This window comes from Rutidosis leptorrhynchoides, chromosome 2 (assembly GCF_046630445.1).
Source record: "Rutidosis leptorrhynchoides isolate AG116_Rl617_1_P2 chromosome 2, CSIRO_AGI_Rlap_v1, whole genome shotgun sequence".
Classification (NCBI taxonomy): domain Eukaryota; kingdom Viridiplantae; phylum Streptophyta; class Magnoliopsida; order Asterales; family Asteraceae; genus Rutidosis; species Rutidosis leptorrhynchoides.
The window spans coordinates 207,126,547-207,198,635 of NC_092334.1; positions in this window are offsets into that span (position 1 = coordinate 207,126,547).

A 72,089-nucleotide genomic window follows, 5' to 3' on the forward strand; every position below is an offset into this window, starting at 1 on the left:
CACTGCTCATCACAACCTATCGCTACTTATCGCTAACACCCCCATTCATTGATACTAACAAGTACTACTTTTTATCATATCCCTTCTATTTATGTTCTAACGTGCTTTCCTTAAGCATCAATCATTTTCCTTATACCTAAAAACATTATCGACCGGCTTTGAACACATCGATGCGAACTACATTTTATCTATTTTCCGTGAGGCACATACGTTTGGAAGTTTATACCAACCCTTTTCAATTAAATATCATATTATGTTTGAGTTGCCATTACACCTTGTTCATTTTCGTCTTCCATGAAGTCCATCACAAAATTGTTCTCACTCATCAATCATAATGTTTTTATATGCTGTCAACACCGTCACTGATAGAAGCTTTAACGCTAGAGAATTTGGTCACAACGTTTGTAACTCTGTACCTTCCTTAGACAATGTGTACACTATAGAACTATTAAATTGGAAAGTTTTAACCTCATGGATGAAACAAACTGGTTATCTGACGATACAACCAAGGCAGCTACGGCCAGAAGGCTATTCGAATTCCTTTCACCGACGGTAATGGTGTACGGAGAGGAGATCAGTACACCGTCACGTTTCACTAATTACTTGAAGGTCCAGAGGTACATGAGATGAGAATGTCTCACAATTCTGGCACATGTGAGTAAAGTTGAATCGACATTTAAGAGATCCAAAAATGTCCCGACTTTTAGAGATTGTCCTGGGTTACACGTCCACCCCACCGTGAAGTCAAATTTTGGATTGATTTGGTGCCAGCAGCTGCACCCGTTACGCGTACAATATACAGATTTGCACCTTTAGAACTACAAGAGCTCCCCATGGCGAAGAACATCAGGGTTGTAATGCACTAATTTGTGACAGGTACTAGAAGGACGGGTCGATGAGATTGTGTATCGACTACAGAGAATTGAACAAGTTGACAACCAAGAATCGGTATCTGCTACCGAGGATTGATGACTTATTTGATCAATTACAGGGATCTAGTTGTTATTCAAAGATTGATTTGAGATCCGGGTATCACCAATTGAGAGTCAAAGAAGCTGATATCCCGAAGACAGCGTCTAGAACACATTATGGACATTATGAGTTTACAGCGATGCCTTTTGGTTTGACGAACGCTCCGACAGTGTTCATGGACCTCATGAACCTTGTGTGTAAGCCATACCTAGGTAAATTCATGAAAGGACCCGTTCATATACATTTTAAACGATTCACAATAGTTGATTACATCGCGAGGTATTTGACCTCTATATGATACATTTTACAAACATTGCATTCGTTTTTAAAAGACAAACTTTCTTTACAATGAAAGTTGACGGTATGCACACTATTTGATAATACATCCAACTATAATTGACATAATAATAATCTTGATGAACTCAATGACTCGAATGCAACATCTTTCAAAATATGCCATGAATGACTCCAAGTAATATCCTTAAAATGAGCTAATGCATAGCGAAAGAGTTCTTTAATACCTGAGAATAAACATGCTTTAAAATATCAACCAAAAGGTTGGTGAGTTCATAGGTTTATCATAACAATCATTTCAATATATTAATAGACCACAAGATTTCCGTTTATAAATATATGTACACTCGCAAGTGTATAAAAGTATTCTATAAGTTGTAGGCACCCGGTAACAAGCCTTAACGTTCATGTTTTACCCTCTAAAGTACACCAGATCAGGTGTGTTTAAAATAACCTCAAAGTACTAAAGCATCCCATAGTCAGGATGGGGTTTGTCAGGCCCAATAGATCTATCTTTAGGATTCGCGCCTACCGTACATAGACAAGTAGTTTAATGTTACCAAGCTAAGGGTATATTTCTGGTTTAAACCCACGTAGAATTAGTTTTAGTACTTGTGCCTATTTCATAAAACATTTATAAAACAGCGCATGTATTCTCAGTCCAAAAATATATTGCAAAAGCAAATAAAAAGGGAGCAAATGAAACTCACCATACTGTATTTCGTAGTAAAAATACATATAACGTCATTTAACAAGTGCAAGGTTGGCCTCGGATTCACGAACCTATATTAATTATATATATTTATATGTTGGTCAATATTTGTCTAACAATTTTTTGTCAAGTCATAGTGTACCACAATCCTAATGCTCGAGACTAATATGCAAAAGTCAACAAAAGTCAACTTGACCCAAAATGACTTCTAAAATTTATGCATGTTTATTATATAACTTAACTATAGTCGTTTTATATATTTAAATATATTTATTAGATTTTATAGTAATAAAAGTCATTTATTAATAAAAATTTATATTAACGTTTATATATGATAAAATATACTTTTATATATCTTAAGTAGTAAAATTTATAAAGTTCACTTAGTATCGTAAAACTATAGTGGTTAGTATTATTAATGTAATTATATTACGCGTGGTGAAAAATATCTTTGTATCCCCTATTTATTTGATAAAATAATATTGATCATAATAATAATAAGTAAAAGTTGTATTATTTTGTAATAATTATTATTATTATTCTATAAAAAAATAACAATATTTATATTTACTAAAAATGGTATTATGATAAAATGATAATACTAACATAATAGTAATAATGATATTTTATAATAACAATGATATTTCTATTAAAATAATAACGACGATAGTAATAATAATCATTTTAACAATAATACTAAAATTCAGTTGACTATAACTTCTAATCCGTTCATCGAAACCATTCGATATCTAAATGAAAAGTTCTTAATTTTTCGCTAGCTTTCCAATGACATGCATATCATATACCCTATCTTAGTAGCATATGTATCTAATTCAGGATTCAACAAACCTATCTAAGGACAATATCGAATGTACAAGCATGCATAATCCTATATACTCGAGCACTAGTCAGGGATACACTATTGATATATAAAAGTTAAGTTGTGAGTGCTCACGTATCAATATTGAGATTCAATATTGCAGGAAAGTACGTAGACGCAACGGAGATGATAAACACTAGATTGACCTCACGAGCATACCCATAAACCATACCCATAACCTCCATAGCTATAACCCATAATTTCCTTAGCTTCTACTCATTTAAAAAAAAACTATTTTGAAATCACTCGGACATCACTCCGTCATAATATTTTATGTATACTAATAATATCTTGAAATAATACAAAGCATATATATATATATATATATATATATATATATATATATATATATATATATATATATATATATATATATATATATATATATATCGATTGAGAGAGTTTTAGAGAAATATATTTTCAAGTTTCTATGAAATAATGGAACCTATTGAATTCTATTTATAATAGATTTTTGAATTATTAAAGTGAATTATAAAAGTATGAATTATTAAAGTGAATTATTAAAGTATGAATTATTAAAGTGAATTATTAAAGTTAAAGTAAAGTAAAAGTAAAGTAAAGGTAAAGTTAAAGTATAGTAAAAGTATAAAAACTATGTATGTATATAATACGCATATAAATATATATAATATTAATTTAAATAGTTATATATATTTAATGAAATAAAATATAAATATCATTATATTTATTATACTGGTTAAGTAATGAGTTGTCAAAAGTGATTCTAGATATTTATAAAAGTTATATACGTTTTAATAATAAAGTTCTTTTTAAACTGAAAACATTTTTGTACGTTTGAAAATAGATTAATAGAATATTCTGAAAACCAATTCTCCACTAGCTTTTGTCTAACTTTCGTAAATGACACTTTTTATTTTTATTTATAAATAGCATTACAAATTATTCCGAATATCGTTAAGAGGAATAGATTTTCTCAAATCATAGTGGACCTCTCAACAGAGACTTGTAATCATAATTCAATGTTTCTGATAATTCAATCATTTAATATATTTTATTTAATTTCATCGATAATCATATTGAAAAAAATACGTTCATATAAAGCATTATATGTTTAAATACTTTGATGACATTTTCAATTTATAACATATATACATATACATACATATTCATATATGTTCATTTAATGGTTCGTGAATCATTGGAATTTGGTCGAGGTTTAAATGAATGTATAAACATAGTTTAAAATCCTTGAGATTTAACTTAACAAACATTGCTTATCGTGTCAGAATAATATAAAGATAAAGTTTAAATTTAGTCAAAAATTTCTGGGTCGTCACAGTACCAACCCGTTAAAGAAATTTCGTCCCCGAAATTTGATAGAGGTGGTTATGGCTAACAATGAGAATGTTATTATGACGTAACGATTATGAAGTTTTATCATGTCTAAGAAGTATGGATAAAATAATTCGATTACTATAAGCGTATGAGGGAAGTTATCGTAAATGAAGGAAATAAGATTATAGTGATTCGTCATATCTTTTGACATCATCACAATTGATCTCCGAATTTAAAGAAAATCTTTGTAATCTATGTTGGATTTGATGCTTCGGTGATTAAGGCGATTATGATTCTCTTCGAATTAATACGATATTCCATCTTGATTTCTCTGTCGGGCATTTCACTATAAATCCACCTCCTTCGTTTCCTTACAACTCACACCTTCTATTCTTTCTCCCTCAACTCATATTTTAAAGTATTTGTCAATATGCTTCATCCAGTACTGATTCTCGATATACTCCTCACTTTCATATCTGTCATTCTTCTTTTTCATCTGCCTCCGGAAGAATCTATTTACTTCTACTATACTCTCGGTTTTATAGTGTTTTTAGTTCTTCCGTGTCTTTATATTGCTATATGCATCGATATATACGGTTTATAATTTTTGGGTGGTTGTTGGGTTTTATATCTTCCCTTATATTTCAAAGCCCCTGCTTTTGTCTTCTATAATCATTGACATCCACAGTTAATGCTCCCTTCTATTTGCTGCGATTTATACTCCAATTTCTATTTTGGAGTTTTGTCCTTTCATTTCTTCTTCTTGCGATTAAGCAACGTTTGTAATGGTCCAGTATTCGCAGATATGAATTTCAGAATGAACATAATTAATGTTCTAAGAAGCGAATGGTAATGGCACGATCTTGATTTGTTAATTTACCAGAATTCCCTGAAAAGACCGAATCATCAAGAAAATATATTCTTGATATTTTTAGAGATTAAATAGAATACAAGAGTCGTGTAACATGGAACATGATGACGGCATGGTTTGTGAATCGTCATGTCCCATTAGAAACTCAGCATGACTTACTGTAATATAATCACGTTGATCAAGTGTCATTATATTATACTAACTCATGCTTCAGTTCCCAACACTACTTCAAAACATTCATAATTTAAACTCGAAAGTTTATAGAATATAGAAACTAATAGTTTCTTATATGATGTAATACTGATAGCGCAAAGAGATAAATGACTTCAGATAAGATTAGTTGTGAAAATATCTTCAGAAATATCGCGGATATTTATAATGAAAGATATGATAATATCTTAGAATTTCTAATATTGATGGATGATGATGAAGATTTTTCTGTAAAGGTTTAGAATAAAGATTAAGGTATTCGTTAATGACTTTAGCAGGCACTGAATCATTTGGATTCTTTGAAGGCAGATTTAGTCTTTGTGATTTGTCCACAGCCTCCTTCATAGTCTGTTCAATCCATTTTCAAGTTCCAAACCTTCTCTTTTTCTCAGCTTTACCACCTTACTATTCTTTGTCATCAAACTTTTTAGTGTAAAGATCGTTTGCAGTTTTTGATGCTTCGTCAGCATTTCAAGAACTAGTTTGTAGTTCAAAATATTTTTCAGAACTTCACATTCAAAGTATGTAAGTCCAGGAGATAGACGTTTTACGTACACATATAACTGTTGGCGTAGACATGCTGCGAGATTTCAAAATACTGGTTACTGTTTTTTGATGATTCGTATGACAATTCTCGTTACAAGATGCGAATGAGTAAATGATGTGATTTCAATAAATATAATTATTTTTCAAAAAGTCAAAGATAATTGAAGTTGTTGGTAAGTTTATTGCTAAGGTGGCGAGATATGAAAGGTCCCCAGTAACGATGACGAAAGGACAACGTATCTATCGAGGTTATAATAAGACTAGTCCGACTGAAAAGTCGAAGTTGACTTGCTGGAGCTGTGACAAAACTGTCTACTTTGAAAAGGAATTGAAAAGTCATTTTAGCTAATAAATGCCAAAGGGTCTGACACGGATACGCGTCGAAATATGACTTTAGCTTCGAGAGCTTTTTAGGTACATAAATGTGGGTAATATGTGGTTGGATCATCATCTCGATTGTTCATTGTTTGAAGTGTCTTCGAAAACTTCGGAGTGTTTGAACACAGTTTGTAATCGTTAATATACATATGATGTTACACAGTTTTGAAGTCAAAGTATAGCTTTGAAAGATGTAGGAATCTAAGAGTGATGTCTTCTGTTAAATCATGACTTGGATTTTGATTTGTCAAAATCAGAATGCGTAATCAAATTTGGGTGAGAATGGTTGTTTTGATTACTATACAAGAATGTATATTGTTGTGAGATTTTGGGAGTATAGTTGATGATTTGCTTAATCAGATTCGAAAAATGTAACATATTAATTGTGAATTTATATATCTCTCGGGTATTACCTACCAGTTAAAAAAAATTTCACAATTAATATTTTGTACAACGGAATTTTATTACAGTCTTTATGAAAATATATATGTGCATATTTTCTTCAGATGTAACATAGATTTAATGAGTTAATATTAAATTAAACTCATTTGATTTACGGTTGAAACTAGAACTGAATAATCCCTAAAGACTTTAGAAATTACATAACTTTTACGGAGTATTTATTCATTAAAATTGAAATTATGAATTAATACTCGTTATTTGTTGATGTTTGTAACCCTTGCACCATATTCTCTAAAGCCACTACTCGAACACGAAGCGCGTTGACTTCTTCTATTACACCGGGGTGATTGTCGGTTCGAACGAGCGGATAAATAAAATCTAGAATTTGATGTAGTATATAATCGTGACGAGATACTCTGGAAATGAGAGAGAAAATGGTGTTTCGGACCGATTCGCTGGTAAGTGCTTCAGGTTCATCGCCAAGAGGGCAATGTGGTGGATGGAAGGGATCACCTTCTTCTTGTATCCAATTATTGAAGAGGCTACGAACCTATCCCCAATTCATCCAGAATAGATGATGGCTAATTGGTTGATCTATTCCGGTCACACTGCTTTCGGAGCTTGAGTGGGATTCCATATCGGAATTCGAGGAACTTGAACTAATGACGAATTCCATTTCGTTCGAGTGAATAAAGGATTTTTCGATATGAAATTATTTTTTGGCTATCGGGTGGTATTCTAATTACATGGAATATCTATATATATAGCGCAAAAGATTTCGTAGATTACGGAGGAATTTACGGGATATGTCAGGCAAAGTTTACAGTAACAGATACGCTAAGATATGGATTAGCAGATACGCTAAGATATGAATTTTGTCTATACACTATTCATGAAATCAATGCAGTAAGACGTGTCTAGACTAAGAATGATAAGCAGGCAATTTCCGACAAAAATTATAAGCAAAAACTTTTGACATGTAGACACGGTCGAAGTCCAGGCTCACTAATGCATCCTAACAACTATCAGTTAGACACACTAACGCAGACTTGGTTCGCTAAGACCATCGCTCTGATACCAACTGAAAGGACCCGTTCATATACATTATAAATGATTCACAATAGTTGATTACATCGCGAGGTATTTGACCTCTATATGATACATTTTACAAACATTGCATTCGTTTTTAAAAGACAAACTTTCTTTACAACGAAAGTTGACGGCATGCACACCATTTGATAATACATCCAACTATAATTGACATAATAATAATCTTGATGATCTCAATGACTCGAATGCAACGTCTTTCAAAATATGCCATGAATGACTCCAAGTAATATCCTTAAAATTAGCTAATGCACAGCGGAAGATTTCTGTAATACCTGAGAATAAACATGCTTTAAAATATCAACCAAAAGGTTGGTGAGTTCATAGGTTTATCATAACAATCATTTCAATATATTAATAGACCACAAGATTTCCGTTTATAAATATATGTACACTCGCAAGTGTATAAAAGTATTCTATAAGTTGTAGGCACCCGGTAACAAGCCTTAACCTTCATGTTTTACCCTCTAAAGTACACCAGATCAGGTGTGTTTAAAATAACCTCGAAGTACTAAAGCATCCCATAGTCAGGATGGGGTTTGTCAGGCCCAATAGATCTATCTTTAGGATTCGCGCCTACCGTACATAGACAAGTAGTTTAATGTTACCAAGCTAAGGGTATATTTCTGGTTTAAACCCACATAGAATTAGTTTTAGTAATTGTGCCTATTTCGTAAAACATTTACAAAACAGCGCATGTATTCTCAGCCCAAAAATATATTGCAAAAGCAAATAAAAAGGGAGCAAATGAAACTCACCATACTGTATTTCGTAGTAAAAATACATATAACGTCATTTAACAAGTGCAAGGTTGGCCTCGGATTTACGAACCTATATTAATTATATATATTTATATGTTGGTCAATATTTGTCTAACAATTTTTGGTCAAGTCATAGTGTACCACAATCCTAATGCTCGAGACTAATATGCAAAAGTCAACAAAAGTCAACTTGACCCAAAATGACTTCTAAAATTTATACGTGTTTATTATATAACTTAACTATAGTCGTTTTATATATTTAAATATATTTATTAGATTTTATAATAATAAAAGTCATTTATTAATAAAAATTTATATTAACGTTTATATATGATAAAATATACTTTTATATATAAAGTTCACTTAATATCGTGAAACTATAGTAGTAAGTATTATTAATGTAATTATATTACGCGCGGTGAAAAATATCTTTGTATCCCCTATTTATTTGATAAAATAATATTGATCATAATAATAATAAGTAAAAGTTGTATTATTTTGTAATTATTATTATTATTATTCTATAAAAAATAACAATATTTATATTTACTAAAAATGGTATTATGATAAAATGATAATACTAACATAATAGTAATAATGATATTTTATAATAACAATGATATTTCTATTAAAATAATAACGACGATAGTAATAATAATCATTTTAACAATAATACTAAAATTCAGTTGACTATAACTTCTAATCCGTTCATCGAAACCATTCGATATCTAAATGAAAAGTTCTTAATTTTTCGCTAGCTTTCCAATGACATGCATATCATATACCCTATCTCAGTAGCATATGTATCTAATTCAGGATTCAACAAACCTATCTAAGAACAATATCGAATGTACAAGCATGCATAATCCTATATACTCGAGCACTAGTCAGGGATACACTATTGATATATAAAAGTTAAGTTATGAGTGCTCACGTATCAATATTGAGATTCTATATTGCAGGATAGTAGGTATTTGCAACGGAGATGATAAACACTAGATTAACCTCACGAGCATACCATAAACCATACCCATCACCTCCATAGCTATAACCCATAATTTCCTTAGCTTCGACTCATTTAAAAAAAATTATTTTGAAATCACTCGGACATCACTCCGTCGTAATATTTTATGTATACTAATAAAGGTAAAGTTTCTATGAAATAATGAAACCTATTGAATTCTATTTATAATAGATTTTTGAATTATTAAAGTGAATTATTAAAGTTAAAGTAAAGTAAAAGTAAAGTAAAGTAAAGGTAAAGTTAAAGTATAGTAAAAGTATAAAAACTATGTATGTATAATACGCATATATATATATATATATAATATTAATTTAAATCGTTATATATATTTAATGAAATAAAATATAAATATCGTTATATTTATTATACTGGTTAAGTAATGAGTTGTCAAAAGTGATTCTCGATATTTATAAAAGTTATATACGTTTTAATAATAAAGTTCTTTTTAAACTGAAAACGTTTTTGTACGTTTAAAAATAGATTAATAGAATATTATGGAAACCAATTCTCCACTAGCTTTTGTCTAACTTTCGTAAATGACACTTTTTATTTTTATTTATAAATAGCATTACAAATTATTCCGAATATCATTAAGAGGAATAGATTTTCTGAAATCATAGTGGACCTCTCAACAGAGACTTGTAATCATAATTCAATGTTTCTGATAATTCAATCATTTAATATATTTTATTTAATTTCATCGATAATCATATTGAAACAAATACGTTCATATAAAGCATTATATGTTTAAATACTTTGATGACATTTTCAATTTATAACATATATACATATACATACATATTCATATATGTTCATTTAATGGTTCGTGAATCATTGGAATTTGGTCGAGGTTTAAATGAATGTATAAACATAGTTTAAAATCCTTGAGATTTAACTTAACAAACATTGCTTATCGTGTCAGAATAATATAAAGATAAAGTTTAAATTTAGTCGAAAATTTCTGGGTCGTCACAGTTCGTCATTGTGTTTCTTGATGATATATTGGTGTACTCCAAGAACAGGGAAGAGCACGAACAACATCTACGATCGATGTTGACCATGCTTAGAAAAGAGCAGTTGTATGCAAAGTTCTCTAAGTGTGACTTTTGGTTACCAGAGGTACAATTTCTTGGCCATGTTATAGGAGCCAATGGAATACAGGTCGATCCAGCAAAGGTTGAGTCGGTTAAGAATTGGGAAACTCCAAAGACGCCAACTCAGATCCGGCAATTTTTGGGTCTAGCTGGTTACTACAGGAGATTCATTGAAGGATTCTCTAAGATTGCCCGACCATTAACCGCGTTGACTCATAAGGGCAAGAAGTATGAGTGGTCAGAACCGCAAGAAACTGCATTTCAGTTGTTGAAGGAGAAATTAACAACTGCACTGATATTGTCTCTACCCGGGGGAAGTGAAGATTTTGTTGTCTATTGTGATGCCTCACGTCAGGGAATGGGTTGCACGCTTATGCAATGAAATAAGGTTATTGCGTATGGATCGCGTCAGTTAAAGATTCACGTGCAGAACTACAGTACGCACGACCTTGAACTAGGAGCTGTTGTCTTTGCACTTAAAATGTGGAGACACTACCTGTATGAACCAAGTTTACTATCTTCACCGATCATAAGAGTTTACAGCACATATTCGATCAGAAACAGCTCAACATGAGACAACGACGTTGGATGGAACTACTTAATGATTATAACTGCAAACTTCAATACCATCCGAGCAAAGCAAATATTGTGACGAATGCTTTAAGCAGAAAAGAGCGAGAGAAACCCCTTAGGGTTAAGGCTCTTAACATAGTTTCCTGTACGAATCTCACATCACAGATCCGCGAAGCACAACAGGAAGCCGTGAAACAAGAAAATGTCAATGTTGAATTTCTCAGAGGAATGGATAAGAAATTTGACATCAAGGAGGATGGAACACGGTACTTTGCTAATCGGTACTTTGCTAATCGAATCTGGGTACCGAAGTTTGGTGGATTAAGAGAACTAGTGTCGGAGGTGTCAAGACTCGTCCTAATCCATCCGGACGAAGTCCATATCGATTATAAACGATTCACAACAGTTGATTACATCGCGAGGTACTTGACCTCTATATGATACATTTTACAAACATTGCATTCTTTTTTGAAAAGACAATATTTCATTACATCGAAAGTGGACTGCATGCATACCATTTTATGATATCTAACTTTAATTGACTTAATAATAATCTTGATGAACTCAACGACTCGAATGCAACATCTTTTGAAATATGTCATGAATGACTCCAAGTAATATCTTTAAAATGAGCAATTGCACAGCGGAAGATTTCTTTCATACCTGAGAATAAACAAGCTTTCAAGTGTCAACTAAAAGGTTGGTGAGTTCATTAGTTTAATATAAATAATCATTTCAAAATTTAAATAGACCACAAGATTTCATATTTCCATTTCTTATAAACATACGTCCCATGCATAGATACAAAAAATATCATTCATATGGATTGAACACCTGGTAACCGACATTCACAATATGCATATAAGAATATCCCCATCATTCTGGGATCCTCCTTCGGACATTATATAAATTTCGAAGTACTAAAGCATCCGGTACTTTGGATGGGGCTTGTTGGGCTCGATAGATCTATCTTTAGAGTTCGCGTCATTTAGGGTGTCTGTTCCCTAATTCTTAGATTACCAGACTTATGAAAAAGGGGCATATTCGATTAGATAATCCAACCATAGAATGTAATTTAGATTACTTGTGTCTATTTCGTAAAACAGTTATAAAAATTGCGCATGTATTCTCAGCCCAAAAATATAAAGGGTAAGAAAGTAAATGAAACTCACCTAATGTATTTTGTAGTAAAAATACATATGACGACATTGAAAAACTGAACAATGCAGGGTTGGCATCGGATTCACGAACCTATATTAATTGTATATTTATTAACACATACACACGAAATCAACAAATTTATATATTATGTCTTAAGTTATATATCTTATATGTATATGTATTTAGTTTGTTTATATATTTAAAATAGTTAATATTTATATACTTTTTCATACATATGATTATTATTATAATAAAAATTAATAATTTGTTATTTGAAAGTAATAATGTTAATAATAATAATAATAATAATATTAATAATAATAATAATAATAATAATAATAATAATAATAATAATAATAATAACAAATATAATAATAAGACTACCTTTCATAATAAGCTTTTCCTAAAAAGAATACCTCAGACCGGGTTAGAACCCGAGACCTCTCGCTCACCCCTAACACCTCAAACCATCCCTCTATTTCAGTCATTTCTGATTTAAGACCCTTAACTACTTATATAACTCGTCTGTTAATCTTTTCCTCTCCTTCTAAAATTTCGAATTACCAGAATGAAATCCACCATCATCATCCTACGGTTATCTGTCATCATTATCATCATCGTGATATCCTTACATGAAATCACGATATCATCATCACATTCAACATCAACCCATACTACCACTTCATCGTTATCATGTATCATTTATCATATAGTCATAATTCCACCATCACTATCCCCTAATCATCACGGTTTTCATCTTCACTATTATATCACGACATCATCATTTCATCATAATCATCATTCGCTATCATCTTTACCCACTTGTATCCATAAACAAATTTTAGCATTAATATACCAAAAGTTTTGTTGTTGGATCTCGATAGTCAAACGGCACAGCAGCCCCACCACCCAAAGTAGAGAATTTCGGCCCATCTTGCAAAAAAAAATATATGAGGGATCCCACTTGATACCTACTGATTTGCTGCGTGAATGAAAAAAAAAATTGGGATCCACCTGCTTCCTTGCATACTTCATCGACCACAAAAGAAATATAAAAATAACTACCCATTTGATGTGGTGTCCAGCTGTATGAATCCATTGAGTTGACAAGAATAAAGGTTGGGGTTTGTAATTCGTCAAGAAGAGGAGAAAAACAAACAAATCGGTCCATATTATAAATTAGTGGGGTTTAATTCAATTGAAGTGTCGGCCATTAAAAAAAACGAAATCAACATCCATGTTGATATTAATTATTACTTTCGCCTTTTATTTATAAACACCCCATCGCCATTCATTCAATCAATAAATAGAACAAAATAACAATTAACAACGTAGAAGAAAAAGTGGGTTGCTAGGACTGATTGTCAAAAAAATAAAAAAATAAAAAAAATAAGAGATGGTTGTGATGGTGGTGGCGGTTTGATTCATGGATTATAACACGATGGTGTAGTGATGATTGTTTACGTGGGTTGATCCAAATCTAACAAGAGTAGTTAGTGTTGGTGTGGTTTTTGAGGTTCACGATTGATGGTGTTCCGAAAAAAAAGATGGTGATGGTTAAGGTGGCAACGGGCTGAGGTGGTGATTATGGTATTGAAGTGAAAGTCACGATGAGTGATGGTATTGATCATTAAAGAAAGATGGTGAAGGGTGATTGTCATTTATGATGAAGGTTTAGGACGAACTCGAAGGTGGTTGTTCAAGGATGATCAAGGTGATGATCGATTTCAACAGAAATAGGTAGTAACATTCGTTGGTGATGGTTTGTGGTTTGTGAGGATTTTCATCGGTTGATGATGGTTGTATGGCTCACGATATAACCATAAATGAAAATGGATTTTTATGATGATGATGGTATGTTGGTACGGTTTAAAGCGAGGGGTGGAGATGGTGGATTTGAGTTAGTTATCGAAGAGACGGTTTCATTGAGTTCCTTTTTATGATTTAAGTCTGAAAATAATTTAATGGGTTCTAATTGATAATGATCGTAAAAGAGTTGAGTGTGTTAATCAATTTCATCAAATAATTCGTTTAATATGAAGTCCCAAAGGTCAACAGAGTAGATATATCAGATACAGAAGAAAAAATAAAGAAATAAAAAGGCGTACGATCTTACTAACAGAAATTGTTTTTTGTGATTGTTTGGAATAAACCTGTACTGGTTTTAGACAGAATTCAACATTACCTACAGTATGACAAAGATTGCAAACTGAATCCCTTTTCCAAATCAGTATTAGTATATATACAAGGTGTTTATATCTATGTATATACGGTGTGTATATTTATATAAATCTATATATGTATTTTAATAAATATATAATTGTATTTATCCATATAATATACCTGTATTTGTATATATATGTATAACCACTATATTTATATCAAATTATTAAATATATAAAGGGACATACTAATGATATAAACATAAATACTTAATATTAATATTAATAAAACCAATAATAATGATAATAGAACTATTAATGATATTAATATCATAATTATAATAATAGGAATGATGAAAATAATAACTTTAAATGAAATGATAATTTTAGTAATCAAATTACTGATAATACTTTTCATAAACACATTAATGACAATTATACTTTTACTAATAACAATAACACTAATAATGATAACAATAATATAACTGATAATTGTTAGTAGTAAAAATAATAATAATTTTTAATGATATTAATAATAATAGGTGATAATAATAATGTAACAAATTACCTGTATCAGATTACATATTATGTATTATATTTTTAATAGTATTATTAATACTGATATTAATATTAATAATAATATTTATCTTAATAAAATTATTATAACTATTATATCTTATCCTACATATTTAGTTTAAATGTTTTAAGTATATTTTATAAATTTCACATTATTATATATTCTACATTTTGTATACATACATATTTATTTACAAACAACTGTTCGTGAATCGTCGGGCATAATCAAAGGTCAAATGATTACATGAACACAGTTCAAAGTTTATGAGATTTCAACAATTACAACTTTTGCTTATCGTGTCGAATTCGTGTAAAGATTAAGTTTAAATTTGGTTGAAAATTTCCTAGTCGTCACAGTACCTACCCGTTAAAGAAATTTCGTCCCGAAATTTGAGTGAGGTGGTCATGGCTAATAATAAAAATGTTTTCATGACAAATATGAGTTGATAACTGGAGTTTTATCATTATTTACTAATATCGATAAAACGATTCGATTAGGTGAAGCGTACGAATGAAGCTATCATAAAGGAGTGGAATAAAGAAATAGAGTTTCGTATTATCTTTTGACGTAGTCACCGTTGAATTTAGAAAATAAAGTACGTCTTAACTTTTGACGTAGAGGGTTGAATTTTGGAATTCAAGGAATTTAAGAAAATCTTCGAAATCTAAAAGATTTGATTCTTCGGCGAATAAGGAAATTAAGATCTCTATATTTAAATACGGTAATCTGCCTCGATTACTCTGTCTGATATTTCCATTATAAATTAAACTCTTCCGTTCCATTATTCTCACCATTCCCATACTTTCTTTCTTATTTCATCTATCCAAAAGATTGTAAAAATGCTTAACCCTGTTCTGATCCTTGTTCTTATTCTAACTATCATAATGATCGTTCTTCTTTTCCAACTCCCACCTGAAGAATCTGTTTATTTCTATTATGCTCTAGGGATTATTGTATTTATAATCCTCTCGTGTCTTTATATTACCATACGTACTGATATCCACGGTTTGTAATTTCAGTGTTGTCATTGGACTTTATATCTCCTCTTATATTTTAATGTCCCTATTTCTGTTTCCTATAATCATTGTTATCCACAGTTAATACTCCCTCCTATTTGCTGCGATTTATACTCCACTTTCTATTTCAGAGCTTTGTCCCTTCGTTTCTTCTTCTTGCGATTGGGCATCTCTTGTAATGGTCCAGAATTCGCGGATATAAGTTTCAGAATTAACATTGTTAATGTTCTAAGAAGGAAATGGTAATGGCACGATCTTGATTTGTTAAATTACCAGAATACCCTGAAAAAGACCGAATCATCAAGGAATATTTTCTTGATATTTTAGAGTTTTAAATAGAATACAAGAGTCGTGTAACATGGCACATGATGACGTTAGAGTCTGTGAATCATCACGTTTTATTAGAAACTCAGCATGACTTACTGTAATATAATCACGTTGATCAAGTGTCATTATATTATAGTAACTCATGCATCAGTTCCCAACACTACTTCAAAAACATTCATATTTTAAGCTCGAAAGTTTACAGAATATAGAAACTAACAGTTTCTTTATGATGTAACACTGATAGCACGGAGAGATTATTGATTTCAGATAAGAATAGTTATAAAAATATCTTCAGAAATATGGAGGATATTTGCAATGAAATATACGATAATATCTTTGAATATCTAACATCAGAGGATGATGGAAACTATTTTCCGCAAGGGTTTAGAGTAAGGAGCAAGATATTCGCTAAAGACTTCAGCAGATTTTGAATCATTTAAATTCTTTGAAGTCAAACTTATTCTTTGTGATTTGTCCACGGCTTTCTTCCTAGTTTCGCGTAATCTTCTTTTCGGTACTAAGTTTTCTATTGAATGTTTCCAACATAATGATACACAGGAAGCACGAGGAGGTTTATAATTTCGGACGAGAATATTTATGAAAATATCCTCAGAAATATCGAAGATATTGATGATGATATTTTGGAATTTCTAAGTTCGATGGTTGATGGAGAAAGATTTTCCGCAAGATTTTAACATGACTTCGAAGCAAGATATTCTCTAAAGATTTCAACGGATCCAGAATTACCTAAATCCTTTGAATGTAGGGTTTGGTCCTCGTATTTGTCCTTGGTCTCCTTCATGGGTAGCTCAATCTGTTTTTCACTACCCAATTTTCTATCGAGCGTTCCTAACACTCCTTTCTTTATCATTAAACTTTTGGTTGTTTAGACCATCTACCATTTTTTTCTGTTTCCTCTGCATTTAATGCTATGATATCTGAATCATCGGTTATTAATCCGAGGTGGTTTCAGAAAATTGTGTTTTTAGATGATTAAACGCTGATGGTAATATGGTGGAATATGGAAGGTTCCCTGGTAACAATAAAAGAGCACGCGTATATATCAACGTTATAATAAGGTTGTTTCGTACGAAAAGTCGAAGTTGTCTTGCTGGAGCTGTGACAAAACTGGCTATCTCGAACAGCAGATGCAAGGTTATTTTCGGTAATAATAACACTAAAGGAATTAGCACAGCTACGTGTTAAACGTTTACTCAGGTTCCGAGTGTTTTCAGGTGCATAACTATATGCATCAATCTTTTCTCCCGTGAATGAAGTGCGGTTGGTTCATCCTCTCGATTTAGGTATTTTCAAGAATCGTGAAATTTTTGAACGCAGAATGTAATCGTGAAGATATAAATGATGTTTAAGACGAAATCAAGTGGCAACTTAAAGAATTGTTTAGTTTCATATGTTATAATCAATATTTTAATTCATTTTAATTATCTAATGTTATTAGTCCACAGTCGATAGTTCACAGTTGACAGTCCAATAATTCATATATAGTTTAATATATAATATTCGAATTAATTAATACGTGTCGTGACCCGTATACGTCTCAGACTCGATCACAACTCAAATTATATATATTATTGTATAATCAACCTCAACCCTGTATAGAGAACTCGATCATTACTGCATATAGAGTGTCTATGGTGATTCCAAATAATATATATAGATGCGTCGATATGATATGTCAAAACCTTGTATACTTGTCCTGATATTTAAAGTGCGTAAAATAAATAACAGAAATTAAATGACGATAAATTAAATTCCGATATTTAAATTGCGATAAATAAACTGCTATAAATAAAATGTAATCAATTAGCTAGGAACAGTTAGCTAGGATCTTATTAGCGTGGTTTCTTAACAAAATTTCATATTGTTAATTAGTCTGTTTCTAATCAATTTTTATTGTGTTCATTATTTCTTCATTATGCCACTTGTTGGATTCTGGTAAGTCAAAATCCAAATATGAAATTGAATTTGAATGAAAATGGTTATTCTGCGATGAACGGATTCATATATCTGTGGATATAAATAGGATGGTAAATGACTGTTGAATCAGATTCGAAGAATGTACAGTGTATCTTGTTAACGTGAAATCTAAATATTTCTCGGGTATTACCTACCCGTTAAAATATTTTCACCATTAATTGTTTGTACAAAAGAATTTTTTTAATTTTTTTTTAATTACAATCTTTATGAAAATGTACTTACATATATATTCACTTCAGATGTAATCATGGATTTAATGAGTTAATATGATATTAAACTCATTTGATTTTCGATTTGAGCTAGAATAAATAATCTCTTAAACTTTTAGAAATCACATATTCTTCGCAGAATATTTCTTCAATGAAGTTATAAATTAGTACTTCATCGTTCATTGTTGTTGGTACTCCTTGATATCTATGGTGCGTATGACGTTGATGTTCGTGTGACAGATGGTGAAGTTGAGATTTGTGATACGGTTGTTGTTGGTGGTGGTAATGGTACTGTTAGCGTTGATGATGGTGGTACTGGTTATGCTGCTAGTGTTGCTGCTGGTGTTTGTAACCTTCGCACCATATTCTCTAAAGCCGTTACCCGAGCGCAAAGTTCGTTGACTTCTTCTATTACACTGGGGTGATTGTCGGTTTGGACGAGCGGATAAATATAATCTAGAATTTGGCATAGTATATAATCGTGACGAGATACTCTGGAAATGAGAGAGAAAATTGTGTTTCGGAAAGGTTCGCCGGTAAGTGCTTCAGGTTCTTTGCCAAGAGGGCAATGTGGGGGATGGAAAGGATCGCCTTCTTCTTGTCTCCAGTGATTGAGGAGGCTACGAACCCATCCCCAATTCATCCAGAATAGATGATGACTGATTGGTTGATCCATTCCGGTTACACTACTTTCGGAGCTTGAGTGGGATTCCATTTCGGAATCAGAGTGACTTGAACTGGTGACGAATTCCATTTCGTACGATTGGATAAAGGATTTTCGATATGAAAAGATTTTCGGCTATCGGATGGTATTCTAATTACATAGAATATCCATATATATATATAGAATAAAAGTTTCGTAGATTACGGAGGAATTTATGGGATACGTCAGGTAAAGTTTACAGTAATAAATACGATAAGATATGATTTAGCAGATACGCTAAGATATGAATTTTGTCTATACACTATTCATGCAATCAATGCAGTAAGACGTGTCTTGACTAGGAATGATAAGCAGGTAATGTTTCGACACAAAATGTTAAGCAAAACTTTTGACATGCAGACACGGTCGAAGTCCAGACTCACTAATGCATCCTAACGACTTATCAGTTAGACACACTAATGCAGACCTGGTTCGCTAAGACCACCGCTCTGATACCAACTGTCAAGACCCGTCCTAATCCATCCGGATGAAGTCCATATCGATTATAAACGATTCACAACAGTTGATTACATCGCGAGGTACTTGACCTCTATATGATACATTTTACAAACATTGCATTCGTTTTTGAAAAGACAATATTTCATTACATCGAAAGTGGACGGCATGCATACCATTTTATGATATCTAACTTTAATTGACTTAATAATAATCTTGATGAACTCAACGACTCAAATGCAACATCTTTTGAAATATGTCATGAATGACTCCAAGTAATATCTTTAAAATGAGCAATTGTACAGCGGAGTATTTCTTTCATACCTTAGAATAAATATGCTTTCAAGTGTCAACCAAAAGGTTGGTGAGTTCATTAGTTTAATATAAATAATCATTTCATAATTTTAATAGACCACAAGATTTCATATTTCCATTTCTCATAAACATACGTCCCATGCATAGAGACAAAAAATATCATTCATATGGATTGAACACCTGGTAACCGACATTCACAATATGCATATAAGAATATCCCCATCATTCCGGGATCCTCCTTCGGACATGATATAAATTTCGAAGTACTAAAGCATCCGGTACTTTGGATGGGGCTTGTTGGGCCCGATAGATCTATCTTTAGAGTTCGCGTCAATTAGGGTGTCTGTTCCCTAATTCTTAGATTACCGGACTTAATAAAAAGGGGCATATTCGATTAGATAATCCAACCATAGAATGTAATTTAGATTACTTGTGTCTATTTCGTAAAACAGTTATAAAAATTGCGCATGTATTCTCAGCCCAAAGATATAAAGGGTAAGAAAGTAAATGAAACTCACCTAATGTATTTTGTAGTAAAAATACATATGACGACATTGAAAAACTGAACAATGCAGGGTTGGCCTCGGATTTACGAACCTATATTATATGTATATTTATTAACACTTACACACGAAATCAACAAATTTATATATTATGTCTTAAGTTATATATCTTATATGTATATGTATTTAGTTTGTTTATATATTTAAAATAGTTAATATTTATATACTTTTTCATACATATGATTATTATTATAATAAAAATTAATAATTTGTTATTTGAAAGTAATAATGTTAATAATAATAATAATAATAACAACAACAACAACAACAACAACAACAACAACAATAATAATAATAATAATAATAATAATAATAATAATAATAATAATAATAATAATAATAATAATAATAATAATAATAATAATAATAATAATAATAATAATAATATTAATAATAATAATAATAATAATAATAATAATAATAATAATAATAATAATAATAATAATAATAATAATAATAATAAATATAATAATAAGACTACCTTTCATAATAAGCTTTTCCTAAAAAGAATACCTCAGACCGGGTTCGAACCCGAGACCTCTCGCTCACCCCTAACACCTCAAACCATCCCTCCATTTCAGTCATTTCTAATTTAAGACCCTTAACTACTTATATAACTCGTCTGTTAATCTTTTCCTCTCCTCCTAAAATTTTGAATTACCAGAATGAAATCCACCATCATCATCCTACGGTTATCTATCATCATTATCATCATCGTGATATCCTTACATGAAATCACGATATCATCATCACATTCAACATCAACCCATACTACCACTTCATCGTTATCATGTATCATTTATCATATAGTCATAATTCCACCATCACTATCCCCTAATCATCAAGGTTTTCATCTTCACTATTATATCACGACATCATCATTTCATCATAATCATCATTCGCTATCATCTTTACCCACTTGTATCCATAAACAAATTTCAGCATTAATATACCAAAAGTTTTGTTGTTGGATCTCGATAGTCAAACGGCACAGCAGCCCCACCACCCAAAGTAGAGAATTTCGACCCATCTTGCAAAAAAAAAAAATATATGAGGGATCCCACTTGATACCTACTGATTTGCTGCGTGAATGAAAAAAAAAATTGGGATCCACCTGCTTCCTTGCATACTTCATCGACCACAAAAGAAATATAAAAATAACAACCCATTTGATGTGGTGTCCAGGTGTATGAATCCATTGAGTTGACAAGAATAAATGTTGGGGTTTGTAATTCGTCAAGAAGAGGAGAAAAACAAACAAATCGGTCCATATTATAAATTAGTGGGGTTTAATTGAATTGAAGTGTCGGCCATTTAAAAAAAAAACGAAATCAACATCCATGTTGATATTAATTATTACTTTCGCCTTTTATTTATAAACACCCCATCGCCATTCATTCAATCAATAAATAGAACAAAATAACAATTAATAACGTAGAAGAAAAAGTGGGTTGCTAGGACTGATTGTCAAAAAAATAAAAAAATAAAAAAAATAAGAGAAGGTTGTGATGGTGGTGGCAGTTTGATTCATGGATTATAACACGATGGTGTAGTGATGATTGTTTACGTGGGTTGATCCAAATCTGACAAGAGTAGTTAGTGTTGGTGTGTTTTTTGAGGTTCACGATTGATGGTGTTCCGAAAAAAAAGATGGTGATGGTTAAGGTGGCAACGGGCTGAGGTGGTGATTATGGTATTGAAGTGAAAGTCACGATGAGTGATGGTATTGATCATTAAAGAAAGATGGTGAAGGGTGATTGTCGTTTATGATGAAGGTTTAGGACGAACTAGAAGGTGGTTGTTCAAGGATGATCAAGGTGATGATCGATTTCAAGAGAAATAGGTAGTAACATTCGTTGGTGATGGTTTGTGGTTTGTGAGGATTTTCATCGGTTGATGATGGTTGTATGGCTCACGATATAACCATAAATGAAAATGGATTTTTATGATGATGATGGTACGTTGGTACGGTTTAAAGTGAGGGGTGGAGATGGTGGATTTGAGTTAGTTATCGAAGAGACGGTTTCATTGAGTTCCTTTTTATGATTTAAGTCTGAAAATAATTTAATGGGCTCTAATTGATAATGATCGTAAAAGAGTTGAGTGTGTTAATCAATTTCATCAAATAATTCGTTTAATATGAAGTCCCAAAGGTCAACAGAGTAGATACATCAGATACAGAAGAAAAAATAAAGAAATAAAAAGGCGTACGATCTTACTAACAGAAATTGTTTCTTGTGATTGTTTGGAATAAACCTGTACTGGTTTTAGACAGAATTCAACATTACCTACAGTATGACAAAGATTGCAAACTGAATCCCTTTTCCAAATCTGTATTAGTATATGTACAAGGTGTTTATATCTATGTATATACGGTGTGTATATTTATATAAATCTGTATATGTATTTTAATAAATATATAATTGTATTTTTCCATATAATATACCTGTATTTGTATATATATGTATAACCACTATATTTATATCAAATTATTAAATATATAAAGGGACATACTAATGATATAAATATAAATACTTAATATTAATATTAATAAAACCAATAATAATGATAATAGAACTAATAATGATATTAATATCATAATTATACTAATAGGAATGATGAAAATAATAACTTTAAATGAAATTATAACTTTAGTAATCAAATTACTGATAATACTTTTGATAAACACATTAATGACAATTATACTTTTACTAATAACAATAACACTAATAATGATAATAATAATATAACTGATAATTGTTAGTAGTAAAAATAATAATAATTTTTAATGATATTAATAATAATAGGTGATAATAATAATGTAACAAATTACCTGTATCAGATTACATATTATGTATTATATTTTTAATAGTATTATTAATACTGATATTAATATTAATAATAATATTTATCTTAATAAAATTATTATAACTATTATATCTTATCCTACATATTTAGTTTAAATGTTTTAAGTATATTTTATAAATTTCACATTATTATATATTCTACATTTTGTATACATACATATTTATTTACAAATAACTGTTCGTGAATCGTCGGGCATAATCAAAGGTCAAATGATTACATGAACACAGTTCAAAGTTTATGAGGTTTCAACAATTACAACTTTTGCTTATCGTGTCGAATTCGTGTAAAGATTAAGTTTAAATTTGGTTGAAAATTTACGAGTCGTCACAGGAGGAAGCACACAAGTCAAGGTACTCAATTCATCCGGGATCAGATAAAATGTACCAAGATTTGAAGGCGTTTTATTGGTGGCCAAATTTGAAAGCTAATATTACTACCTATGTCGGAAAGTGCTTGACTTGCGCTAAAGTCAAGGCTGCACATCAGAAGCCATCAGGGTTATTGACTCAACCAGAAATTCACCAGTGGAAGTGGGAAGGTATTACAATGGACTTCATCACGAAACTACCAAGAATGGTGGGAGGTTATGATACTATTTGGGTTATTGTGGATCGTCTCACTAAGTCTGCACACTTCTTATCGATAAAAGAAACTGACAAAATGGAGAAGTTGGCTCAGATCTACATTAAGGAAGTCGTCTCTAGGCATGGAGTGCCTATATCTATTATATCTGATCGCGACAGTAGATTTACTTCCAGGTTTTGGCAGTCATTGCAGAAAGCAATGGGGACCCGTTTAGATATGAGTACATCATATCACCCCCAAACAGATGGCCAGAGCGAACAAACTATTCAAACTTTTTAAGACATGTTGCGAGCATGTATCATTGATTTCAGAAACGGATGGGACAAGTACTTACCACTAGCTGAGTTCTCATACAATAACAGCTACCATGCGAGCATTAAAGCTGCACCTTTCGAAGCGTTGTACAGAAAGAAGTGTAGATCTCCCATGTGTTGGTGCGTGTTGGGGGATAGTCAGTTGACAGGTCCTGAGATTATTCAGGAGACAACTGAGAAGGTCCTACAGATTTAGGAACGATTGAGAACGACTCAGAGTCGTCAAAAGAGTTATGTCAACATTAGGCGAAAGGACATAGAATTCCAAGTTGGTGACAAAGCTATGCTTAAAGTATCACCTTGGAAGGGTGTCATACGGTTCGGTAAATGAGGTAAACTGAGTCCTAGATATGTTGCACCATTCAAGATAACTGAAAGGGTTAGACCGGTAGCTTACAGATTGGAACTGCCACAAACACTCAGTGGTATACACAACGTTTTTCATGTATCCAACCTAAAGAAGTTCTTAGCGGATGAGAATTTTATTATTACTTTAGAGGAACTGCGTATCGATGACAATCTTCATTTCATTGAAGAACCTGTCAAAATCTTGGGCCGTGAGGTCAAACAGTTGAAGCAAAGTAGAATTCCCATCGTTAAGGTTCGGTGGAACGCGAGAAGAGGACCAGAGTTCATGTGGGAGGGTGAAGATCAAATGAGACTGAAATACCCGCAACTGTTTCCCGGGGAAACTACTTCAGCGGACGTTCACTAAAATTTTGGGACGAAATTTTAAATAACAGGTGGGTAATGTAACAACCATGCTTTTCCGTCACTTCCGTTAACTTTCTGTTAATTAATTTAACGGCGATTACTTGACTTTTGTGTGTTTATGTGTAATAAATACATACTTGATCCTTGGAGGGTTACAATAATTAATATGGGTTGATATTAATTCGAATAAATATTTCAGATAAAGAAATACGATAAAAATGATACAGTTTTGATAATTATTTTATTAATTATTAACTTTTTAAAAATATTTAATTTATTTGGTTTTTAATAAATTGACGTTTGGTTGCGTTTTAACGATCGGTTTAGCATTCCGGGCCTTTGGTATGTCTAAACAGCACTTGAAACGAGCCACGAGTACGCGCTTTTGCAAAACACGAGCCCGGGAATACCACATTGGGCCATGTTGGCCGATTCCCCCATGTCCACCCCCTTTTATTTCTATTTTTTGGCCATTTGTTAATTACTTTCTTATTTAGGACCCTCACTTAACCTACTACTTAAATAAAATACTGCTCCCATTATCCCTAACCTAATTTTAGTTGCCAGTTCCCTCCTCCTTTGCTCCCCATCGACGATCACACCCACCATCACAATCACATCCATTTTTCACTTTTAGCTTAAGCCTCGAACATGAAAAGTGCAATTCCCTTCATCCTCTACGCATTGGTATGATCGATTTTGTGATCAAAGGTATAAACACATAAACCCTAATCTTTAATATCTGATTTTTATTAAGGTTTCATGATCTAGGTTGTCTATTGCTCAAGTCTTGATGTGTGATTATTATTTGTCTATTCAGAATCCTTGCAAAAAACTATTAATTTTAGGCTTTGGATTCGCTTGATTTCATTTTCGGATGATCAAGTTATGTCCATTTGAAATTAACGTTGTGTTTTTATTGTGTAATCAGAAATCCGGGTTTGATAGACCATGAATTGGATTGTAAAATTAATACCATTGGATAGTTAATTTAAAAACACTCAGGTTACACTAGGATATCATGTCGTTTGCTTATCTATAACTCGAGATATGCTTGATTTAGTGAAAAAGTGGATTTATACAGCACTTGCATGAAAATAGCCTTGTATGAAAAAATTTTTTAACTTCTGGATTTAAATCATTGCACATTTGAAATTTACACAAAAAGTACTTCACTTTTCATGTAGATATCATAGTCTAATTGTATCTAGATCTTCGGATAATTGCGTACGAATGTGACTAGCTAACTAGGATCGAAGCTGCTACTTGCTCTCTCTTTTATACAATGTAGTTTGTGTTTATTGAATTAGAAAGTATGCTTCTGGAAAATGAATCTTAACATGATATGTGACATATGGTTAGTTAATGGCAATCTCTAAAACCTTATGCATTGGGCACAATAGGGCCATACATTGTGTAAATTCTGAATTGATCTGAAAACTGAACATTCAAATTGCACGAATAAACTGTACAAATTGGCTAAACAAAAATTGCTCAACTTTTGATATGTGTTATTTTGACTTATCCTTGAACCATGGCCACTGGTCTTGTATCAATTTAATGTCCCTAGCTCCGGTTATAGTCAAAACGAAATCAGTGGGCGGTCAGAAAGTGACTTGGCAAACCATAAATGTATCCCTTCTGATTCCTAAATTTTAATTATCGTATGGGACCCTGGCCAGACTTTTTGGAATTGATTTTGAGTATACTTATTATCTGGAGTTTTCCATGTTTGCATTAATTTTGTACTATGAGATAATATGCTAAGTTTGCTACATGTACATGAACTTTGTGCACAACGATAAACTGAAATTGTGAAATTGACCTGTTATGATCTAAAACGTGTTGTTTGACTTAGGTTTGACATCTTGACCAAAATTTGACATGAACCTACTGATGTTGACCTTATTTGACTACTTTGACCAAGTTTGACTTTTGGTTTGACTTTGGTTGACTTTGTTTAACTTGCATGATCTAGTTGACTATATGTTGACTTTTACTTTGAAACGCGCCGATTCGAGCAATAGGACAACTTATACTATGAAACCACACTTGTTTAAGATATATTTATTGACCAACCTAAATACATATACTTAGGTTGCATTACTCGGCACTAAATCGTACAAGTTAATTGTTCACTTTCCAATCCTATCTTTATTCAAAGGTGAGTCTATAGTCCCGCTTTTTACATGTTTTTAGGGATGAGAATACACACTGTTATACTTACATTATCAAATGCTTTTGTATTGACACGAGTACTATATATGCATATTGAGTTTGTTCACAAAGCCTCTAGCTTGAATACTTTTAATACCATCGGTGTAAGTACAATTTAGATGGACGGATCCATTAGGTTGACAACCTCACCCTACATTATTAACTGTGGTGCATTTAATTTGAACATTAGATACACTCGAACAAGTGTATAACATTTTATGAGGTAAAGGCGGGTATAGTGGATTCTATACTCAGGTCATTGCTAGTATTCAGGTGCTCTTAGATTATGCAAACGTTTCTCAACTTGGAGTTGTACTTGTAAAATCTCGTGGTCAAGGAACTTAAACTATTTTCTGATAACTATTTTTCAGATACTATGATACGTTACTTGAAACTGTGGTTTACAAACATTTGAAACTAGACATGGTAATGTCTACAATTATATGAAACGAAACTATTTTGATATCACACATTTGGAACTTGACATCGCTGATTATGAACAGTTAACACTTGACATTGTTGTATGCAACTCTCGACATCAAACTTTGTTGGTCTTCCACAACTAAACATTTTCTGAAAGTCATTTCGTAAACGTACTGAATTGTTTACCTAAAGCCTGTAGATTCACTCAACATTATTGCTGATCCGTTTTGCATTTTTTATTCTAAGGTATTAATTGCTTCCGCTGTACAATATTGCTGTTACGTAGAAGTCAAGCCAAGCACTAGGAACAGAGTTTACATTCCGTTAAAGGGATTTTTGACGGGGTGTTATAAGTTTGGGTGCCGTTACTTGGAAGATTGAGGGATTTAATCTTAAATGGAGCACATAAATCAAGATTATCTGTGCATCCCTGTAGTACAAAAATGTACCATGATCTGAAAGTGTTATATTGATGGCCAACTATGAAAGCAGACATCGCGCAATACGTGGAAAAGTGTCATATTTGCACTCAAGTGAAAGCAGAACACCAGAAACCATATGGGTCTTTGCGTCAACTAGAGATGCCAGAGTGGAAATGGGAACATATCACCATGGATTTTGTGACAAAACTGGGTAATAGTGGACCAGTTAACCAAAAGTGCGCATTTTCTAGCTATCAGTGAAACAGCTTCGTTGACCAAATTAGCTCAGTTGTACCTGAATGAAATAGTATCGTGACATGGGATACCGTTGTCTATTGTGTCAGATAGAGATTCCCAATTTGTGTCTAATTTCTGGAATAGTCTACAAGAAAATTTGGGTACTCTTGTCAACCTTAGTATAACCTATCATCCTCAGACTGACGGTCAAAGTGAACGAACTATTCAGACTTTAGAGGATATGTTAAGGGCTTGTGTGTTAGAATATGGAGGATCGTAGGATTATCATCTGCCATTGGTCGAATTTATTTACAACAACTCCTATCATTAGAGTATAGGCATGCCGCCATATTAAATTTTGTATGGTAGAAAGTGTAGAACTCCATCGTGTTGGTTAGAAGCAGGTGAAAAACAGTTTGCGGATCCAGAAATTGTGTAGCAAACTGCAGAAAATGTGGCTATCGCACGCAAAAAGTTGAAAGCTGCTAGGGATCGACAAAAGATGTATGATGATCCTCGTCGACAACTAGTGACGTTTACCATGGGCGAACGTGTTATCACACCTCCAGTTAGGGCCTGGGTGAAATGTAACTTAATATCAAATAAACCAACGTATTATAATACGAGAACAATACTATATGATAAAAACAAACTTTATTGAGTACGCAGCGGAAAATGAAATGTCGTTACAATGATGAAAATTACAATAAAGTAATTTTTTCAAATGCAAGAATAATAAATGCGATATCTCTTGATCGTAAGTCCAAGGAGCATCACATAAGTAGTACATAAGTAAGCTTGATCAATCAGCACCTGAGACAAAACAGGCTAAAGTGTCAACCAAAAAGGTTGAGTGAAGTTCATAGGTTTAACAAATATGTTTGACCTTTGTTTTAGACCACAAGATTTAGTTTATAAAGTTGATCTCGCAGGGACCAAAAAGTTATGCCAATTCGTAATATTTAAACTAAACGTTCAAAGTTTGCCCCAATGACAAGTTGTGTCTATACTTGTCGGTTTAATTTCATTATTAAGTAATACAAAGATTTAGTAAAATATATCGGGGACGTTACTCCCGATAGGCCTACCCCCAATAATTAAGAATGCATTTAACGAGCAATTAAAAATATCACTGTAGGGACTTAGTCGGACATAGCCGGGTATAACATAGTTTAATAGTTGGTACTTGTGTCTAAATTGTAAATAGTAAAAGTAGCATGTGTCTCACCCCAAAAAGTTAAATAAGTTGTGCACAATATAAAGTGGGGCTATGAAGTTCACTTTAGTAAGTAGGAGATAGTTTGTTATTCCTCGGAATAGAAGAGTTGGATGAATGTGAGCAGAAAGTCAACCTAATGACATTTAAGAGTAGTTAAATGTTTTGCACAAGTTTAAGTTAAGTTTAACTATGCAAGAGTTTAAATGTAGTTTGTTTTACTAAGTTCTCATTTTTGGTAAGTTTCCACTTTTAGTAAGTTTCTATTTTTATTTAGTTAGAGTTGAACACTAGTAATTTGTTCTTAATAAGTCTATCACTTATTAAGTGTGTTAGTAACTAAGTGTATGATTACTATAGTCGGGTTTGACATTGTGCACCATACCCAAACATCTATTCCACCGCCGAGTCACCAAAATGACCAATTGTTACCTGTTGGCCCAGGATTTCTTGACCAAAATCTAAGTTTGGCATTCGTAATTCACAAGCGTCCCATAGTGATACCAAGGATCACCCTAGGCCTTAAGTAGCGTTGACGTTCGAGTAATCGTCACGTTATCGTGAATGACTATTGTAATCGTATGTTATACTATACGTAGTATATTATAAGTGTTAGTAGTAGTATAAGTGTATAAGTGTTAAGTAGTAGTATAAGTAGTATTAGGGTTTTAATTAATTAGAGTAATTAGGTTTTAATAATAAATTAATGATTAGGGTTTAAGTAATAAATGTTTAATAGTATTATTAGGTTTAGGGTTTAGTAAAGTAATGATTAGGTAATGATTAGGGTTTTAATTAATGTTTAGAGTTTAAGTTGTATTAGGGTTTTATTTGGTTTAATGTTTATGTATATATATGTCGTGTGTATGTATATATATATATATATATATATATATATATATATATATATATATATATATATATATATATATATATATATATATATATATAGTTTATATATTTTTTTATATATATAACCGTATATGTATATATATGTATATGTTTATATTTTTTTATTTTTTTACATGTATATGTATATTTATATTTTTTTTTTACGTGAACAATATGAATGTTAAGATCATGCACGAATATGATTATGAATATAAACATGAATTGAAAGAAAGATTTAAAAGTTTTAAGATTTTGGATCATACCTTGTTAATGATGATGAAGATTAACAAGAAACAAGAAGAAAACTTGGTGATGAAGATCAAATAACCCAAATAATGAAGAACACGCTTGAAAATCTTGATGAACACGAAGAACAAGCTTGAAGATCACTTGAAGATGGTGGTGGTGTGGTGGTGGTGTTCTTGGCCGAATACCACATGAGAGGGAGAGGGAGAGATTGTTTTTGAGAGATGATTTTGGTGTGATTTGTGAATGAGAAACTAGGAGTCTAAGGGTGTTTATATAGTGCAAGTATTAGAGTGTTAGTCAACATAAGGATGTTCTAATTAATGATTTTATTTTATTTTATAATTCTTTTAGTCAACAATAGGTGGTACTAGTTTATATTTTTTTCTTATATATATTTATTTTTTAGTCAACATAAGGATGTAATTGTTTAAGATTCTTTAGTCTCATTATTATTATTATTATTATTATTATTATTATTATTATTATTATTATTATTATTATTATTATTATTATTATTATTATTATTATTATTATTTTTTTTTTTTTTATTTTTTTTTTTTTTTTACATTTACTACATGGTAAGTATTATTTTGTTTTTACTAATTCATTACTTGTATTTATTTATTTTTATTTAGTTCCCAATTGTTTTATTATTCATATAAATATCACTTTTTATTTATTACTTATAGATTAATAGTTATAATATTACAGAAATACATAAATTTTAATTAGTAGTGAGTGTCGACTAAAAGTTTATTATTTGGTCAACGTTAAATCGATTGTGTATATAACAACCCTAAAATAATTAATACGTATAGTTAGGTAGTAAACCCTAGGGTTATTTCAGTAATTTCAGAAGTCAAAAAGTGAGGGTTGTTATAGTACCTCCCCGTTAATAAAAACTTCGTCCCGAAGTTTTAGGTAGACTTCTCGGATGCATCAGCGTTTGAGAAGAGATGGGGATATTTCTGTATCATTTAGTCTTTGTGTTCCCAGGTATATTCGAGGCCTCTACGCGAATTCCAACGGATTTAATGATAGGTATGTTGCTTTTACGCGTTTGTTTGACCTCTCCTTCCATGATTTCTATAGGTTCTTCAACGAAGTGCATATGCTTGTCAATGCGGATATCATCCAAAGGAATAACAAGTGTGTCATCAGCAAGACACCTTTTAAGATTCGAGACATGAAACACATCATGTACTTGGCTAAGTTCAGTTGGTAGTTCTAATCGGTACGCCATGGGACCGACTCTTTGAGTGATTGTGAAAGGTCCAACATATCGTGGACTGAGTTTGCTTCATTTACTGAAACGGACAACACCTTTCCAAGGGGATACTTTCAACATGAATTTATCTCCAACTTGGTATTCTATATCCTTTCGCTTCTTATCAGCATAGCTCTTTTGTCGGCTACGGGCAGTTTCTAATCGCTGCTTAATCTGAACGATCTTTTCGGTAGTTTCATGAATAATTTCAGGACCAGTTAAATGTCTGTCCTCGAGTTCGTCCCAACACAAAGGGGATCTACATTTCCGGCCATATAAAGCTTCAAAAGGTGCAGCTTTAATGCTAGAGTGATAACTGTTGTTGTAAGAAAATTCAAAAAAAGGCAAGTTTCTATCCCAACCTTTGCCGAAATTGATTACACAAGCACGTAGCATATCTTCCAAGGTTTGAATAGTTCGTTCACTTTGACCATCAGTTTGCGGATGATTGGCTGTTCTCATGTCGATTGATTTCCAAGAGCGGATTGTAAAGTTTTTTCCAGAATCTAGAAACGAATCGACCATCACGATCAGAAATAATTGAGATAGGAACCCCATGACGTGAGACAATTTCTTTAATGTAAAGCTGTGATAATTTCTCCATCTTGTCAGTTTCCTTGATCAGTATGAAATGTGCAGATTTAGTAAGACGATCAACTATGACCCAAATAGTATTGTTACCATTTGACGTCTTAGGTAACTTGGTAACAAAATCCATAGTGATACATTCCCACTTCCACTGCGGGTTATCGGGTTGTGTCAACAGACCAGAAGGCTTTTGATGTTCAGCCTTGACTTTCAAACAAGTGAGACACTTACTAACATAAGTAGCAATGTCGGCTTTCATGTTAGGCCACCAGTAGAATTCCTTCACATCGTGATACATCTTACTAGATCCGGGATGAATAGAGTACCTAGTCTTGTGAGCTTCGTCCAAGACTAGTTCACGGAGATTACCGAAGTGAGGAACCCAAATTCTATTACCAAAGTACCATGTACCATTAGCTTTCACTTGAAGTTGGTTCTCGAAATTGATAGGTCTTTCACCTTCGATAAGTGTTGGTTTAATAGCTTCAAGTTGAGCTTCACAGATTCGTGATATGAGATTCGACTTGATTTTCAGGTTTAAAACACGAACTCGTTTAACATCGTCTTTTCGACTAAGAGCATCGACAACTACATTCGCCTTGCCAGGATGATATTTCAGCTCACAATGATAATCGTTCAATAACTCGAGCCATCGAATTTGCCTCATATTCAGCTGTTTCTGATCAAAGATGTGTCGAAGACTTTTATGGTCAGTGTACACTATAAAGTGGGTACCATATAGATAATGTCTCCATATCTTTAATGCAAATACCATGGCACCTAACTCAAGGTCGTGTGTGGTATAGTTCTCCTCGTGTTTCTTTAACTGTCTAGATGCATAGGCAATAACCTTTTCACGTTGCATTAAAACACAACCAAAGCCTTGCTTCGAGGCATCACAGTAAACAACAAAGTCGTCAGTACCTTCAGGTAAAGAGAGAATCAGGGATGTGGTCAATTTCTCCTTCAGAATCTTGAAAGGAGATTCCTGTTCTTCGGACCACTCAAACTTCTTCCCTTTGTGAGTTAACTTTGTAAGGGGTTTAGCAAGGAGAGAAAAATCTTTTATGAACCTTCGATAATAACCGGCAAGTCCTAAAAATTGTCGAATATGCTTCACAGTCTTTGGTATTTCCCAGTTTTGAATAGCGATAATCTTAGCTGGATCGACATATATTCCGTTACTATCAACAACATGTCCAAGAAATTTTACGGTTTTGAGCCAAAACTCGCACTTTGAAAATTTAGAATAAAGTTGTTCCTTCCGTAAGAGTTCAAAAATTATGCGCAGATGCTGCTCATGTTTTTTCCCACTCTTGGAGTAGATTAAGATGTCGTCAATGAACAAAATGACAAATTTGTCAAGATACGGCTTGCAGACACGATTCATAAGATCCATGAATACGGAAGGAGTGTTGGTTAAGCCAAAAGGCATGACGCAAAATTCATAGTGCCCATAACGAGTGCGAAAAGCAGTCTTAGGAATGTCGGATTCCTTGACTTTTAGTTGGTGATAACCGGACCTCAAATCAATCTTTGAATAAACACTTGACCCTTGTAGTTGGTCAAATAGATCATCAATACGTGGCAACGGATAACGGTTCTTGATAGTAAGCTTATTGAGTTCGCGGTAATCAATGCACATCCTTAACGTACCGTCCTTCTTCTTAACGAATAGAATAAGAGCTCCCTATGGGAACGATCTTGGACGAATGAAACCTTTATCCAATAGTTCTTGGAGTTGGTTAGAAAGTTCTTTCATTTCAGAAGGTGCTAAACGGTATGGTGCTTTAGCAACAGGAGCAGCACCGGGAGCTAAATCAATTTGGAATTCAACTTGTCGAGGAGGTGGAAGACCAGGAAGATCTTCGGGAAACACATTGGGAAAGTCTTTAACCACTGGTACATCTTCAATACACTTCTCTTTCGATTCAATCATCTTAACGTGGGCTAGAATAGCTGGATAACCTTTCATAAGGTATTTGCGAGTTTTAATACCGGAGATAATGTTGAGATTAGAACCACTCTTGTAACCTTGAATGACTAGAGTCTCTCCATTTCTCAACAGAATGTTAACGGTTTTATCAAAACACAAGATTGCAGCATGTAATGGACTTAACCAATCCATTCCAACTACGACATCAAAACTTCCGAGCTCGACCGGCAAAAGGTCTATCTTAAATTCTTTGTTGGCTAAGATTAGGTTGCATTTTTTATAGATTTTATCGACTTTCATGATATTTCCATTGGCTACTTCTACTAATCGTTTAGTTTCTAAGGGTTGAGGCTTTTCAGTAAATAGGGTACAAAATTCACTAGATACGTAACTTCTGTCGGCACCAGTATCGAATAAAATAGTTGCATAACAATTATTGACAAGATACGTACCCGTGACGACCTCATCTTCATCTCGGGCTTCAGCAGCAGTAATCACAAATTCACGACCCTTTGCAGCAGTTGTGTTGGCTCAAGTAGCGGGAGTATCTTTCTTCTTAGGACAATTTGGACTAATGTGTCCCTTTTCTCCACAAGTGTAACAAGTAGGTGGAGCTTTGGCAGGAACAATAGCTTTATCCTTTAGAGGAGTCTTACACGTCTTAGCAGCGTGTCCCACTTTCTTACACAACGAACAAGTATCAGTACACCGCCCCGGGTGATGCCTTTCACAACCAAAAAAAATAGGATAGGTACCCTTATAATTCATCCTTTTACTATCCGCAGGCTTCTTACTAACATTATGAGTTGAACCTTAAGACGGCTCAAACTTCCTTTTACCTTCATTGCTCTTAGTGTCAACCTGCTTATTAGCCGACGCTCTTCTTCTCTTGGCCAACATCAGATTTTGCGACATGAGAATCACAGCATCAAGAGTAACCTTCTCGATAGCAATAACATTCCCCTTAACAACCTCGGGGAGACTGATAATGCTAAAAATGAACATATATTTCATAGCATTATCCTTCAAGAAAGACAAGCTTTTAGTTGCAATTGTTCTATTTACAAGTGATATTCGTTTAAATATTAAAAGGTGAAGACAAAAGACAGATTCGACGAATTGAAGACGCAAATGACCAAAATGCTAAAAAGTATAAAGTACAATCCAAGAGGTTCAATTTATTGATAAGAAACGTCTAAAAGTTACAAGAGTACGAGCCGCGAAATGCAAAGTACAAGATATTAAATTGTACGCAAGGACGTTCGAAAATCCGGAACCTGGACATGAACCAACTATTAACACGCAACTCAACGGACATAAAATTACAAGTCAACGATGCACAAGAATATAATATAATATATAACTAATTATATAAAATTATATATATTATATTATATATATTATATATATTAAATAATCGAGCAGCCCACATTTTAATTGACAATGTGAGCTGGTACAGCTGGCCATGCGATCGCATGGCCAGGTAGTGTTAATGTCATGCGGTCGTATGAGCTACAATAGCTGGCCAGGTTCTATAAAAAGTCAGTTTGCTCGACGAATTTTGTACACATAATAATATCTATCATCATACTCTCAATATATATTTATATTTATATTTTAATTATAATTTTAATATTAAAGTTTAATAATAATAATAAGGTTATGTTAGCGAATGTTGTAAGTTTGTAAGTCAAAATTCTGTCCGTGTAACACTACGCGATTAATACTCATTGTAAGTTATGTTCAACCTTTTTAAATTAATGTCTCGTAGCTAAGTTATTATTATGCTTATTTAAATCGAAGTAATCGTGATGTTGGGCTAAATATTAAAGACGGGGTTATTGGCTTTGTACCATAATTGGGGTTTGGACAAAAGAACGACACTTGTGAAAATTAGACTATGGGCTATTACTGGGCTTTATATTAACTAAACGATACCTTGTTAATTTAATATAAAGGTTACAATTTGACGTATCTATATATAACCACATACGCTTAATTGGGTACGGTGGGCGGGATATTTATAAATACAAATTATTGTTCATTTACCAGACACGGAAATGGATTAATAGTTAATGGACTTATTAAAACAGAGGTGGATTACATTCAAGGGTAATTAGTGTAATTATTAACAAAGTAGTAAAACCTTGGATCACACGCAGTCGATAACCTGGTGTATTCATTAAACAGAGTATTAAGACCTTATTACAGTTCGAATCCCCAATTAGTTAGAATATTTGACTTCGGGTATAAGGATAATTTGACGAAGATCCTCGCACTTTATATTTATGACTGATGGACTATTATGGACAAAACCGTATGGACATATCGAATAATCCAGGACAAAGGACAATTAACCCATGGTAATAAACTAAAATCAACACGTCGAACATCATGATTACGGAAGTTTAAATAAGCATAATTCCTTTATTTTATATCTTATTGCACTTTTAATTATCGTACTTTAAATTATCGCAATTTTATTTATCGCACTTTAAATTATCGCACTTTTATTATCGTTATTTACTTTACACTTTAAATTAAGTTATATTTATGTTTAATATTTTACATTAGGTTTTAATTGTGACTTAAGACATAAAATCGACAAACCGGTCATTAAACGGTAAAACCCCCTTTTTATAACAATAATAATATTACTTATATATATTTTTTATACAAATATAGTTTAAAATAAATATAGCGTTAAACTTGGCTAGCTCCCTGCAGAACGAACTGGACTTACTAAAAACTACACTACTGTACGATTATGTACACTGCCTATAGTGTTGTAGCAAGGTTTAGGTATATCCACTCTATAAATAAATAAATAACTTGTGTAAAATTGTATCGTATTTAATAGTATTTGGTAGTAAAAATATAACTATTTCGTATACACCTCGCATAACATCGGATACCTTCAATATATCTTTCAATCCTTCTAGCTTCAGTAGGAAACATCTCGGGACACAAAGTAGAAAGCTCGAGAAAACGATTGGTATTGCTTTCAATATCGGTACCTTCACCTTGAGTTCCCAGAACTCGTCTTCAAGTTTTTGAACTTGACTTCTAGGACAAAATTTATTAATCATCATGCTTTTGAGTTCGTCCCATGGAATTGCATTAGCATTGTCAATTCCCACGGACTTAGCATGAGCAGTCCACCAAGTCAAAGCATTGCCAGCTAATGTGCTAGTGGCATATTTGACCCGATCGTTATCCCCGCAGTTGCAAATACGGAAGATAGACTCTAGCTTCTCGAACCATCGAACTAGTTCGACAGCCTCTTCATTTCCCTTGAAAGTGGGAGGGTGGTAGTTCGTAAAGTCCTTGTAAGAATAAGGTTTCGGTTGATGATTAGCATGATTAGCTTGGGCGTTGCCTTGGGCGACAACAAGTAACTGTTGAAATTGCTCAGTGGTCAACACTATGTTGTTAACGGTAGGTGCAGCTGGACGACCCATGATGTCACTACATAGAAGTGAACATAAGTTTGATAAGTTGACAAGTTATAGGTTTGAGTAATTACAAGTATGAATAAAGTATAAATATCACATGATATAAATGAAGCACTCGATATTCTTAGAAACGAGGCATTAAATTAGCCTTTATTACACGAGTTGGAAATAGGAAATAGTTTAAGGCATAGCCTTTACATGGATAGAAAATAGGAAAAAAAAATAAACTAGGAAATATTAAGATTGAAGTAGTCTTCATATTTCTTCTTTTCGTCCTCAACCTTCTTCATAAACTCCTTAACTTTCTCGTTCTTCGCCTTTTGTTTCTCATAGAGATACTCGAGATTATCATAGAGGTTAGTAACACAGCTGTTGACTGCGTTATTATCGTACCCCTTTAGAGCAAGCTGTTTAACGACTCGATTTCTTTCCATATTCATCCGGAAATCAACATCCTCCTTGAGATAAGCAAGTGATTGCTTTCCCCAGCGGGTGTTACGTTCTTCCTCATACCTCAGTGTCGTCAACTCCTTTCTCAACTTAGCATTCTCTTCCTTCAGTTTCTTAACTTCTCGGTCTTTCTCGTCCATTCGATCCTTAATTCTTGCCACATGGTGAAGCAACCCTTCTAAGTTCGCAAAAAGGAGATCGGGCTCTTTTCCTAGACGAACCAGTTTCCTCAGGACGTTTCCCCTTGTCTTCAGTTCTTGGGGTCGGGTAATGATCGGGAGAATTAGGTAAAGTATCTGGAGTATAGTTTGGTGAGGGAGGACCACCAAAGCCATAAGGTGGACTTTGGACTGGTCTTTCAGTAGAAGACTTTTCAGTATCTTCTTTGGTTGGCTTGAAAAGAGTCATTTTGTTCGCTTAATGAAAATTAGACGTCCTAACATTATGAAAGAGACTTTGATTAGCATTTTAAGCCAAGATTATCAAAGCAAGGTTGTTAAGATTATAAGGTAATCCTAAGTGCTTTAAGTCTAAGGCAGGAAAGGTTATAGTTTCCTAGATTGCTAAGGCACCCTAGCTAGCAAGTAATGTGACAACCCGGAAATTTCCAACCAAATTTAAACTTTAATCTTTATATGTTTCCGACACGATAAGCAATATTTGTTAAGTTAAATTTCAAGAATTTTAAACTATGTTCATACATTCATTCAACCTCGACCAAGTTCCAACGATTCACGAACCATTAAACGAATATGATTATATAAGTATATGTGTATATATATTATAACTTGAAACGTAAAAAAAATATTAGATTAAATACTTTATATAATTGTATCTGTTTCAAAATGTTTATCAATGAAATTAGAAGATAAGATCAAATGATTGAATTATCAGATATATTGAATTATGATTACAAGTCTCTGTTGAAAGGCCCACGTTGATTTGAGAAATCTTTCCATTTTAACAATATTCGGAAAATGGTAAAGTGATTTATAAATAAGAACAAATTGTCAATCATTGAGAACTAGATAAAGGATAGTGGAAGATTGAATCTTATAAAGACTCGATTGATCTATTTAGTTTCAAACGTACAAAAACATTTTCAGTTTAAAAAGAACTTTATTATTAAAACATATATAACTTTTATAAATATCTTGAACCACTTTTGACAACTCATTACTTAACTAGTATGATAAAGATAACGATATTTATATTTTATTTTATTAAATATATATAACAATTTAAATTAATATTATATATATTTATACGCGTATTATACGTACATAGTTTTATACTTTTACTATACTTAAACTTTACCTTTACTTATTTTAACTTTAATAATTCACTTTAATAATTCACTTTAATAATTCACTTTAATAATTCATACTTAATAATTCACTTTAATAATTCATACTTTAATAATTCACTTTAATAATTCATACTTTAATAATTCAAAAATCTATTATAAATAGAATTCAATAGGTTTCATTATTTCATAGAAACTTGAAAATATTTTTCTCTAAACTCTCTCAATCGATTTACATATATATATTTACTCCGTATTATTTCAAGATATTATTAGTATACATAAAATATTACGACGAAGTGCTGTCCGAGTGGTTTCGAAATTGTTTTTCGAGTAGGATAGGATTAAGGAAATTATGGGTTATAGCTATGGAGGTGATTGAGTATGGTTCATGGGTATGCTCGTGAGGTCAATATAGTGTTTATCATTTCCGTTGTGTCTACGTACCTTTCCTGCATTATTGAATCTCAATATTGATACGTGAGTACTCATAATTTAACTTTTACATACTAATAGTGTATCCCTGACTAGTGCTCGAGTATTTAGGATTATGCATGCTTGTACTTTTGATATCGCCCTTAGACAGGTTAGGTTGAATCTTGAATTAGTTACACTTGCGGTTGAGATAAGGTATAAGATATGCATGTCCTTGGAAAGCTAGCGAAAAATTAAGAACTTTTCCTTTAGATATCGAATGGTTTCGACGAACGGATTAGAAGTTATAATCAATTGAATTTTCGATATTTTTATTAAAAATGATTATTATTATCGTCGTTTTTATCGTCGTTCTAGTTTTATCTTATTATTATCATTATTATTATCTTTATCAATAAAATGGATTTATCATTAAAAATTGTTATTTTTTTTATTATTACTATCGTTATTATCGTTAAAGTTATAATTAGTATTATTATTATTATCCAATTATTATTATTATTATTATTATTAGTATTATTATTATTATCATTATTAATATATATATATATATATATATCGTTATTTAAAAATGGTTATTGTTATTGTTATTATTATTATTAGTATATTATCATTAAGATAATTATTAGTATTATCATTAATAATGTTATAGTAACTATCATTATTAATATTAGTGTAATTAAAACAAATATTTGTAACACCTAATTATTTTGATTACTATTATTATCATTATAATGAACACGATATAAAAGACTATTAAAAGCTATTAAACGAAACGATTAGGAAATAATGAGTAAGAGTATCATGATGAAATTAAAATATTATAAGATATTGATTTAGATAAAATTATCGTTCTTATTATTTTTATCATTACTATTTTTATTAAAAGTATCGTTAGTCTTAAAACTATCATTTTAACAAAAATTATCATTTTAATAGAAATGTCATTGTTTCTATAAAATATCATTATTATTATTATTTTAAATAGAATTATTATTTTAAAGATAATATTAAAAATTATCGTAAATATTAAAGTTATCATAATTAGAATTATCGTTTTATCATATTGTCATCTTAGTAATTATAAATATTGATATTTTTATAATAATAATTATTATTACAAAATAATACAACTTTTACTTACTATCATTATAGATATTATTTTATCAAATAAATATGTGATACAAACATATTTTACTACGTGCAATAACTTACTTTAATAATACCTATCATATTATCTTTATGATATTTAATGAACCCTATAAATTTTATTACTTAATATATATAAAAGTATATTTTATTATATAAATTTAATATAAAATTTTATTTATTAATAAATAAATTATATTATTTACTCTAATAAATCTTTTAAAAATATTTAAAAATATAAGCGACGATATTTAAACTATATATTAATCAAGTATAGATTTTTGGAAATTATTTTGAGTCAAATTTACTTTTGTTGACTTTTGCATATTAGTCTCGAGCATTAGGATTGTGGTACACTATGACTTGACCTAATTTGTTAGACAAATATTGACCAACACATAAATATATATAATTAATTTAGGTTCGTGAATCCGAGGCCAACCTTGCACTTGTTCAATGACGTTATATGTATTTTTACTACGAAATACAGTATGGTGAGTTTCATTTGCCTTTTTACCCTTTATATTTTTGGGACTGAGAATACATGCGCTTTTATAAATGTTTGACGAAATAGACACAAGTAATTGAAACTACATTCTATGGTTGAATTATCGAAATCAAATATGCCCCTTTTTATTAAAGTCTGGTAATCTAAGAATTAGGGAGCAGACACCCTAATTGACGCGAATCCTAAAGATAGATCTATTGGGCCTAACAAACCCCATCCAAAGTACCGGATGCTTTAGTACTTCAAAATTTATATCATGTCCGAAGGAGGATCCCGGAATGATAGGGGATATTCTTATATGTATCTAGTTAATGTCGGTTACCAGGTGTTCACCATATGAATGATTATTTTTGTCTCTATGCATGGGACGTACATTTATGAGAACTGGAAATGAAATTCTTGTGGTCTATTAAAATAATGGAAATAAATGATTATGATAAACTAATGAACTCACCAACCTTTTGGTTGACACTTTAAAGCATGTTTATTCTCAGGTGTTAAAGAAATCTTCCGCTGTGCATTTGCTCATTTTAAAGATATTACTTGGAGTCTTTCATAGCATATTTCGAAGAACATTGCATTCGAGTCATTGAGTTCATCAAAGATTATTATTAAATCAATTTATAGTTGGATAGTAGATATTATGAAATGGTATGCATGCCTGTCAATTTTTGATGTAAAGAAAGTTTGTCTTTTAAAAACGAGTGCAATGTTTGTAAAATGTATCATATAGAGGTCAAATACCTCACAATGTAATCAACTATTTTGAATCGTTTATAATGTATATGAACGGGTCCTTTCAGTTGGTATCAGAGTGGTGATCTTAGCGAACCAGGTCTGCATTAGTGTGTCTAACTGATAAGTCGATAGGATCCATTAGTGAGTCTGGACTTCGACCGTGTCTGCATGTCAAAAGTTTTGCTTATCATTTTGTGTCAAAAATTAACTACTTATCATCCTCAGGAAATTACCTGCTTATCATTTTTAGTCTAAGACACGTCTTGCTGCATTGATTGCATGAATAGTGTATAGACAAAAATTCATATCTTAGCATATCTGCTAAATCATATCTTATCGTATCTGTTACTTTAAACTTTGCCTGACATATCCCGCAAAGTCCTCCGTAATCTACGAAATCTTTTGATCTATATATATATATATATATATATATATATATATATATATATATATATATATATATATATATATATATATATATATATATATATATATATATATATATTCTATGTAATTAGAATACCATCCGTTAGCCAAAATCATTTCATATCAAAAAAAAAAATCCTTTATCCAATCGTACGAAATGGAATTCGTCATCAGTTCAAGTCACTCAGATTCTGAAATGGAATCCCATTCAAGCTCCGAAAGCAGTGTGACCGAAATAGATCAACCAATCAGTCATCACCTATTCTGGATGAATTGGGGATGCGTTCGTAGCCTCCTCAATCATTGGAGACAAGAAGAAGGTGATCCCTTCCATCCACTACATTGCCCTCTTGACGAAGAACCTGAAGCACTTACCGGCGAACCTGTATGAAACACCATTTTCTCGCTCATTTCCAGAGTATCTCGTCACGATTATATATTACATCAAATTTTAGATTTTATTTATCCGCTCGTCCGAACTGACAATCACTCCGGTGTAATAGAAGAAGTCAACAAGCTTCGCGCTCGGGTAGTGGCTTTGGAGAATATGGTGCAGAGATTACAAACACCAGCAGCAGCATCAGCAGCATAACCAGTACCACCATCATCAACGCCAACAGTACCATTACCACCTCCAACCACAACCGCGTCGTAAACCTCAACTTCACAATCTGTCCCACGAGCATCAACGTCATACGCACCATAGATACCAAGGAGTACCAACAACAATAACTGACGAAGTATTAATTCATAACTTCATTGGAGAAACATTCCGCGGTGATTATGTAATCTCTAAAGTCTTAGAGATTATCTAATCTAGCCCTAACCATAAATCAGTTAAGCGAACCAAAATGATAGAAGGAAGAGTAGAAACCCTGACAAAAATGGTGTGTGATTAACAAGCTAAACTTGCTTTACCAACAGCATCAACAGTACCGTCAGCGTTACCAGCATCGTCAGTACAGTCAACATCCGAATCAACAACACAGATAACATCACAAACTCCGTCAGTTCAAGAATCACTGTGGACATCATTACGAATCAATAACGTGTATATTGTATCAACGAGTTATGAAGAATTAACTCATTCCCTCTGAAGAAATTATATGTATATTATATATATATATATATATATATATATATATATATATATATATATTGAAATAAATTTTTCCTTGCTAAGCTATTGTGTGTGAATCTTAACTACTCGGTTAATTCATATTACAAATATGCAATAATGTACATCCTTTGGCCGCAACTTAACTAGCGTTAACTACAATCTCTTTCGCAATTCAACAAATTTTAATTCATAATAAATCAAGTATATATTTGATTTTACACTTTCATCATCGATGTACCCGAAACATTTCAGATAACATCATTCGTACTTTGCGAAATTCACAAGAATTCCACGAACCGAACATCATACATCAACAAATAACGAAGTATTGATTCATAATTTCAATGTCATTAAAGAAATACTGCGTAAAAGTTATGTACTTTTTAAAGCCTTTAGGCATTATTCAATTCTAGTTTTAACCGTAAATCAATGAGTTTAATTTAACATTAACTCATTAAATCTATGTTACATCTGAAGAAAATATACATATATATATTTTCATAAAGACTGTAATAAAATTCTTTTGTACAAAATTTAATTGTGAATTTTTTTTTACGGGTAGGTAATACCCGAGAGATATATAAATTCACAATTAATATGTTACATTCTTCGAATCTGATTCAGCAAATAATCCATTATACTCCCTACTTTCACAACAATATACATTCTTTTATAGAAATCAAAACAACCATACTCATTCAAAATTTAATTACATATTCTGATTTTGAAATCTCAAAATTCAACTTGAGATATGACCAAAATCACCACTCCTAGATCCTTACATCTTTCACAAGCTATATTTTGACTTCAAAACGGTGTTAGAACATCAAATATATGTTAACGATTACAATCTGTGTTCAAACCCTTTGAAAATTTCTGAAGACACTTCGAATGATGAGCAATCGAGATGATGATCCAACCACATGTTACCCACAGTTATGTACCCGAAAAACTCTTGAAACCAAAGTAAAAGTTTAAACAACGTATCCGCGTCAGATTCTTTGGCATTTATTAGCAAAAATAACTTTGCGACTCCTATTCAAAGTAGCCAGTTTTGTCACAGCTCCAGCAAGTCAACTTCGACTTTTCAGTCAGACTAACCTTATTATAACCTTGAGATATACACCATCATTACCAGGGAACCTTTTACATTCCACCACATTATTAGCAGATGTACCAACAACTTCATTACCCTTTGAATTTAGCCTCTCCAAAAAGTCATTATAATTATTCATTGAAATCCCATCATTTACTCATTCGCATCTTGTAATGAGAATTGCCATACGAATCATTGGGAAATAGCAATCAGTATTTTGAAATCTCACAGCATATCTACGCCAACAGTTATATGTGTATATATAACGTCTATCTTCTGGAGTTAATTTGAATGTGAAGTTTCTGAAAAACACTCTGAACTACGAATTGGTTCTCCGAAAAAAATGCTGATGAAGCAGCAAAAACTATAAACGACTTTAAACGGTAAAACCTGGATGATAATGATGAAGTGTGCTGGCAAAGCGCAGAAAAAGAGAAGTTTTGGAACTGGAAAACGGATTGAGCAAAGTAGGAAGGAGGCTGTGGACAAATTACAAAGACTGAACCTGACTTCAAAGGATCCAAATGATCCAGTACCTGCTGAAGTCATTAACGAATACCTTGCTCCTGACTCTAAACCCCTGCGGACAATATTCTTCATCATCCTCTGATATTAGAAATTCTAAAATATCATCATATCTTTCATTATAAATATCCTCCATATTTCTGAAGATATTTTCTTAATTTTTCTTATTTGAAATCATTTACCTCTTCGCGCTATCTGTATTACATCATAAAATAAACTATTTTAGTTTCTAAATTCTGAAACATTCAAGTTTAAAATAGGAATATTTTGAAGTAGTGTTGGGAACTGAAGCATGAATTAGTATAATATAATGACACTTGATCAATGTGATTATATTACAGTAAGTCATGCTGAGTTTCTAAATGGAATGTGATGATTCACAGATCATAACATCATCATGTGCCATGCTATACGACTCTTGTATTCTATTTAACCTCTAAAATATCAAGAAAATATTTCTTGATGATTCGGACTTTTCCAAGGAATTCTAGTAATTTGACAAGTCAAGATCGTGCCATCGCAATTTCCTTCCTAGAACATTAACAATGTTCATTCCGAAATTCATATCTGTGAATTCTGGACCATTACAAGCGGTGCTTAATCGCAAAAAGAAGAAACAAAAGGATCTAAAACTCTGAAATAGAAATTGGGGTATAAATTGCAGCAAATAAAAGAGAGCATTAACTGTGAATGATAATGATTATAGAAGACAGAAGCAGAGACTTTGAAATATAATGGAACATATAAAGCCCAACGACAAACCAGAAATTATAAACCATATATATCGATGCATATAGCAATATAAAGACACGGGAGAACTAGAAACACTATAAACCCAAGAGTATAGTAGAAGTAAATAGATTCTTCCGAGGGTAGATGAAAAAGAAGAATGACCGATATGAAAGTTAGAAGTATATCGAGAATCAGAACTGGATGGAGCATATTGATGAATACTTTAAAATATGAGTTGAGGGGGAAAGAATAGAAGGTGATGAAACATGACTAGGAACTTAGAAATCAACAGATTTAACTCACACAATGGCGGAATAAGTGAATCAAACCCTCTAGTGAATAGGTTAAGTTTTTTTTTTTTGATTAATTTAGTCAAACCACAACTAAATCAAGTGTGATTAGATCAACACCTAGAGCTATTATTCACCACCTGGGTGATTTGGACTGAGAGAGAATCGGAGGAGCACACTAGATCTGAGTGTGTGTAACAAATGAGAGACTTAACCTAAAATGAAGAACATAAGACTTTATATACCCCTGCCGTTGACTCACCCATACGATTCATTCATCACACGTACGAGTTGGCTTCATCAGCCGTACGGGTGATCACTCACTCGTGTCTTCTCATTTAGGTTGTAATTGTGACTTAGCTCAGCATCAACCGTGCGTATGAGCTTGTCATCCGTACTAGTAAGGCTTCACTCGTACGTCTGACTAAGTCTAACATAGTCAAACATCTAAATCTCGTTCCTGCAGTTCCTGTAACCACATACAAACATGGATAGGATAATAACGAGCAATCATGGTGGCCTGTAAATTGTTGTACCTGCAATGGACAAGGGAAGATGTCTAGGGACTTGCATAAAATGCATCAACAGAATGTGTGAATTGTAAGGAAATGAAGGAGGTGAATTTATAAGAAAATCTCTGACAGAACAATTAAAATGGATGATCGCATTTAAAGCGGATCCTAATTCCCTTGATTACCGGAGAGTCAAATCTTATTAAGAAGATTTTCTTCAAATCCCTTGAAATCTGGGAATCAATCATATCTACGTCAAATGATAAGATAGATCTACACTTACTCATTTCACTCTTCTATGTTAGCTTCATTCGTACTCTTCATATAAATGGATTGTTTATCCAAATTATTCGCTGATGATAAAACTCTAATTTTCGGCCAGTATGCATAATGAAAACATACTTATTATCATTCACGACCTTTCCACTCAAATTTCGGGACAAAATTTCTTTAACGGATAGGTACTGTGACAACCCGGAAATTTCCAACCAAATTTAAACTTTAATCTTTATATGTTTTCGACACGATAAGTAATATTTGTTAAGTTAAATTTCAAGAATTTTAAACTATGTTCATACATTCATTCAACCTCGACCAAGTTCCAACGATTCACGAACCATTAAACGAATATGATTATATATGTATATGTGTATATATATTATAACTTGAAACGTAAACAAAATATTAGATTAAATAATTTATATGATTGTATCTGTTTCAAAATGTTTATCAATGAAATTAGAAGATAAGATCAAATGATTGAATTATCAGATATATTGAATTATGATTACAAGTCTCTATTGAAAGGCCCACATTGATTTAAGAAATCTTTCCATTTTAACAATATTCGGAAAATGGTAAAGTGATTTATAAATAAGAACAAATTGTCAATCATTGAGAACTAGACAAAGGATAGTGGAAGATTGAATCTCATAAAGACTCGATTGATCTATTTAGTTTCAAACGTACAAAAACGTTTTTAGTTTAAAAAGAAATTTATTATTAAAACGTATATAACTTTTATAAATATCTAGAACCACTTTTGACAACTCATTACTTAACTAGTATGATAAAGATAACGATATTTATATTTTATTTTATTAAATATATATAACGATTTAAATTAATATTATATATATTTATACGCGTATTATACGTACATAGTTTTATACTTTTACTATACTTAAACTTTACCTTTACTTTATTTTTACTTTACTTTAACTTTAATAATTCACTTTAATAATTCATACTTTAATAATTTACTTTAATAATTCATACTTTAATAATTCACTTTAATAATTCATACTTTAATAATTCACTTTAATAATTCAAAAATCTATTATAAATAGAATTCAATAGGTTTCATTATTTCATAGAAACTTGAAAATATTTTTCTCTAAACTCTCTCAATCGATTTACATATATATATTTACTCCGTATTATTTCAAGATATTATTAGTATACATAAAATATTACGACGGAGTGCTGTCCGAGTGGTTTCGAAATTGTTTTTCGAGTAGGATATGATTAAGGAAATTATGGGTTATAGCTATGGAGGTGATTGAGTATGGTTCATGGGTATGCTCGTGAGGTCAATATAGTGTTTATCATTTTCGTTGCGTCTACATACCTTTCCTGCAATAGTAAATCTCAATATTGATACGTGAGTACTCATAATTTAACTTTTACATACTAATAGTGTATCCCTGACTAGTGCTCGAGTATTTAGGATTATGCATGCTTGTACTTTTGATATCGCCCTTAGACAGGTTAGGTTGAATCTTGAATTAGTTACACTTGCGGTTGAGATAAGGTATAAGATATGCATGTCCTTGGAAAGCTAGCGAAAAATTAAGAACTTTTCCTTTAGATATCGAATGGTTTCGATGAACGGGTTAGAAGTTATAATCAATTGAATTTTCGATATTTTTATTAAAAATGATTATTATTATCGTCATTTTTATCGTCATTCTATTTTTATCTTATTATTATGATTATTATTATCTTTATCAATAAAAAAGATTTATCATTAAAATTGTTATTTTTTTATTATTACTATCGTTATTATCGTTAAAGTTATAATTAGTATTATTATTATTATCCAATTATTATTATTATTATTATTATTATTAGTATTATTATTATTATCATTATTAATATATATATCATTATTTAAAAATGGTTATTATTATTATTATTATTACTATATTATCATTAAGATAATTATTAGTATTATCGTTAATAATTTTATAGTAACTATCATTATTAATATTAGTGTAATTAAAACAAATCTTTGTAACACCTAATTATTTTGATTACTATTATTATCATTATTATGAACACGATATAAAAGACGATTAAAAGCTATTAAACGAAACGATTAGGAAATAATGAGTAAGAGTATCATGAGGAAATTAAAATATTATAAGATATTGATTTAGATAAAATTATCGTTCTTATTATTTTTATCATTACTATTATTATTAAAAGTATCGTTAGTATTAAAACTATCATTTTAACAAAAATTATCATTTTAATAGAAATGTCATTGTTACTATAAAATATCATTATTATTATTATTTTAAATAGAATTATTATTTTAAAGATAATATTAAAAATTATCGTAAATATTAAAGTTATCATAATTAGAATTATAGTTTTATCATAATGTCATCTTAGTAATTATAAATATTGATATTTTTATAATAATAATTATTATTACAAAATAATACAACTTTTACTTACTATCATTAAAGATATTATTTTATCAAATAAATATGTGATACAAACATATTTTACTACGTGTAATAACTTACTTTAATAATACCTATCATATTATCTTTATGATATTAAATGAACCCTATAAATTTTATTACTTAATATATATAAAAGTATATTTTATTATATAAATTTAATATAAAATTTTATTTATTAATTAATAAATTATATTATTTACTCTAATAAATCTTTTAAAAATATTTAAAAATATAAACGATGATATTTAAACTATATATTAATCATGTATAGATTTTTGGAAATTATTTTGAGTCAAATTTACTTTTGTTGACTTTTGCATATTAGTCTCGAGCATTAGGATTGTGGTACACTATGACTTGACCTAATTTGTTAGACAAATATTTACCAACACATAAATATATATAATTAATTTAGGTTCGTGAATCCGAGGCCAACCTTGCACTTGTTCAATGACGTTATATGTATTTTTACTACGAAATACAGTATGGTGAGTTTCATTTGCCTTTTTACCCTTTATATTTTTGGGACTGAGAATACATGCGCTTTTATAAATGTTTGACGAAATAGACACAAGTAATTGAAACTACATTATATGGTTGAATTATCGAAATCGAATATGCCCCTTTTTATTAAAGTCTGGTAATCTAAGAATTAGGGAACAGACACCCTAATTGACGCGAATCCTAAAGATAGATCTATTGGGCCTAACAAACCCCATCCAAAGTACCGGATGCTTTAGTACTTCGAAATTTATATCATGTCCGAAGGAGGATCCCGGAATGATAGGGGATATTCTTATATGTATCTAGTTAATGTCGGTTACTAGGTGTTCACCATATGAATAATTATTTTTGTCTCTATGCATGGGACGTATATTTATGAGAACTAGAAATGAAATTCTTTTGGTCTATTAAAATGATGGTAATAAATGATTATGATAAACTAATGAACTCACCAACCTTTTGGTTGACACTTTAAAGCATGTTTATTCTCAGGTGTTAAAGAAATCTTCCGCTGTGCATTTGCTCGTTTTAAAGATATTACTTGGAGTCTTTCATAGCATATTTCGAAGAACGTTGCATTTGAGTCATTGAGTTCATCAAAGATTATTATTAAATAAATTTATAGTTGGATAGTGGATATTATGAAATGGTATGCATGCCTGTCAATTTTTGATGTAAAGAAAGTTTGTCTTTTAAAAACAAATGCAATGTTTATAAAATGTATCATATAGAGGTCAAATACCTCGCAATGTAATCAACTATTGTGAATCATTTATAATTGTTTCAAATGCAAGAATAATAAATGCGATATCTCTTGATCCTAAGTCCAAGTAACATCACATAAGCAGTAAATAAGTAAGCTTAATCAATCAGCACCTGAGACAAAACATGCTAAAGTGTCAACCAAAAAGGTTGAGTGAAGTTCATAGGTTTAACAAATATGTTTGACCTTTATTTTAGACCACAAGATTTATTTTATAAAGTTGATCTCGCAGGACCAAAAAGTTATGCCAATTCGTGATATTTAGACTAAACGTTTAAAGTTTGCCCCAATGACAAGTTGTGTCTATACTTGTCGGTTTAATTTCATTATTAAATAATACAAAGACTTAGTCAAATGTATCGGGGACGTTACTACCGATAGGCCTACCCCCAATAATTAAGAATGCATTTAACGAGCAATTAAAAATATCACTGTAGGGACTTAGTCGGACATAGCATAGTTTAACAGTTGGTACTTGTGTCTAAATTGTAAATAGTAAAAGTAACATGTGTCTCACCCCAAAAAGTTAAATAAGTTGTGCACAATATAAAGTGGGGCTATGAAGTTCACCTTAGTAAGTAGGAGATAGTTTGTTATTCCTCGGAATAGAAGAGTTAGATGAATGTGAGCAGAAAGTGAACCTAATGACATTTAAGAGTAGTTAAATGTTTTGCCCAAGTTTAAGTTAAGTTTAACTATGCAAGAGTTTAAATGTAGTTTGATTTACTAAGTTCTCATTTTTGGTAAGTTTCCACTTTTAGTAAGTTTCTATTTTTAGTAAGTTAGTGTTGAACACTAGTGAGTTGTTCTTAATAAGTCTACCACTTATTAAGTGTGTTATTAACTAAGTGTATGATTACTATAGTCGGGTTTGACATTGTGCACCATACCCAAACATCTATTCCACCGCCGAGTCACCAGAATGACCAATTGTTACCGGTTGGCCCAGGATTTCTTGACCAAAATCTAAGTTTGGCATTCGTAATCCACAAGCGTCCCATAGTGGTACCAAGGATCACCCTAGGCCTTAAGTAGCGTTGACGTTCAAGTAATCCTCACGTTATCATGAATGACTATTGTAATCATATGCTATACTATAAGTAGTATATTATAAGTGTTAGTAGTAGTATAAGTGTATAAGTGTTAAGTAGTAGTATAAGTAGTATTAGGGTTTTAATTAATTAGAGTAGTTAGGTTTTAATAATTAATTAATGATTAGGGTTTAAGTAATAAATGTTTAATAGTATTATTAGGTTTAGGGTTTAGTAAAGTAATGATTAGGTAATGATTAGCGTGTTAATTAATGTTTAGGGTTTAAGTTGTATTAGGGTTTTAATTTGTTTAATGCTTATGTATATATATGTCGTGTGTATGTATATATCTATAGTTTATATATTATTTTTTTATATATAACCGTATATGTATATATATGTATATGTTTATATTTTATTTTATTTTTTTTACATGTATATGTATATTTATATTTTTTTTTACATGAACAATATGAATGTTAAGATCATGCACGAATATGATTATGAATATAAACATGAATTGAAAGAAAGATTTAAAAGTTTTAAGATTTTGGATCATACCTTGTTAATGATAATGAAGATTAACAAGAAACAAGAAGAAAACTTGGTGATGAAGATCAAATAACCCAAATAATGAAGAACACGCTTGAAGATCTTGATGAACACGAAGAACAAGCTTGAAGATCACTTGAAGATGGTGGTGTTGTGGTGGTGGTGTTCTTGGCCGAATACCACAAGAGATATTGTTTTTGAAACTGAAAAACTGATTGAGCAAACTATGGAGTCTATGAACAAATCACAAGGACTAAACTTTTACATTAAGAATCCTGATAATTCTGTTTCTGATGAAATCTTTAGTGAATACCTTGCTTCTGACTCCAAACTCTTGCGGACAAATTTTCTTCACCATTCTTCGATATTAGAAATTCCAAGATATCATTGTATCTTTCATTATAAATATCCTCCATATTTCTGATGATATTTTCATAACTATTCTTATCTGAAATCATTAATCTCTTCGTGCTATCAGTGTTACATCATATAGAAACTGTTAGTTTCTATATTCTGTAAACTTTCGAGCTTAAAATATGAATGTTATTGAAGTAATGTTGAGAACTGATGCATGAGTTAGTATAATATAATGACACTTGATCAACGTGATTATATTACAGTAAGTTATGCTGAGTTCCTAAATGGAATGTGATGATTCACAGAATCATAACGTCATCATATTTCATGTTACACGACTCTTATATTCTAATTAACCTCTAAAATATCAAGAAAATATTTTCTTGATGATTCAGTCTTTTCCAGGATATTCTGGTAATTTAACAAATCGAGATCGTGCCATTACCATTTTCTGCTTAGAACATTAGTCATGTTCATTCGAAACTTCATATCTACGAATTCTGGACCATTATTCGCTTGACTTAAAGTCTGAAAGAGAAAATAAAAGGATGGAACTCCAAAATATAAAGGAAATGAAGAAGGTGGATTTATAGTGAAATATCCGACAGAGCAATTAAAATAGATTATCGCATTTAACCAAAGAAGATCCTATTTCCTTAATTACCGGAAAAATCAAATCTTATATAAATTTCGAAGATTTTCTTTAAATCCCGTGAATTCCGGAAATCAAACGTGTCTACGCCAAAAGTTAAGTCGAACCTTTACTTTTCTTATTTCACTATTTAGTGATAGCTTCATTCGTACTTTTTTGAAAAATCAAATTGTTTTATCCATATTACTCAATGATGATAAAACTCTATTTATCAACACATATTCGTCATAAAAACATTTCTATTGTTAACCATGATGACTACATTCAAATTTCGAGATTAAATTTCTTTAACGGGTAGGTACTGTGACGACCCGGAAATTTTTGATCAAATTTAAACTTAAATATTATATGATTTCGACAAGATAAGCAAAGTCTGTAATGTTGAGTTACAAAATTTTGAAACTGTTTACATGAATTGATTTAACCTTTGACTATTCCCGACGACTCACGATACGATTGCTTGTAAAGGGATATGCATATATATATATATATATATATATATATATATATATATATATATATATATATATATATATATATATATATATATATATATATATATATATATTTGTATATAATAATATGAAATAGTATATATATTGTAATTGTTATAATTAATTTTGTAAAAATAATAATAATATATAAAAAGTATATATATATATATATATATATATATATATATATATATATATATATATATATTGTAATTTCGAAGTTATTTAGTAAGCAAAGGTAATGCTCAATTTTCATTCGATTAATAGTAAGCGAGTTAAAAGGAACTTATGTGATTTTAAAACAAACGGTGATCCAAAAATGAGTTTTATAAATTATAGGCTTATTAATAATACATTTAGAAGTTATTTGATAAATTTTAAAACTTTTTATATTTTACTTGGGATTGGGAGTAAATAATTAATGTAATATTTATTTAATAGTTAATGACCAAAGTCTATATCATAATAACCAAAATAAATAAAGATACCTAATTTAAAATTTTATAAATTTTTTTGAGAACTTTTATCCGCCACTAATTAACGACGGTGTACGATATATCCCCGTGAATAATCTGTTGCTAGATTAAAAACAAATTGTGATTACTAACATAATATGTAACACGCTTTTTTTATTATTTATATCAATTACTTTAATTAGTTATTATATTATAAAATATATAATATGTATACAAGTGTCAATTAAGAATCATCACCATCACACTATGTCTCCTTTTCAATATCCTTCTGTTTTAAATCACACATCAAATGTACACCCACATGCATTATTACTATCACTTTAACTTTATCAAATTGAAAATGCATGTATCAAATCTCTACGATATATATATATTTTTTTTTTGTTGCTTGACCTATCTCTATCCACTCCATATTCTATATACAAACATACAGTCATAGATAGATAACAAACAACCTACTTTCACGTACCATTCACCAATTTGAACCCACTATCTCATTCTATATTATATATGTAAATGTATTATATGCAGACACCAAACCCACCACATATCATTTACCAACTTGCAAGACTTTATATTTAATATTATATTATTATATTATTACTTTATTATTATATCATATATCTTATTTATATATATATATGATATTTCACCACATCCCATTTCTGTATATATTTTTTTTCAATCGAGCCGCTATCATCAAAGAACAACCTCAACTGAATCCATAGCCTTGTTACTTTCGGTTTCTTCTTCTTCTTCATGAAACCATCCTGGATCGTCACCTCCATTTAACCACCACCACTTCATCATCACTTTTGTTCTAAAATCCCTAAACCAACATGAAGCATCATCAACTGCTCATTTGTTTATGATGTTGACGAAGGCTAAGATCACATCCAAGTCATCACTCTCATTCAAACATAGAAACCTAATTGCTTTACTACTATCAAACCCAACATTACGACCATTGTTGTCATCTTCAAACTCCACAAAAACCATCCATCACCTTAGATTACTCATTCCTGTTTCTGTGTATCCGAACTAGCCATGAACCACCTCAATAAGTTGACAACTGCTGCAATTGTTACTGTGTTTGTTCCAGTCAAGTACAACCACAAAAACCACCTACGATATCCTTCTACTGTTACCTTCGTTTTCTATTTATATCCGATGAATGAGGCACCCAAAGAACCACCACCCATACCCATGAAACTGCGGTTATGCTCAATGTAACTACTGCATATTTTTGTTTTCTATTTCAAACCAAACCACCACCTTAACAACCGTCTTTTGTTCCAGTTTCTTTATTTTTCTGTTTTATGTCACGAAAACCACAACCATCACCCATCGTCATGAGCTATCTTCGATCACCCTTCTTCTCCTCACAACCATCGACTACTTTGAACCACCACCATCGTCATGAGCTATCTTCGATCACCCTTCGATCAGATATACATGAACAGAGGGATGGTTAAGGATGTTATCGGGTTAGCGGGAGGTCGCGGTTCAAACCCGGACTTGGGCATTTTTTTTAAGGATTACTTCTTTGAGGTATAATTCGTATTTGTTTATTATTATTACTTTTATTATTATTATTATTACTAATATTATTATTGATATTATTATTATTACATCATTTTTATGAATAAAGATAAATATTATTATCACAATTAATATTATTATCATTATTATCATTATTATCATTATTATCATTATTATTATTATTATTATTATTATTATTATTATTATTATTATTATTATTATTATTATTATTATTATTATTATTATTATTATTATTATTATTATTATTATTATCATTATCATGATCATGATTTATAAATATACATGATTATTATCATTATTTTGATTATCATTAATAATATTATTATTTTCATGGTTATTATTACTAAAATTATTTTTATTAATAAGTATTATTACTATTATTATTATAAGATAATACAACTTTTATTTATTATTAATATTTTATCAAATAACAATTAGTTACATAAAACTATAATTAATACATATAACATATAATTTAACGAGTATATCATTAATAATATATATATTCGTCCGATTACAATTATATGTATTAATATATATAAATGATATAGGTTCGTGAATCCGAGGCCAACCTTGCATTGTTCATTTCCGTCGTATGAATATTTTTACTACAAAATATTGTATAGTGAGTTTCATTTGCCTTTTTTACCCTTTAATATTTTTGGGCTGAGAATACATGCGCAATTTTTATAACTGTTTTACGAAATAGACACAAGTAATTGAAACTACATTATATGGTTGAATGGATCGAAGCCGAATATGCCCCTTTAAACTTGGTAGCCTAAGAATTAGGGAACAGACCCCCTAATTGACGCGAATCCTAAAAATATATCTATCGGGCCCAACAAGCCCCATTCTGGAATTTGGAATGCTTTAGTACTTCGAAATTATCATGTCCGATGGGTGTCCCGGAATGATGGGGATATTCTATATGCATCTTGTTAATGTCGGTTACCAGGTGTTCAATCCATATGACTGATATTATTGTCTCTATGTATGGGACGTATATTTATGAGAAATGGAAATGAAAATCTTGTGGTCTATTAAAATTATGGAAATGAATGATTATGATAAACTAATGAACTCACCAACCTTTTGATTGACACTTTAAAGCATGTTTATTCTCAAGTATGAAAGAAATCTTCCGCTGTGCATTTTCTCATATTAGAGATATTACTTGGAGTCATTCATGACATATTTCAAAAGACGTTGCATTCGAGTCGTCGAGTTCATCAAGATTAATGCTACGTCAATTATAGTTGGATATATTATGAAATTGTATGCATGCCGTCAACTGTCGATGTAATGAAAGTTTGTCTTTTAAAAACGAATGCAATGTTTGTAAAATGTATCATATAGAGGTCAAGTACCTCGCGATGTAACCAAATGTAATGTATTCGTCCAGATGGATTAGGACGGGTCGTTAGAATGTGTAACCGCACGGTTACATGGAAATTTAGGCAGCTCGTGGTGGGAGACTGTGGAACTAGTCTGGTTGCCCGTGTAAACTGCCCGTGTTCTGTTCTGACCGTGGAGGCTGCCCATGTAACAGGTCTTGGTGGTAGCCCGTTATGATCTTGGGCATCCCATGTAACTTGTCTGGAAGCCAATGTGGCCGGGTGTGGCAGCCCGTGTCTAGCCTGTTTCCGAGGTCATAACTTGAATTCATCATTTTCGCTCTAGATTCTTCGTTTTAAGTCTGTTTTCTCTGATTCTTTTTGTAATTCCCTTGTAATTACTTGATCTAACAAATAAAGTGAATAACCGCCATATTCTTCGATAAAGTCGATTACTTTATTATATTTAGGGCTTGATTTCGGGTATAAAAATATGTCAATTTTGCCGATATCAAATATCCCACATTTAGACTTGGCTTGTCCTTAAGAAAACTTCCAGTTTTTAACTTCAAGAAATCTTTTGAAGATTCGTTTCTATATGCTTAACCAGTTTTCTTTTTTATTATAATAGTGAAAATAAGGCGAGTCTATCTTTGTTGGGGTGAGAAACTATCTCTGCAAGCACGAGAGGAGGTTACATGACTTTTTGGCTATCTCTCACGGGTCACCCAAATCACTCAAGTATTTGGGGTTCCCTATAATCTATGATCTAGACTTGATCTAGACTCAAATTCTTGTTACTAGTGTGATGGTAGAAATACCATAGTGTCTAGATCATTTGTCATTTATTGGTGAAAGAGAGGTGAAAAAAAGTGTCAATAAATGAAGGGTGATGGTGAGGTGTTTGGGTACTTTCAAGGATAGAATAGAATATTCCTTTTAAAGACTTTATTCGGGTAAAAAGGATAGATAGGAGTGTAACTTGTGAAGCACTTTTGAAGTTCTTTGAACTTTTCCTTTTGGGATTTTTGCGAACAATCCTCCTTTGAGGTTTTGTTTTTGATGAAACATGACTAGGAACTTCGAAATCAAGAGATTTAACTCACACAATGGCGGAATTAGTGAATCAAACCCTCTAGTGAATATGAAATGCTTTTTGGGATTAATTAAGTCAAACCACAAAAATGGATGTGTGATTAGATTAACACCTAGAGCTATTATTCACCTCTTGAGTGATTTGGGTTGAGAGATAATTGGATAGGTTACTAGATCTGAGTGATGTGTGTGTAATGAGAGGCTTAACCTAAAATGAAGAACATGAACACTTATATACCCCTACTGTTGAGTCAACCGTTCGATTCAGTCCTCACTCGTACGAGTGGGCTGACTCAGTCGTACGGTTGATCACTCACTCGTGTATGTATAAATAGATTAGGTTTATGACTCAGCTCAACAAACTCGTGCGTATGAGCTTGTTAGCCGTACGACTGAGGCTTCACTCGTACGTCTGACTGAGTCTAATATAGTCAAACTTCCTTATCGCGTTCCTGCAGTACATGTAACCACATATAAACACAGATAGGATAACAATGAGCGGTCATGGTAACCCATAAAATGAAGAACTAATCACAAACGTAGGATATATGTCTAGGGACTTACAAAAAATGCATCAACAACTCCCCCTAGGACCTAGAACATCGATTACAATAAAGTAAATGTTTGTGAAATACATAAAAGTCTAAAAGTAACCAGTTTAACATCAAAACATATCCAGATTCTCTCTCTCACATAAATACATCATCAAAAATAAAATACAAACTAGCAACACAATATCAGACATGATTCAGTTGGCATGAGCTTGGTTCGAGCTTTGAGCATCATTATCTCTGTTGAGGTAGGCATGATAGACATCGATCACATGTTGATATCTCATAGCTTCCTCTTTTCTATCATCCCTGAACGTAATATGATGGCGGTGAAGTGTCTCCACATCAAATCTCGTCAAGTTCCTCGTCCACATAGGATCTAGAATCCTCACATTATCGAACTGTATGCTTCCATTATCTTTCTCAATTACAGTCAGGATCACTGCTTCCTCCGACAACTCATCATAGAACCACCATCTGAAGTTTTTGCAAATGTCCTTGGGTAAGGGCATCAAGGGAGATTGTTTCATGTACTTAGCTGGACGGAATTTAACAACACGAACATGTCCACCTTTCGAATTCAACTTTGTCGGGTGCATGGAGAACCTGGCTGTTGTTGACTTGATGATATCCCACTTCCCTGTTTTGTACTTAAATTTGAGTTTTCTTTGAAACAATCTGGAAAGATCACTATCCTCAGCATTCAACATCTTCAGCTTCGCAAGTTGCATGATCTCAAAGTAAGGTAGAGTTTTGAAGTGACTCGATCTTGCTTTGTAATCAACTCCTCCTACTCTTTTGATCGCAAAACAATTGATCTCCTTGAAGTAACCCCAGTTCAATATTTTACCCTTGGCATACTTCTTAGTTCTTTTCCCTTTTTCATAGAAACTAACAAACTTTTGCTCGAGTTCTGGTTTATTCATTTGATCAGGGTTAACAACGTTCTATTTCCACCAACTTTGACGAATCTCGTCTTCTTCAATGTTTTTATTCACATTAACCCTATCAGGTTCGAACCACTTCTTAATCTCATTCCATCCCTCGGCCTTAGCTTGCCCGGCTCAGAGTTTCTTCTTCTTTAGTTCAATCTCATTTCTTTCTTTCTCAATGAGCAGTTTCTCATGTCGGATTCTCTTATTCCTTTCTATCAAAACATCAATTTCTTTGATTTGCTCCTTGTATACCTTCCTCACCTTTTCTAATTTAATCAACCTATTCGTTTTCACCTCACTACTCAAATTGAAAAAGTCACTTAAAGTATTGAGTGATGGACTCGAGTAGGGCTCGAGCAAAGGTATTACAATCTCAACTTCTTCTTCTTCTTCTTCTTCTTCTTCACTCTCAGATTCGTCATGGGTTCATCTTTAGATTCAATAATCACATCCTCTTTCATATTACCTTTACCGACAGAATCTTCACTCTTTTCATCCGCGAACAAATTATCAAAATCACTTAAATCGATATTTTGGATTGATTCGGGAGGGACTTCAGTAGTTGGCTCTTCCAGTGGAGCCTTGTTTTCAGCTTCAACTGTCTCTGCATCCTCTGTATCATTATCACTGTCGTATGCCAGAGCAGCAAGCCATTGGGAAATCACTTGGTGGAACGTCCCCCTTTTCTGCATCATTAAAAAGATTTGAATAATTCATATAATATTCAGCAGTAAAGACCTCACCATATTCATTAAAACTTCGAATAGGTATCACTAACGGGTATCCAAAAGAGGGTCCTCCAGTGCCAGTGTCTTCTTCATCTTTTTCGTCACCACCCAAATCAGAGGAATATTCTTCTCCTCCATCCGTTATCAACTTGGTTTTACCAGAAGTGAGTTGTTTAATCTTATCATTCAACTCCTTCAACTTGATCTCATTCAGATTCTTAACTTCCACAATCTCCTTCCTCATCTTCGCAGACTTCCCCTTCTCACGGTTCAAACGTCTCCACAACTTTTTGTTGTCTTCTAACAACAACTCAATCTTCGCTTCACTAGCCTTCTTCTCTTCAACGGCTTGATTTTCAAAATTTGTAATCTTCGTGATCAACGACAAAAGAAGATTTTGTTGTGTCTTGAATTCTGTTGGAGTAACTTGAGGTGTTGTAACTGCAGCTTTCGGTGAGGTTACAGCGGCTCTAGCATCCTTCCTAAAGCCAGATGGTTGGCGTTGAGGTTGTTGCTTTGAACCTCCATGTGATGATCTCTGAGATGAGTCATAATGGTGTTTGGTTCTCCTCTCCTTCTTCTTAGGTTGCTCGGAAGTCATTGCTTCTTTTCCTTTCCTCTTTCTTTGAATTAGACTAACATCCTCTTCAGTCGCTTCATCATCATCACCATCATTATCATCATCATTGTTACCTCTTTGTGCTTCACCAGAAGCTTTCTGATTATCATCTTCTCCTTCTTCCTCATCAGTAACTTCATAGTCATAATCGGAATCATCGTTTCTCCAAGCACTACCAGATGGACTTCTATAATCCTCCTTGATAAGATGACAAACAAGCTTTCTGTTAAAATCAGGTTTCAAACCCTCGTTTCATGTTTGCTTCATTCTTTGAAAGGTAACAGCATTCATTGGACGTAGATGAATAATATCATGTTCAAGCTTAGGTAAATCTGGTGCAGAGTCGTTGATAATCAATTGAAGAAAACAGGCGTAGATAAGATATCTCTGAGTAGAACTGAAGTGATTAGCTTTGACGTAATAGAAAACAAATCCAGAGAAATCATATGGAGCCTTTAGGATGAGTGCAACAAACATGCTCTGCACTTTCTCATTCAGCTTATCAAAACCAGCTTTTCATCTACTCAAGCAGTGCATCAACATGTAAGCAAGATATCGATACCGTGGAGGCAGAAGTGTCTTCATCAGTTCTGAATTACCAGCAAGGTAACCAGAGTATCCACATCTCTTGAAGCATTCGTGGATTCTTTCTCGATTAATTGTCATGTGGGAGCAGTTCTCATCATTAAAGCCTAGGATCCTCCTAATAGTCTTGGAAACAGTAATCTCGTGCCCTTGAACAGTACTAACCAGCTTAGCTTCATCCTCTGACACATAAAGTACTACATTTCTCCAGAATTTCCTTTGGTGACTATAGTAGGCTGTACACTGAGTAGAAATGGTAGTATGGATCCTTGATCGCTTAAGAAAATCAACAATCTCTACAAAGTGGTTTCCTTTCTCAAGAGTAGTGTCGTAAAGAGCGACTTGATTGTTGAGCTCACCCATTTCTAGGATAATCTCTGGTTGAGCAGGTGGGTTAACGAGATTAACTTAAGGATTCTGTCCTTGCTCCCCATGAGCTTCTTGATTAACAACCGGAACATTAACTTGTTGTTCAGCCATTCGAAGTATCTTAACAAACTGAAACATCAACAGAAATGTTAGAAATAGTAATCATAAATCATCAAAGCATTTGCAACAAAGTGTCATAAACTTGTTAGACAGGACAAATTGTGCGAGTGGTACTGTCACACGTGCGGCTGAGAGGTCAGTCGTGCGAGTAACATTGTCACTCGTGTCACTATTGACACGTTTGAGCAATAAAATGGTTTCAGACAAGGTACACGGTTGAGGTAACATGGATAAGCAAGTGAGTCAACTGTGTGGTGACTCGTGCGGGTAAGCACACGTGTCAGCTTAGTCAAACGAGTGAGCAGCTAAATAATCATTAAGTGATATCAAACGAGTGGGCTCAAAGGTTCACACGGTTAAGCCTTAACCGCGTACTGACTAGTGCGAGTCATGTCCCACGCGTGCGAGTGAGTTCACTCGTGCATGTCTGATGAAATCAATATTAAATGCCATTATTTAAATCAACGGGATTGCATGTTTGAGTGTTTTAGAGGCCGATTTACATCACGATAGTAAGCTTAGGTACCGTTTAACACAAAACAATAGCAAATAGCAAATAAAACACAAAGCAATTATACAAAATTCGATTTATAACCCATTAGGGTTTCGACACATTCAAACAACGAATTAACCAACGAAACATCAATGAAATTGTACCTAGTTAGGGCACTGATATCGGCTTAAGACGCTTAACAAAACCTACGGTGGAAAAATTTATTGGTGAAGATTGAATTTTGAGAGAAAAATGATGTGAGTGTGCAAGTGTGAGCGAATGTGCTCAGCACCCCATATTTATACTCTCGTGCTCAACCGTACGGGTGATCACATGATTCACCTTCCAACTGCGCACCTCACATTCACTCGTGCGTGTGACCCAGAAGTCTTTGGACAAGTCTAGAACAGGGTCATCCATACGGTTAACCTTAATCGCGTGATAACTCGTACGGTTCAGACTTCAAACGTGCGAGTGAGCCACTTAGGAAAATTCAAATTTTCACAAACTTAGGATTTCGACTCTTTTGTCAATCTTAGAGCTAAATAGCACCTTCAATTCGAGTCAAAAATCACTAATCCATCATGAAATGAACACCAACACTTAGGCAGTCCAAACATCTTAACCAAAACGAGGTTATTACTCTAAACATTTTGTTTCACTTGAGTAAGTCCTATAGTGTAATGTCATCTTAAGGTCACTAACACCTTAAATCATTAACATCCTTCAAACAATCACAAGCTCTACAAACTTCTATCTCATGGATTTGGTGGCCTGAAATATTTTGATCTCAACAAGGTTCTTTCAGATGTCATTGTGCAGTCAGATGATAATCAAAAAACAAAGGAAAGATAAAATCTTTATGAATTTTCTGAGCTGTAATGTCATGCAACTAAAAATATGCAAATTAAAGACATTCTATCATGATATGCAATAACATGCAAACCAAAATCTTTTTATTATTTTACAGTTTTCAATGCAAACTATTTAGCAGACAGATAATCAAAAACATTCAAATCCACATTCTTTTTGTGAGCAAGATGATTTAACAATTTAAAAAATGGATCAAAACTGACATATTGAATCAACTTCTGTTGTTCATTCCTAATTATCCAGCCTATGTCTATTGTCATGCAATTACTGATATCAATCCTCATTAAACATGAACATATTTATTCCGGATACTTCGACAATCATGTTGGCATTAATTACTTGAACATTAAAGAGCAGTGATTTTTGAGATCACGCTAAGTTCATTAATCCTTGATTCTTTCATCACTTATGATTGTGCGTTTCTATTAGGTTGTCAATTCATTACATGTAACTTTCTGTTATCTCTATCCATGTACTTCATTCAAATTGAATAAGATGGTTCTCACGGCATTTTGAATAACCCAGTTAGCCTTTGGCTTCTACCAATGTGTTGACAATCTTTAATCTAGTTGGTCTGCAGATCTCAGAATATATTGGATTATCCGAATAGGCGCATTATTTACCACGGGGATTGGTCTACAGTTAAGGCAGACTTTCCTGATGACCAGTCGTCACACGAAATAAATCTCAAGGCCCTTAACTTCTTTATGTTCAAGTTGACATGGAAAACGGAATCGAAAGTTAAACTTTCATATATATGTATTTAGAGTATATCTATGTAAGTATCTTCCTAACTTACAGCCTTAATTGGTATAACTCTAAATTGCAGACGACAAGAATCTTGATAGTTCAGTGTGAACGTCGTGACTAAATAATTCAAGCTACGCGGGGGCGTCACACTAAGAATGATCTGAGTTCTTTATGAGCTCTTCATGAATCAGCATTCCTCATTCTTTCAACTTTCAGGACTTTGCCATCTTGATACGCCAATTATTTTTTACTTTGATTTTCTTTTGGTATTTCTTTTTCAGCATATCATTGTCTTTTGATATATTGATTTTGAGCTGCATCATGAATGGAATTTCCATATTTATGCTTGAACTCATGTTTCTTTGTTGTGTGCTCAGATCACTCGAAGATGTTCTCCCTAAAATGCTTGAACGGTCCGCAATAAGGAATTCTATTTTTTGACCTTAAGCGAGAAGGGACACTTACTTCGACATAAACTAATTTTCTCTGATATTTTCGGGGATTAGTTTCGATTATTATGTCTTAGGCCTGTGACAACGTGGTATGCACCAGCCAAATAGATAATCCTCAACCTTAAATCCACCCCTAACCTTTTCTAGTGATTATCAATTATGATAGGGGATACCCTCAACCGACTGTTGAGTTACTCAACAATTATCACTTCATACAGATTCAGAGATAATTAGGTGATTACCTTCAAATGCTACAGATCGTACATGACTTTTGAATCTAAGATGATCGTTATTCTTATTATGATTGTCTAATGCCAAGAATTCATAAGTCACATCTATCAGTACATCACACAATAGATAAACATAAACGTTCAAATCAGACCTTACTAATCAAATATATCAATTCTCAGTACAGTAATATCTTCATCTCCAACATATTAATCAAAACAAGCTCATTTTCGGAATTTTCAACTTTTTAGGATTTTCTGATGAGGCATTTTACACTTTTTAGGTGTTTTCTGTTGAAACATATACTCCCCCTAAAATACTAAAATATAAAATCTTTTTGTCTTTTAGCATTTTAAACAAACAGAAAATATCCACAGACTTGCATGCAAACATGAAAGAAATCATGTAAGGAAATGCAGACAAAAAGCAAAAATATGAAGTACAGATAATCAGAAACTAAAATCTATATGTCGTGCATCCTACATGCAAAGTCTAAAAGTTTCATTAAACCTCACAATCAACATCTGAAATTACTTTGTCTCGATCAACAATGCCATTCATCTCTAAAAGAAGCAAGAACCTAGGTTTATCAAAAGCCTTAGTGAAAAGGTCAGCCCTCTGGTCCTTAGTACCTATTCTCTTAACCTCGATTATCTTTTTCTCATAGCAATCCCTAAGAAAATGACACTTAACAACTATGTGTTTAGTCTTAGAATGTTGGACATGATTCTTAGTAATTGCAATAGCAGCAGTATTATCAATATAAAGAGGAGAGAAAGAGATTCTTAGTTCGTAATCACGAAGTTGTTGTTGAATCCAAACAACTTGCGAACAGCAACTAGCAGCAGCAATATATTCAGTTTCACATGTGGAAAGAGCAACTGCAGTTTGTTTCTTGTATTGCCAGGTCACCAACCTTTCACCTAGAAATTGACATCCTTCTGATGTAGACTTGTTGTTGATTTTGCAACCTGCATAGTCTGAATCACTGTATGGTACAAGATCAAACTTTTCTTCGTTCGAATGCTAGATGGCGAGATTTGGAGAATGTAACAGATAACGTAGAATTCTTTTGGCAGCTGTAAGATGAACTTTATTTGGATTAACTTGATAACGTGCACGCAGACATGTTGCGAACATAATATCCGGCCTAGATGCAGTGAGATACATGAGCGATCCGATGATTTCTCAATAGTATTTAGGATCAATAGGCTCCCCCTCACAGTCTAACGAAATACCGTGATTCACAGCTAGTGGGGTTGACACAGGATGTTCTTGAGTCATACGGAAACGTTCGAGTATATCATTCACATACTTTGCTTGGTGAAGAAAAATTTCATTATCAGTTTGTTCGACTTGCAAACCAAGAAAATAGTGTAAGAGACCCAATTTACTCATTTTGAATTCATCCTTCATCACCTGCTCAAACTCTTCAACGAGTTCCTGCTTTGTAGCACCGAAAATAATGTCGTCTACATAAATTTGAACTAAGATAATATCATCATCTTTAACTTTCATGAACAGAGTACAATCTACCGTGCCCATTTGATAACCTTTTTTCAGATAACTTGACAAACGTCCATACCAAGCACGTGAGGCTTGATGTAAACCATATAGGGCTCTCCGTAAGCGGTGAACTTTGTCAGGATGAAGATGATCTTCAAAACCCGGTGGTTGACTGACATATACTCTTTCATTAAGCTTTCCATAAAGAAATGCACTCTTGATATCCATTTGATACACTTTGAACTTCATAAATGATGCAAAAGCTAAGAAAATACGAATAGCTTCCAATCTGGCAACAGGAGTAAAAACTTCATCATAATTGAATTCAGGATCTTGCTGATAACCTTTTGCAACTAATCTTGCTTTGTTACGGATAACATTACCATCTTCGTCAAACTTACACTTTCAAACCCATTTGGGATCAATAACTTTAGCTCCATGCGGTTTGGTAACTAACATCCAAATATCTAAACGGTTGAATTGCTGAATATCTTCTTGCATGGCCATGACCCAATCAACATGCTTCAAGGCTTCTTTTGTTGTCTTTGGCTCTATTCTGGAAATATGACATGAGTACTCATAGTATGCAGCAGCAGCTGTCATATGAGTATCAACTTGACCATCAAACTGAACTTGTCTTCTTGTTCTAACATACGCATTTGGATCTCCAATATTATTCTCTAGGATGAGCAGCTGTAGTTCTGGAACTGGTTGTGCGAGAACAGGTATCTCATGGTGTAGATTAGTAGTATCTCTAATATCTTCAGGATTGTCGAAACTTTCACTTGAAATATCAGATCCGTAGGTATCGTACACTGGATCAACATCTTGGTCTGAATCTTGAACTGGCTTATTGACTGTCAGTAATGGAGTTGGAATTAGAGTAGGTGCAGACACTTCTGGTTCATTCTGTAAATCATGTAGTGACCCGAACTTTTCCATGTTTATATATATTAATTGAGATTGATATTTACATGACTAAATGTTTCCAATGTGTTAAATAATCAAACTTGTTAAGACTTGATTAATTGAAATAGGTTTCATATAGACAATTGACCACCCAAGTTGATCGGTGATTCACGAACGTTAAAACTTGTAAAAACTATACAATGACATATATATGGTTATATATATAGTTAACATGATTTTATAATAAGTAAGTATCTCATTAGGTATTTTAACAATGAGTTATATACATAAAAATGAGTCTATTAAATTAAGAAACTCGAAAATGATATATATAACGATTATCGTTATAACAACGTCTTACTAGGTACATATGAATCATATTAAGATATTGATACACTTGGTTAATTATGCTAAATGATAAGTAAATATGTCATTAAGTGTATTAACAATGAACTACATATGTAAAAATAAGACTACTAACTTAATGATTTCGAAACGATTCATATATGTAACGATTATCGTTGTAACGACATTTAACTGTATATAATAAATAATGGGTTAAAAACATTTAACAAGATCGTTAACCTAAAGGTTTCAAAACAACATTTACATTTAACGACTAACGATGACTTAACGACTCAGTTAAAATGTATATACATGTAGTGTTTTAATATGTATTCATACACTTTTTAAAGACTTCAAGACACTTATCAAAATACTTCTACTTAACAAAAATGCTTACAATTACATCCTCGTTCAGTTTCATCAACAATTCTACTCGTATGCACCCGTATTCGTTCTCGTACAATACACAGCTTTTAGATGTATCTACTATTGGTATATACACTCCAATTATCAGCTCTTAGTAGCCCATGTGAGTCACCTAACACATGTGGGAACCATCATTTGGCAACTAGCATGAAATATCTCATAAAATTACAAAAATATGAGTAATCATTCATGACTTATTTACATGAAAACAAAATTACATATCCTTTATATCTAATCCATATACCAACGACCAAAAACACCTACAAATACTTTCATTCTTCAATTTTCTTTATCTAATTGATCTCTCTCAAGTTCCATCTTCAAGTTCTAAGTGTTCTTCATAAATTCCATAAGTATAGTTTCATAAAAATCAAGGATACTTCTAAGTTTGCAAGTCTACTTCCAAGCTTTCTAATCCATTCCAAGTAATCATCTAAGATCAAGGAACCTTTGTTATTTATAGTAGGTTATCTTTCTAATTCAAGATAATATTAATATTCAAACTTTGATTCAATTTCTACAACTATAACAATCTTATTTCGAGTGAAAATCTTACTTGAACTGTTTTCGTGTCATGATTCTGTTTCAAGAACTTTCAAGCCATCCAAGGATCCTTTGAAGCTATATCTATATTTCTCATTTCCAGTAGTTTTATCCAGAAAACTTGAGGTAGTATTGATGTTCATAACATCATTCGATTCATACATATAAAGCTATCTTATTCGAAGGTTTAAACTTGTAATCACTAGAACATATTTTAGTTAATTCTAAACTTGTTCGCAAAAAAAGTTAATCCTTCTAACTTGACTTTTAAAATCAACTAAACACATGTTCTATATCTATATTATATGCTAACTTAATGATTTAAAACCGGAAAACACAAAAAACACCGTAAAATCGGATATACGCCGTTGTAGTAACACCGCGGGCTGTTTTGGGTTAGTTAATTAAAAACTATGATAAATTTTGATTTAAAAGTTGTTCTTCTGGGAAAATGATTTTTCTTATGAACATGAAACTATATCCAAAAATCATGGTTAAACTCAAAGTGGAAGTATATTTTCCAAAATGGTCATCTAGACGTCGTTCTTTCGACTGAAATGACTACCTTTACAAAAATAACTTGTAACCTATAATTTTGACTATAAACTTATACTTTTTCTGTATAGATTCATAAAATAGAGTTTAATATGAAACCATAGTAATTTGATTCACTCAAAACGGATTTAAAATGAAGAAGTTATGGGTAAAACAAGATTGGATATTTTTGATCTTTTTAGCTACGGGAAATGTTTAACAAATCTATACAAATCATATCCTAGCTAACGTATATTGTATTATACATGTATTCTAATATATTATGTAATCTTGGGATACCATAGACACGTATGCAAATGTTTTGACATATCATATCAACCCATGTATATATATTATTTGGAACAACCATAGACACTCTATATGCAGTGATGTTGGAGTTAGCTATACAGGGTTATGGTTGACGCGAATCTAAGAATTAGGGAACATACATCCTAATTGACGCGAATCCTAAAGATAGATCTATTGGGCCTAACAAACCCCATCCAAAGTACCAGATGCTTTAGTACGTCGAAATTTATGTCATATCCGAAGGGTGTCCCGAAATGATAGGGATATTCTTATATATGTATCTTGTTAATGTCGGTTACTAGGTGTTCACCATATGAATGATTTTTATCTCTATGTATGGGATGTGTATTGAAATATGAAATCTTGTGGTCTATTGTTACGATTTGATATATATAGGTTAAACCTATAACTCACCAACATTTTTGTTGACGTTTAAAGCATGTTTATTCTCAGGTGAATACTAAGAGCTTCCGCTATTGCATACTAAAATAAGGACAAGATTTGGAGTCCATGTTTGTATGATATTGTGTAAAAACTGCATTCAAGAAACATATGTCGATGTAATATATTTCTATTGTAAACCATTATGTAATGGTCGTGTGTAAACAGTATATTTTAGATTATCATTATTTGATAATCTACGTAATGTTTTTAAAACCTTTATTGATAAAATAAAGGTTATGGTTGTTTTAAAAATGAATGCAGTCTTTGGAAAACCTCTCATATAGAGGTCAAAACCTCCCAACGAAATTAATTAATATGGAACGTTTATAATCAATATGAACGGGACATTTCAGCTGGTATCCGAGCGTTGGTCTTAGGGAACCAGAAAATTGCATTAGTATGTCTTACTGAGTTTGTTAGGATGCATTAGTGAGTCTGGACTTCGACCGTGTTTTTCTTCAAAAACGATTGCTTAACATTTTTTGTTGGAAACTATATATTATTTACATGTAAATATTATGTGATATATTAATCTCTTAACGTGTTTGATATTGTTTGATAGATGTCTACCTCTAGTACAAATCCCATTGATTCACCTAAAAATAATGAAGAGTCGAATATATTTTGGGAAGATTCACAAATTCCCGTAGAGGAACCGGAAGAAGAAGAACCGGAAGAGGAGGAACCGGAAGAAGATGAACTAGAAGAGGAGGAATCTAAAGAGGAGGAACCAGAAGAAGAGGTTCCAGAGGAAGAAATATTGATACCTATAGTAAATCGATTAAATAAAAGAAAATCCTCAACCAACAGACCAAAGTTAATAATGGTCAATGGTGTTTCCGCCGAGGAAGCAAAATATTGGGAAGATTACCAATTTTCCGATGAATGGGATCCCGATGAGGATTCCGATGATGTTATAGAAATTTCCTCGAACCAATTTAATAAAGCGAAAGAAAATAATAAGGGAAAAGGTATAAAAATAGAGAAACCTGATTCCAACCCCGATGAACTTTATATGTATCGACAACATCCGTATTTCCTAAAATGTAACAATGACCTGGGAACCTCTAAACCACCAGGTTTTTCTAAACCATTGTGGAAAACGACGGCTCGTATTAGAGGAACACCATATATTCCTAGAAAATTAGGAAAACGAACCAAGTCCGAAAAAGAAGAAACCAGTGATTCAGATTAGAAGGTTGTAATCATGTTGTGTATTATATGTATTGTAGTGTGCTTGTACTTTTATGTTCTATGTAAAAATTGCTTGTATTGTTTGTTAATTATTTTTTACGAATCTAATCGTTGTCTATTTTATAGTATAAAAACAAAATGGACGTTAAGGGTAGACAACCGAATATTTTAGAAGACCTACCAGAGGATATGATTGAGGAAATCTTGTCTAGAGTCGGTCAGAATTCATCAGCACATTTAGTTATGGCGAAATTAACTTGTCAAACATTTGAAAGACTTTCCAGAAATGCCTTAGTTTA